The 72089-nt window shown below is 37.1% G+C and overlaps 1 protein-coding gene across 1 annotated transcript; it reads left to right on the top strand.

The window, feature by feature from the left end:
• Positions 1-35723: 35723 nt before the first annotated feature.
• On the top strand, positions 35724-66307 carry LOC149201015 (uncharacterized). The gene is made up of 7 exons (XM_089401165.1): positions 35724-35919; positions 37665-37732; positions 37946-38136; positions 54631-54865; positions 54962-55022; positions 55117-55169; positions 62975-66307. The coding sequence occupies exons 1-7, from the start codon at positions 35724-35726 to the stop codon at positions 66305-66307; spliced, it is 4137 nt and encodes a 1378-aa protein (XP_089257291.1).
• The last annotated feature ends 5782 nt before the right edge of the window (positions 66308-72089 follow it).

Genomic DNA, 72089 nt, shown 5'->3' with positions numbered 1-72089 from the left:
AGCTCCTGTGGTGCAGCGTGCAATAGCTCGCATTCTGGGATTCCCCATTGATTCTCTCCCCTCAAAATATCTTGGAGCCCCCCTCATAGCCTCAACCATCAAACACTCCTCTTGGCGTACCTTAATTGAGAAGCTGGATTCTCGTCTAAATTTGTGGACGCATCGAACTCTTAACATTGCTAGCAGGGTGGTGCTCATAAAAGCTGTGCTTCAGGCTATGCCGCTCTACCTGTTTTCAATTCTTGCAACGCCAAAATGGGTCATAAAGAGAATAAAGGATCTTCAATGCAACTTCTTATGGGGGAGCACAGCTACTAACCGTAAATGGGCTCTGATAAACTGGACAACCGTTTGCATGCCTAAAGACAAGGGAGGCATTGGATTGCGGGATCCCAATCAAAGTAATGCAATAATGGGTGCCAAACTCTGGTGGCAGTGGCTCTCCAACACTGACAAACCTTGGGCCACAATCTGGACAGCTAAATACGCAAATCACAGACCACAACAGGAGCTTATAAGACTTATTCCCAACGCAAACGGCTCCCTCATATGGAAAGCAGCCAAACAACATTACAGGTTGATACAAAACCACAGCTTTTGGGAAGTAAGGAACGGCGAAACAGCACGCTTCTGGACAGACGCCTGGAATCAAATGCCAAAGCTCAGTAGCACTCTCCACCCTCTTCCATCTCACTTCAGGGAGGAACACCAGCAGCAAACAGTTCGACAATACTGGACCCAGGAGAATGAGCAAGGATACAGGCAATGGATTCAAAGTGACAGGATAATAAGGAATACAGATTGCCTCCTCAGGGAGAATCTGGAATGGGAGCTCCAAAATCGATGCATACGACATTCAGAAGACAAAGACATTCTAAGATGGGGATACAGGCCAAAAGGAACCTTTACAACATCCGAAGCTTACAAATTAATCAACTCCAATCCATCCCCCCTTGATCCACTATGGGGAAAAATCTGGGATTCCGGCTTATGGCCTAAAGTTTCTCTTTTTCTCTGGATGGTTGGACATAAAAAAATCCTAACATGGGATAGGCTAAGAAAAAGAAACTATCATGGTCCATCGATGTGTGTCATTTGTAAAGCCCAGGAGGAAACCCTTCAGCACTTGTTTGACTCCTGTGCACTAGCCAATCAGTTATGGGAGAAGATAAGCTTCAGATGTCAGAAAAGAGGTCGAGTAGCTGGGGACATCATAAACACTCTACGTCTATGGCATAAGAAACCATTCAAGAGTGGAATTCTCAACCATATGTGGAAAATAATTCCAGGTTTGATAGTTTGGGGAATATGGAAAGAAAGGAACAAACAAATATTCAAAGATCAAAGCTCTCCCTTAGAGAACATATGGAGCAGATTCTGCTCAAATCTCAAAGAAACATTGCTGATACATACCTGGACTAAGGAGGACCTCCCCACACTTGACAACGAGAGAGCCATTTGGGAAAACTGGAATATTCAACTCCCTAGTGTAGATCTCAACAATGCCCCTCAAAACTTCAATTCAAACAAAGTTTCTTGGATTGCTCCTCCAGAGCATACATTCAAGCTAAATTTTGATGGTGCCTCAAAGGGCAACCCGGGGAAGGATGGTGGAATATTCAGGAATCATGCAGGAAAGCCTCAACTGATCTACTTTGGAAATATTGGTTGGGATACCAACAACTCAGTGGAGATGGAAGGCTTATGGCAAGGTCTCCTCTTAGCAAGAACACACAACTACCTCCCTCTGAAGGTAGAGGGAGACTCTCAGCTCCTTATCAATATGGCCAAACAACTCCTCAATGGCTCTCATGCAAGCAAGATAGCGACGAGTTGGAGACTGGAAGCCAGATTAGAAGCTATAGAACTTGAGCTTCTTAACAACAGAGCAATAATCTTCAGTCACGTCAAGAGGGATGGCAATAGAGTGGCCGACATCCTAGCCAATGTGGGGGTTGAAAGCAATCATACCTTGCTCACAGGATCAATAAACATAATACCAAATAATGATAAAATTCAGGAATGCTACTAGCTGGTCCAAGAAGAAGCTACACCCCCGGATGCGGGTGATCTGTAAGTTATTAACCATGATGGGACGGCTGAGGGAGGCGCATGGCTGGCACATGTCCAGCATGCTCGCCGGACAGGAAATCAGGTGGAAGGTTAATAGAGAGCAAGTGAATAAAACTGCGGATGATCAACCGTTCGGTCCTGGCATAAAGCGAGGTCCAATTACGTCTGTTCGGGAGGATTTCGACCTGCTGTGAATTTAATTGCCATAGTTATGGCGGGTGAGGATCGAGGGAATCGCACCTGCATTTTAAATGACCTCACTGCCAGTAATCTGAATCTGTGCTTCACTCTGTTCGAAAAGATCCGGAGCTGGGAGAAAGAATGGGTCTGGGGATGGTCTGACGTCGAAGGCTGGTTTCGAATTGAGCCTGAGGCTACGCTCTGGCGGTGTAATTCCCTCACAGAGACAAGCAACAACCCCTGTGGTGTCAATACAGGGCAAGGTAGCTCCACTGTTGGCGACATTTTTACTGTTGTTCGAGTTTGTCATTACGCGATGCCGAGACCCCGCCAGCGTATGCTGAGTCGCAGAGGATCTGGACGAGGCACCCCTTCACGGCCTCCTGCTGAGTCGGGATCCTTGGGGTTTTCTTCTCATCATCGGGGAACAGAGCGCATTCTGACCCCTAGCCATTACCTGGACCCAAATTCTCCAGACTCTGCCAATTCGTCTTCATTTGGATCAGCCACTTTCTCGTTCAACTGCTCTCTCACGCGCCCTCGAATAACGGCTCATGTCTCTGTTCTCTTCATCGAGGAAGCTCAGAACGAGGGAGATTCCAGCGCTCCAACTCCACATAATGAGGAAGTCCATAATCCCAGTTCTCCAAAGCCTACCTCGGAAATGCATCAGAGGCAGCCCCAGCCAGCCAGCGCCATCAGCTTTATGCCGGAGGCCCATGCTCAGCCGGACATGCAGGAACCGGAAGTGGGTTGGTGTAGGATAGTAGAGGAGAAGCCCGATGAGTAATCCAGGTTCCAGCTCTCACCATTTTTGGATGCCCAGTGAAAAGGAGGAAAGGTTATCTATGGTTTTGTTTGTCAATCGTTCTTCATGTTTTTTGTACCAATTCTATTGTCTAGTGTCTAATGTGGCGATACTACTTGTGTCTGTATACCCTTCACAGGGAATGTCTAGTGTCGGATATGTGCATCACTCTGTTTCCCCTGCGCGGGATATAAGGTTCAATCTCTCTGTTTCTGAATCTGGCATGTACAAACGGCCTAACTCACAGGCTTGATGACTCTCTGTTCTCCAAGGATGTAATTGTTCTCTTTTTTGTATATAATAGATTAAACTTACTTAGCAAAAAAATTAATGTATTCCTTTACCTCCCATTGCCACATTTTCACCATATCCAAATTGGCAAGTGTGTGTGACGTTTACATAGAAGCTATAGGATTAAGAACATGCATGTGGTCCTAATAATATGTTCCTTTACATTTCATTCCCTTCTTTTTTTATTTTTTTTTACAGTGAACTTCTCATAAGCATCCATAAAAAAAAAAACATATTTATTAATTTGTTGTGATATTATTTAAATGAAAATATTAAAAAAATAAATTATTTTCAATGATTAATTAATAAATTTGCTTGAAAATGAATATAAATGTGGTTTAACTTTCCGATTCTAAAAATAAGTGGATAATGTCCCATTTCATTTTCAAGAATCTAATCCATTTTTTATCTCTAATTTTGCGTGAGATATTAAAGACAATCTACTTACTCATCACAATATTGAAGTGCGAGAGAATAAATTGCCATCCTCAAAACCCATTCACTACTATATTCAATAAAATAAAAACATAAATTATGTTCCACATACTTATTAATTTCAGAAGGGCTCCCATCCAGAACATCCGCAGGGATCTCCACAATGTGAGAATCAACAGGCACATTTGGTTCAGAAACAACAATCACATCTTCGCACGTGGCCATTTTGGCAAAGCAAATTTCGAATAGCAAACACAAAATCGAAAAGATGCCACGAACGTTTTCGAAAACAGAAAATGCAGAATGAATCTGCGAGCTTTAAAACCGACAGATTGAATTCAATCACAGAGCGCTTGTAACTTTGTAACTCGAAGTGCTATCTATGAGAAATACGACAGGTATTAACCAAAAAAAAATAAGATCATTCTCCTTTCGTTTAAAAGCGACTGAGATCATTCTCCTTTCGTTTAAAAGCGACTGAATTCGAATTTGAGAAAACAAATTTTTTGGGGCATGGACTGTGATTTTCGTTATAACAACATAATTTTGGTAAGCAGAACACACCAAGGCAGAGATAAATGTTCAGCTCTGATACCAATTGTTAGGAATTTAACACTGATTCTATATGCGGAATAAAAACTTAAAGAATCGTAAAACTGGAATGAAGGTTTAATGCCCAGTAAAAATAAATTACCTCCAGCCATTGATAACGCTCTTGCTGCATTACCTCCAGCCATTGATAACGCTCTTGCTGCAGTCAAACCTTTCTATTATGCTTCCACAGTCCATTTGCCCTCCAACGTCAATCCAAGCAAAAGAAAAGAACACAGAAAATCTGAAAGCACTTCCAAGCTCTGTTATCTCAGCTAGGTGTAAAAACTGAAGGGAATTGAGATACAAGTTTGGCGACCAAACAGATAAATTTATAGCCAAGCTTCCATCAAGCTTGATGGCTATGTGTCAGGTGTTCCACAGATCAAGGTAGAGAACTCCAGATGTGTAATGGACCACTTCAGTAGCTCCCAACAATAAATTTATTAACTGCAGTTGATTTCCTTAATTTAAAGAAATTACTCCAGTTGGTTTCAGAAATTAAGGAAAGACTGCAGTTTACTTCCATAATTGTAGGCAACGGTTGTTAAAAAATTAATGGAGCTTAACAAGCTGTGGTGTGTTTTGAGTGTGTTGCTTTTGTGTTATTGTTATGCTCAGCTGTGTTGTACTCTGATCAGACTTTCAATTGGTATCAGAGCTTGGTATAGTTTGGTGCCAGCAGGATTGAGAGAATTTGTAAATTTCTCTGTAAGGAGTTTGAAGAGCTCTGTTGTGCAATGAACCGTGGCTGTGGCTGTTATCTGCTTCCGTGGACTAATTTAATTATCCCTCTGTGCATGGAGAGAGCCCCGTAGCCTGAAACCCAGTATTGCAGCGAGTAACTGTAGTAAAGTCGTGGTGGTGGATTGAGCCAAGGGTGAGCAAAGCATATCCGAGCCAGAAAGCTCAAGAAACTGCTCTACATTCATTTGTCTAATCAGAAAGGATTGATTTTACCTTAGCTTTCCTTCGACGGCCACTTGCTTGCTATCAACTTTCCCACGTAGATTATCAACTTTCCCAGTTAGATCACCGACTATACGTCTTTGAGTTCTTCAGTTCAATGATTTATTGATGTTGTAGCATACTGCATACTAGATTATAGTTGTATCATGCAAACGACAAAGTTGACAACTGAAGTTATAATAGTGTGCTCACAGCTGAAAAAAATAAAAAGTTGTTGTGTACGGGGTGAACTTTGTAGCAATTCGTATTATAGTCTCACCTTCACAACCAGGCAGAAGTCCTTGCTATCTGAAAGTGCGTGTTGTTCTCTGTTTCTCTGTTTTCTGAAAGAGTGTGTTGTAGTGTACTCCAAGCATCGTGACTTGTCAGTGGAGCTGGAGCAGCCAAGAAAGTGTGAGAAGCAGCCAGCGTCAGAGTTTTACCGACTTAAGAGTTGGAGCGCATTTCCTGAGGTGTCAACTAGTGAACTGTGCTACGTAGAGCTGGCCGCATGAAGTGAGTCCAGAAGAGAAGAGCAAGGTTGATTTCGAGAGACTGCGTTGTGAAGAAGAACGCAGCAGGACAAGAAATTTAGAGTCCGTTTGGAAATGGAAGTAAAGACCGGGTAAAGAGCGTTGAACCTGTAGTGTTCAACTCATTTGTGAAGTAGCCAGCATCAAAGTTTTGCCAACTAGAGATCGGTGGTGTGGTAGAGTTGCAAGCCTGAGGTGCAAGCGGCCCGTGTGAGAAGAAGCGGCCTGGAGAACTGGTAGGCGTTGTGAACAGCGTGGAGTTGCCTGGACCAGTGCTGGATCCACCTGGCATGAGAAGGCCCATTGAAGAATGTGTTGAGTGTTGTGTGATGGAGAGGTTGTGCAGATTGACCGGCGTGTTGGAAACTGCCGACTGGAATTGTGAAGAAAAAGTCGTTGTTGAAGAAAGGCCGTAACTTGGTATTGCACTGTTGTCAAAGCACTGTGTTCATTGTTGTTTGAAATTGTTGGGAAAAAGCGTGTGTTGAGATTTCCTGATGGAGACCTCTTGTGCCTGTGTTGGGCATTGATCCGAGGTGAGAAGACTTTGTATGTGTTAAGCGTTGAAGCTGAGTCGAGTTCAGTGGGTACGAATTTGCGAAATAGGTGAGGCTGAGTTTGAAGCCGTAAATCAGAGCCAAGCGTTGGAGTTCGTGTTGCGTGGAGAACATGAAAAATTGAAGAACTAAAAGTGATTTAGGATGATGAAAACCTTTCAAGTGAAGATTGGTTCCAAATGTGGCAGGAAAAGAAATTCATAGATAAACTACTCAATGGAGCAGTAGTCCAGGTTGAAGATTAAGTTGGTGAGCCAGGTTGAAGATTAAGTTGGTGAGCCAACTCAGTATAAAGATTTGGCAGAGAAAGATGAAAGGAAAAAAGCTCTTTTGGCAGAGCACGATGGAAAGAATCATTATGGTTTTTTTTATGATCTTTAATATAAATCCAACATTACTTTTAAGGCTGCAGATATTGACAGCCAAGAAGAAGCAATAAGAAGCAATAAAAGAAGAAATTGCAAGCATTAAGGACAAGTACAAGTCCCAAAACCTGCTGTAATATTGAATACAAAGAATGTTAATTTGCAATCAATAAAGGAGAAGATCCATCACTATCTTATGGCAAGAAAGGTAAAGATGAAACTGTACCAGCAAATGAACAAAGCATGGACCCTTTCGCAAAAAGGCAAAGATGAAACTATTCAAAGGATACAGGATCTGGAAAAAAAGGAAAGAAAATCAAGCAAAAGAGTTGATGTCAAAGTTTTAAGTCATTGTACACTTCGCTGAGACTTAGATCCTGTTAAGTCATGTTTCAGTTAAGTCATAGTTAAGTTTTCGGTCGTAATTAAGGGCGAGTGTTGGTGATAATTACGCCCTACTCAAACTGCCTCAGAACACCGCCTCACCGACATGACTTGTCCAGCGTCGAAGAAGTGCCACTGCCATGATCTCTTCAACTTTCGAAGAGCCATCACTCCCTCAACCTATTCATAGTCGACAGGGCAAATAACTGACATAGTTTTTTTTTATAGATGTAGACGAGGCATAGTCTGGATGCATGGAGTCCGAATTGTATGCAGCTGTAGCTGCTTTACCTTCTGTAAATTAATGTTTGGCCTTATGTGTTATTTAACAGCCATAGTTGTGTTCTTCTCTTCTTGTTATGTTTCCGTTGTTTACTCTGAATCCTTTCCTGACAGATCTTAAATTAGGATATTTCCTTTGATGCCATTGTCAAAAGAATGGAAGGAGATCCAGTCAATCGCCGAAGAACCGTCAACCTTTGATAAATGATCTGATTCATTGTTTTGAATTCGATAAATGATCTGATTCATTGTTTTGAATTCAATAAATGTGGGAGATGGAAAAACTATAAAATTCAGAGATCGGGGCCCTAAATCTTAGTTTCCAGGGTTCAAGAGTAGAGAATTTAGAGAGCCTCTCACATTTTCCCAATCAATGATGTACTTGGAGTCTCCAAAAACAATGAGCTCCCGTAGTCCAAGCCAGGTAGCACAATGAAGGATCCCCCAGAGAGCCAGTAACTCAGCATGGGTGTTGGAGCCAAAGCCACAGTGCCAATGAAAATTGTAGTAGTGCATTGGCCCTAAGTGAACGACCATGTCATATCCACAGAGACCAAAAAGATGAAGCATCATAAAAAAACGACAAGGAAAACTGACCAAATGTCACGAGGAGGGGGTATTTCGGATTAGAAGGCGAGGATAATGAAAATTCCAGAAAATACAAAATTATTTTGCAGCTGGTCCCCCAGATGTCCAGTTTCACTTGTTCAAAAATAAGGGCATTCCTTGACCTCCAAATTCCCCAAATGATGAAGAATACCGAAGACCGGTGGGGTGTATGATCCGATGTCCATCTACCAAGGCAAGAGACAATGTCAGAACGGTCCCAATCTATTAGAGAGCCAAGATGATGAAGCACCGAAGTCCAAAACGATGTGGCAAAAGGGCAATGGATGAAAAGATGGTTGATGTCCTCTCCAAATGATAGACAATGACCACATCTACTGGAGCCCTCGAAGCCCCTTTTGCGCTAGATTTCCCGATCTGGTTATGTACCATCAACCAAGCAAAGCATTTAAGTTTAAGAGGGAAATTCCATGTCCATGTGCGGGCCAACCAAGAGAAAACCTTAACTTGTCTAGAGCGCTGGAAGATTGGCTGATATGCCTCATTGACAATAACCTTTCCTTGCTGAGTGCCTCCAAACCATGTCAAATTGTCTTCTTTAGGAGAGAGGATTATCCCAGAGAGTTTTAGGATGGATATATAAGATTTCTATTCTACAATCAATAGATCTGACATCTCAAGCTCATTTGCATCTTTCCAACGAGTATATAAAGGAGAAGAAAGAGAAACGTTTACAATATCTTTGATCACAAAAATGCTCTAATTATGAAAAGAGCTAATGAGAGTAGCAGATAGTAAATGAGGGCCAATCATACCTAGGAGGAGGGAATCCAAGGCAATCTGAGAAATAGAGCTCGAGCCAACATCCCATCTAAGGTTCCAAAAAAACCAAGGCTTTCTCTTCAGAAGACTACACCAAGATTGTGAGATGTTTGGATGATCTAGAGCACCATCACACAACCAACTAATAAGTTCCATGTTCTGTAAGTATTTAGCCCCGACGATATGATGCCAAAGAAAATTACCACAAACAACCCTCCAATTTAGGCCCCAACCGCCAAGAGTAACCGGTAGATTGAGCATCTCTAGACTAACAAGATGGATTTTGCAGCTTTTTTGTGTACCTACCTAGAGAAAATGGGAAACCATGGAATTGATTTTGCAAACTAGACCCATTCAAATTTTGTAAATATGCATCCAGAAAATTGGAATGTTGAGGAGAACTGATTTTATGAGGATTAGGAAACCACCCGTCGTTATCCATTTGTGAGTCCACTGATTAAGCCACTTGTAAATTTTAATAAGTATCCAAGCCCAATCCTTATTATTGTAGCCATTTGGCTTCAGAAAAAACCCCAGATACTTAAAGCCCCCATCCAAATGTTTGATCTCTACATCAAAGATGTTCGCTATCTCCAGAATCCGTGGCACCTCAGGCTCATTTTGAAATCAGTATGGTCTTATTGTGGTTTATGTAGAGGCCCGAACCAAGTCCGAAGTCATGTAAGATATCAAATATCCCCTGCCATTCTAAGGGTTTGACTTTTCCAGTCTCCACCAGATCATCGACAAAGTTTAGGTGGGATATGGGAACTCGATCTGCAATCCAGCAACCTGATAGAATCCCATGGCATCGGACATCTAAGAATTTTCTGTTGAGGCCGTCGATGATGATAAGAAACAGAAGCGATGACATGGCACAACCCTGTCGAAGTCCTTGAGAGGCCGAAAATAAATCTGTTGGGATGTCATTGACCAGGATGGAAAAAGAGGCAAACTTAATACAATTTTTGATCCATTTAATCATTAGGTTTCCAAGACCAATTTTTTGTAGAGTCGTCCATAATAATTCCCAATCTACAAAATCAAAAGCTTTAGTTATATCGATCTTCATGAGATAGGCACCGAGATGTGCAGTCTTGATGGAGTGCATACATTTTGAGCTATAGCTACCGCGTAATGAATTTGTCGATGTTCTAAGAAGTAAAATTTCTCAGCAGATATATGTTTGGATAATTAGGGTTTGAGGTGATTTTCTATGGTTTTCGATATCAATTTGTAAATGATATTACACAAAAACATTGGTAGAAAATCTAGAAAAGAAGTTGGTTTAGAAACCTTCGAAATGAGGGACATAAAAGTAGGCATTTGTTGCACCAGAGACCCATCCAAGGCATCTGGACTCTTTGACCATCTCGGTGAGCTCAGCAGTCATTATGTACTGGAAATAAATGAAACGTTCCATGGTCCATCCAATGAGCCAAGACTTTTTCCTCTTGGCAATTCTTTTAGTACGAAAACATCATCCTTGGTGGCAGGGTGTTCCATTTGGAGGTTTTCCTCCACTCCAAATAAAGCAAGAAAGAGATCACATATGTCCATTTGTTTGCTGAAAGGGACCTGTTCCCTAGAATGATATAAATTGTTAAAGTATTGCATTGCTTACCCTACAATGTCCTTTTATGAAGATAGATTTTCCCCTAAATTGGATTCATTTTTGCCACCACATATTAACGTTGTTGTGGAAAAAAATTTGTTTTTATACCCCCCTACAACCCACATATTTCGATTCTTTTGTTGCAGTTCTTTAGCCTGTTGAAGTAATATTTGGGATTTTTGAAGTTCTAGGTTAAGTATTTCATATTTGTATGATTGAGAGAAATGTTTCGGGTCTCTAGGATCCAAACTTCTATTCGTTTAAGTATCGCTCAACTTCGATTACCAAACCATGTAGCTGTTGAGCGACTTTTATTACCTTTTTCTTGCAATGCTTTTGAGCAAGGGGACCCACATTGTGGAGAAGATTAGGCAAGAAAATCTTCTCACGTGCCAAAACAACATCCATTGTTTTTGCTCAGGTGTATTGATCCTCTTGAGTAGGGGTTCGCTATTTAACACCTCAGTGCAAGGTGTAGACCCATTAACCACCATAGTTGGGGCTACAAATCAAAATTGATGTGGCAATCTATTCAAGAACCCCTAGATGAAACACTCACAAATAGTTGTTTTCAAATCTTAATGACAAGATCCATACCAGAGAGAGCTCAAACCAATATAGGTCAAATCTTAAATTAGGATATGTCCTTCGATGCCATTGTCAAAAAGACTGGAAGGAGATCCAGTCAGTCGCCAAAGAGCCGCCAATGTTTGATAAACAATATGCTTTGTTGTTTTGAATTCGATACATGTGGGAGATAGAAAAATTGTGGAATTCAAAGATCACGGCCCTAATTTTTAGATTCCAGGGCTTGAGATCAAGGTATTTTAGGGAGCGTCTCACATTTTCCCAATCAATGATGAAGTCTCCAAAAACATTGAGCTCCCGGAGTCCAAGCCAGGTAGCACAATGAAGGATCACCCAGAGAGCCAGTAACTCAGCACAGGTGTGGAGCCAAAGCCACAGTGCCAATGATATTTGTAGGAGTGCTTTGGCCCTAAGTGAATGGCCACACCACATCCATAGATACCAAAAGACAAGGCACCATCAAAAAAACCGACGAGAAAACTAACCAAATGTCATGAGGAGGAGGGGGGCATTTCGGATTAGAAGACGAGGATGAGAAAAATTCTAGATAATACGAAATTATTTTGTAGCTCGTCTACCAAATGTTCAGTCTCACTTTTTCAAAAATAAGGGCATTCCTTGACCTCCAAATTCCCCAAATGATGAGGAATACCAAAAACCAGTGGGGTGTATGATCCGTTGTACATCTACCAATGCAAGAGACATGTCAGAACCATCTAAATTTGTTGAAGAGACAAGCTGATGAAGCACCGAAGTCCAAACCAATGTGGAAAAAGGACAATGGATAAAAAAATGGTTGGCATCCTCTCTAAAGCACAACCAAACCAACGTGGCAAAAGGGCAATGGATGAAAAGATGGTTCACCTCCTCTCTAAAGCACAAATAATGACCACATATACCCAAGCCCTGGACTCCCTTTTGCACAGGATTTCCCAAGTGAGAATCCGATTATGTACCACCAACCAGGAAAAGCATTTAAGTTTAACAGGGAAATTCTATTTCCATGTGCGAGCCAGCCAAGAGAAAACTTGAACCTATCTAGAGGGATGCAAGATTAGCTGATATGCCTCCTTGACAATAACCTTTCCTTGCTGAGTGCCTCCAAACCATGTCATTTTGTCTTCTTTAGGAGAGAGGATTATCCCGGAGTGTTTTAGGATAGATATATAAAATTTCCATTCTGAAATCAATAGATCAGGCATCTCAAGCTCATTTGTGTCTTTCCAATGAGTATAGAAAGGAGAAGAGAGAGAAACATTTACAATATCTTTGATCACAAAAATGCCCTGATTATGTAGAAAGTCAATGAGAGCAGGAGATAGTAAATGAGGGTCATTCATACCTGAGAGCGATTACAAGCCAATACGAGGAATAGAGCCAGAGCCAACATCCCCTCTTAAGGTTCCCAAAAAACCAATGCTTGGTCTTGAGAAGACTACATCAAGATTGTGAGATGTTTGGAGGATCCAAAGCACCATCATGCAACCAACAACCAACTAATAAGGTACCATTACTGCAAACAACCCTCCAAATATTTTTAGGAGAAATTCCATATTGAAGGAAGCCAAATATTTTAGGCCCCAACCACCAAGAGTGACCAGCAGATTAAGCATCTCCAGACTAGCAAGATGGATTTTGCGTTCCTTTTATGTACCTTCCCACAAAAAATGGGAAACCATGGAATTGATTTTGCAAACACCCATTGGAATTTTGTAAATATGCATCCAAAAAATTGGAATGTTGTGGAGAACTGATTTTATGAGGATTAAGAGACCATCCATCGTTATCCATTTTTTAGTCCATTGATTAAGTCACTTGTCAATTTTATTAAGTATTCATGCCCAATCCTTATTATTGTAGCCATCTGACTTTTAAAAAACCCCAGATAGTTAAATCCCCCATCCAAATGTTTGATCTCTACATCAAAGATGTTCACTATCTCTAGAATCAGTGGCACCTCAAGCTCATTTTAAGATCAATATGGTCTTATTCTCATTTATGAAGAGGCCTGAAGGAAGTCCGAAATCATGTAAGATATCAAATATTGCTTGCCATTCTGAGGGTTTGGATGTTCCAATTACCAACAGATCATCGACAAAAATTAGGTGGGATACATTAGGGGAATTTTGAGGTCTAAAATGGGCCTCATAAGAAAAATGTACAACCAAAATAAACTTTATAAGAACCAATAAGATTAAAGATGATGATGTTAACCATGGGGGATGATTCACCATTTTTGAAGTAAAAAAGTAAAAATATTAAAAAATAATAAAACTACTTTTTCAACTCGTATTTTCAACTTATATCCTTAAGGTTTTACTCTAATTTCGGGCAGGAGTACTCATTGGATGCAAAATTTAATTCTTCATCCAAAAAGTACCCACGTTTCATACTTTTCAATGGAACCTGCTACACAGAAAATGAGAAAAACATGAAAAAACGTGATTGCAATCACATTTTTCATGTATTTCTCATTTTTCGTATAGAAGGGTCCTTCGAAAGTATATAACATGGGTACTCCTTGGATGAGGAATAAAATTATGCATCCAACGAGTGTTTACGCTCGGAATTTGAGTAAACCCATAGGGAGATAAGTTGAAATTATGAGTTGAAAAAATAGTTCTCTTTTTTCCCTCTAAAATTTGATGATGTCATCTAATCTTATTTTATTATTTCCACTATTATTTTATAATTTCCTTAGGAGGCCCATTTTAGACCTCAAAAATCCCCTAATGGGGGAACCCGATTTGCAATCCAACAACTTGATAAGATCCCATGAGATTGAGCATCTAAGAATTCTTTGCTGATATCGTCGATGATGATAAGAAACAGAAGCGGTGACATGACGCAACCCTGTTGAAGTCCTTAGGAGACCGAAAAGAAATATGTGGGGATGTTGTTGACCAAGATGGAAAAAGAGGCAGACTTATACAAGATTTGATCCATTTAATCATTAGGTTTCCAAGACCAATTTTCTGCATAATCATCCATAATAAATCTACGCAATCAAGAGCTTTAGTTAGATCAATCTTCATGAGACAGGCATCCAAATGGCCAGTATTGATGGAGTGCAAACATTCCTAAGCGAAAGCTACTGCATCATGAATCTGTCGATGTTCTAAGAATTGAAATTTCTCAGCAAATATATGTTTAGATAAGAAGGGTTTGAGGTGATTTTCTATGGTTTTCGATATCAATTTGTAAATGGTATTATACAAATATATTAGTTGGAAATCTAGAAAAGAAGTAGGTTTAGAAACCTTTAGAATGAGGGAGATAAAAGTAGCATTTGTTGCATCAGAGACCCATCCAAGGCATGTGGACTCTTCAACCATCTAGATGAGCTCATCAATCATTATGTCCCGGAAATGAATAAAAATTTCCATGGTCCATCCATTTGGGCCAAAACTTTTTCCTTTGGTCAATACTTTTAATACGAGGAGAACTTCGTTCTTGGTGACGAGGCGTTCCATTTGGAGGTTGTCTTCCACTCCAAATAAAGTGGGAAAGAGATCACATGTCCATTTGTTTGCTGAAAAGGATCTGTTCCCTGGAACGATAAAAATTGCTGAAGTATTGCATTACCTCCCCTACGATGTCCTTTTGTGAAAATAGATTTTCCCTAAAAATTCGGATTTAATACTCCAAATAGAGTTTTTTTACTGCCACATATTAACTTGGTTGTGGAAAAATCTTCTATTTTTATTGTTGGGAAATCCAAGGAGTTGGCAGTTAAAACAATTTCCCTTATTATGACATTAACTTATGATGTTTTCATTATCAGTATTAGATTTCTTAATTATCTTTTCTTACCATCAAGATTAATACCAAACAACAAAATAAAAGAACACAAGATATAGGCACACTGCCAGGGAAAAACCCCCCTCGAGGGGAAAACCCAGTCATAAATTCTTTCTTTAGTAGATTCAAGATGAGACGACCAATACCATTACAATTTTGACTCGAGACTACCTCCACCCTCCACCAAGTCATCCTCCTTTTACTGAGTTTGCATATCAAGATTTACGTCAAACTGTAATACGACACTAAAACTTCATTTCTATGGTGGCACCTTAAAACTGCAAACCTTCTACCAGTTGAGATAGCAAATTCTTATCACAGAGGTTACACCAAGATAGAGTTTTCACTTGAGACTGTGCTATGTAGCAATACCGAGCACCTTACTGTGATAGCATCTTTTTCATTATCTTACTGTAATAGCCCAGAGAATTTCCCTAAACCCTGTCCAAGTTTCTCATTGTTTTAACAACAAGATCTATCCTACTTCTATGCATGTACCAAAAGTATCTTGTGGCATCCAAACATCATTACCGAAAATTCTCTTAAATGTGAGTTCTTCTTCTGTGATAACCAAACCTTTTACAGATATAAAGTGCGAGCTTATTATCTGAACTAAGGAGTGGTGCATCCTCCTATTTATACTTGTTTGTCCATAAATGAGCCGACATGATATTTGAGGAGCAATGTCATTGTTTTGAGCCGACATGAGTTCCTTTGAGGGTAGCAAACTTGATGACGATTCTTTTGAAGCCGACAACAAGGACACCTTAATGGAGGAGTCTTTAAACAAAAATTTGACTTTGATAATTTACCTAAGGCCTTCAATGGAGGCTTGACCTAAGACATTTGACCCATGTTTTAATAAGTCAATTTCTATAATAATAAAATTCTTTTAAAAATATATTACATTTTTACTTCAAGTAAAATTATGAAAACTGGACCTAGTTACATTTTCCAACACTCCCTCTTAACTAGGGAGGTATTCATATTTACATATAAACAAAGAGGTACAAGGAAGATCTCAAACCACATCATCTATGAATAATTTTAGGCACCGCAATGTCATGGACTAGATTCTTGACCAAGGCAATCTATCCATTGGTCTCTCAACAATTTAGGCACCACAATGCCACAGACTAGATTCCTGACCAGGGTAATCTATCTGGGTGGGAATAAGATGGAATCAAGCTTTCAGCCTCTCTAGGTATCATCAGGCTTACTTTCTAACCATCAACCCAGAAAACCAAGTGCATGTCAAAGATCAATGACCAACGCCACCCTTCCAACTTTGGGACCCAGACATCAACACAAAGTGCCTGCCAAATGTCAAAAATTCTTTTGACAAATATATTACATTTTGACTTCAAGTACAACTATGAATACCAAACCTAGTTACATTTTCCAACACTCCCTATTAACTAGGTAGGTATTCATATTTACATATAACCAAAGAGGTGCAAGGAAGATCTCAAACCACATCATCGATGAATAAGTTTGGCACCGCAATGCCTTGGAATAGATTCCTGAATAGGGCAATTTATGGTCTCTCAACAATTTAGGCATTGCAATGCCACAGACTAGATTCTTGACCAGGGAAATCTATCTAATAGGAATAAGATGGACTCAAGCTTCCAGCATCTCTAGGTATCATGAGGCTTACTTGCTAACTATCAACCTGGAAATCCATGTGTGTGTTAGATCTCAATGTCTAACGCCACCCTTCCAACTTCGGGACTTAGACATCAACAGAAAGTGTCATCCATATGTCCTCCCAAACAATGCTTCACTCACAAAGCCTCAACAACCATTGATCCAGCAGATCAAGGATAACCAATCTCTCTCAATCAAACTGATTGGTAACCACCATGTTATAAAAAACTTCGAGAGATTCACCTATACAAACAAAACTCCAATCAATAATACTTTCATATACATAATTAAGTACAAACCTCTAAGGTCTTCCAAATAACTTGATGTTCCTTCTCAACTTTCCATCGTAGGACTATCAACTAAATCTTTGATAGAATATTCCTCAATCATACATTTTTCGTTCCAACCTCATATGAAGCAACATATTCTTCAATCGAGTCCTTCTTTCCTTCTTTCAGTAGCACCTCAAAATACATTTTCCAATTTCCTTCTCTCACTCATGGCCTTCACTAAAACTTAACGACTATTGGTCCTGGTCTAATGCATCACACATGAAGTAGAAAATCATATCTATCACTCCCTCTTAAACAAAGAAGATCTAATAATTCCTATTCAAGGAATATTCTCAATAATCCTCTTATCCTAGAGAGATTTCATCCAGGATCCCTCTTAACCTAGGGAGTTCTACTTCTTTACGACATCGGAGAATCTTTCATGGCTTACATCGTTTTTATCAAAGTCATTCATATATCATGCTTATCATCTTTACTTTACAATCATCTTCTCCAACTTGAAGATGATGTACTTGCACAACTTAGATAGCAAGTACAACCAAAATAGAAGGATGAAGTTAGCCATATCAAAAACTTATAACAATGAAAGCATTTACAAACATAATCAGCGAGAGACTATACTTCAATACTTCAATTTCTTTCCCAAACCCCAACTCACATCCATAGCTCATCAAGATATTAATGCTCATTATATCTAGGGTTTCAATACTCTTTCAATGACAAGTTCCTTCATATATAAAACCCTAGAAGCAAATCAAATCAATGAATATAACAACTTTTAGAATTCATATGTTAGACTCTTCACTAAGACTTCATACATATCTTAGATTTCATACATGAGCTTCAACAATAAAAAATAATCACAGCTTAATGATCATGATTGGAGTTTGATTGAAACCCTAGATTTCTATTTACAAATTCTCAGAAATCACTATATAAATTTATAGATTCTAGATTGTCATACATACCAGATAATTTAACTACTAATAGGGTTTAGCTGCGAAATCATAGACTTACCAAAAATGATCATCCTAGAACATCAAACCTTGACTAGGGCTTGTTTCCAAGCCATAGGACTCGTGACCATTAACACTTAAGTCAACACATATCTAGGAATTCATCAGCACATCATATGTCAGGAAATGTTAGACATATATCGTCCTAGACCAAGCTAGGGTTTTAACAAGGGATTCATTCATAAGTATCTAAATACATAACAAAGGTTTTGCATATATACCTAAGCAAACCATAACGATAACGGGTTTCATAACAAAGAAAACCCTACTATTCCAAAATTTCGAGATCTCAGACAAACATCATTCAACCCTAACAAGTTAAGATTTTATGATTATACCGAAATCCCAAACATGACACCATCAACAAAAACTTCAAAAAGCATTTCACAATAACCCTAAGAAGGCTAGGGTTTCACACATTGTCAGCATACCCTTAGGTTAGGGTTTTCCAAAGAACCAATCCAGGGTTCTTTAAAGTTAATTAATAATATGAGCGGGCTTAGATTTATCGAGAGATGAATCACCCTATACAAGAATCTCTATGATTAAAGATAGCTAGACATAACAATGTTAGTAATGTAATGCAAACTTCAAAAATAAGATGATCATACTTTTAAGAGAATCTAGTGAGGTGTATAGTTTGAGACATACCTAGAGATTCTTGCCAAACCTGATAAGGATTTCTTGAAGTGTTCTCTTTGTATTAAGCCATTATCTCTTATACCTACAGTACATACTTATAAGAATAACATGTGATACCAAGGACATGATCTAACTTCTCAAGTTAGATCTTCTACATAATCATGGAGGATGGAATCCTATGATAAGTTGTTCATATTTTCAATCATTAGTAGGATCTTTTACTTGACATCCTAGTTTATTTGTAAACTCTAGAGAACAAGTATTAAGGTTCTAATATGAGGTTTTTCATATGATATCTAGGGAGTACTATCCTTATTCAACCATTTAAGATAATAGAAATTTAAACACATATGTACCTTGAGAATTACATACCTCTGACTTTAAGTGTATCTTAGTACTTACTTGATTTTTTCTTGAGTTGGTACATTGCGCTTCAAACTTATCCAATCAAATCTTCAAGATTGTAGTGTCATCCCTATCTTCGTCATCATAGAGATGGTAACCCAATCCTTGTTGTAGATATAACCCAAGCAATGACTATCCATATTTAGTCCTGTGTTTTCTTCACTGTGATAACACCGATCTCTTAACTATGGTGAATCCTTCACACTGTGGTAGCACCGAATACTTCATAAAAGTCCTCACTATAATTCCGAGTTTGAATTTCACTATAGTGACATTAAAACATCATTTCTAAGCTCTTGTACAAACAATGAGACCTTCTCTCTATATACCGAACTCCTCACTGTGGTGCCACCGAAATTGTCCAAAGAAACAAGCCTTCACTGTTCTTGGGTGTGGAGCCTAATTATCTTCTTTATCCAAAGGTATCACCACATTGGACACCAGTTTGTAATGTGGTGGCAACGCCGCCCGTAATATTTGCGCTGCAAGGGGGGTCCAGGGGGGCGAAAACGATCTTTAGGAGCCCCCCGTGGCGAGGGATCAAGGGCAATGACCCTGAAGCTAAAAATATATGTAAAATTGCCTTGTAAAATGTTGTAATTTCGTAGTCAATTTTGGTCTTCATTAAGTAAAATCTGACGGTAGAAGTTATGTTTAATTTAGGGTTTTTTCCCTAGAAAGCAACCTCTCGCTATATATGAGGGAATTGTATTGTGTATATGTAAAACTGTATTCTGAGCGAGAAAAAGAGGATATTGTGTGAGAGAAAAGAGGGAATTACACCAAGTCTGTTGTAGGTTGTATCTCTTTAGTTTGGTAGATAATATAAAAGAAATGACTGGTTGTTTCTTTGTGGACATAGCCCAAATTGGGTGAACCACGTATATCTGTGTCTCTCTTGTTTTATGTGTTTTCTGTGCTTATATTTCTGCGATATATTTTATGTGTTCCATTGCTCTGTAATATATAATTTTCTAACAACTGTTGTGACAGCGAATCCTTCTCATCTTGTAATATCCAAACTTTTGTTATATTGGTTACACAAATTTATCACTGGAGTTTATCCAAAACAGAGATTGCATCTAGACCTGTGATAGGTAGCGAGACCTTCTTATACCCTGTCTGAGCTCTTGTAATATCTTTTTCTGAGTAACCAAATTTATCACTGGAGTTTATCCAAAACAGAGATTGAATCTAGACCTGTGATAGGTAGCGAGACCTTCTTTATACCTTGTCTGAGCTCTTGTAATATCTTTTTCTGAAATATCTTTTTTTTTTTGTTTGTGCCGAACCTCGTTACAGAAATAACATCAAAACTTCCTTCTGGAGTTGGCACCGAACCCTCATCACTGTAATTACACCAAGATAGTGGTTGCACCGTGATTGTGGTATGGTAACATTGAAAATGTGGTAGACTAACCCCAATCCACATTCCCTAGCTGTGAGAGTATGTCTTTTTGTTATATAAAGCAAAGTTGTATCTTCACCAAAAATATCAAGACTATGCCATTACCGAAAATGTCAAAAAGATCCAAACTTGTTATATCACCGAAATGTTTACAAGCTCATTCTTTGGAATGATCCAACTTCTTTCTCCTTCATTCTAGGTGTCTTTAATATGCTCACTGTAATCTTCAAACTTCCTTTGACCATAGCCATAGCTCTATTACCATGTTGGGAAATCCAAGGAGTTGGCAATTAAAACGATTTCCCATATTATGACATTAACTTGTGATGTTTTCATTACTAGTATTAGATTTCTTAATTATATTTTCTTATCATCAATATTAATGCCAAACAACAAAAGAAGAAAACACAAGATATAAGCACGATGCCAAAGAAAAACCCCCCTCGAGAGGAAAACACAGTCACAAATTCTTCCTTCAATAGATTCAACATGAGACGACCAATACCATTACAATTTTGGCTCAAAACTACCTCCATCAAGTCATCCTCCTTTTACTGAGTTTGCATATCAAGATTTATGTCACACTATAATATGAGACCAAAACTTCATTTCTATGGTGGGACCTTCTAACTACAAACCTTCTCACTATTGAGATATTGAATTCTTATCACAGAGGTTACATCGAGATAGAGTTTTCACTTGACCCTGTGTTATGTAGCAGCACCGAGCACCTTACTGTGATAACATCATTTTCATTATCTTACTGTAACAACCCCAAGAATTTGCTTGAACCCTATCCTAGTTTCTCACTGTAATAACAACAAGATCTATCCAACTTCTTTGTTTGTACCAAGAGTATCCTATGGCATCCGAACATCATTACCAAAACTTCTCTGAAATGTGAGTTCTTCTTATGTGATAACTGAATCTTTTTCAAATATAAAGTGCGAGATTGTTAACCAAATTGAGGAGTGGTGCACCCTCCTATTTATATATGTTTGTCCATAAATGAGTCGACATGATATTTGAGGAGAAATGTCATTGTTTTGAGCCGACATTAATTTCTTCAAGGGTAACAGACTTGATGAGGATTCTTTTGAAGCTGACAACAAGTAGACCTTGATGGAGGAGGAGTCTTTAAACAAAAAATTGACTTTGACAATTTACCTAAGGCCTTCAATGGAGGCTTGACCTAAGACATTTGACCCAAGCATGAAACCCATGCTTTAATAAGTCAATTTCAATAATAATAAAATTCTTTTGACAAATATATTACATTTTGACTTCAAGTACAATTATGAAGACCGAACCTAGTTATATTTTCCAACATTTATCCACTACTACAACCCACATATTTCAACTCTTTTGTTGCATTTCTTCAACCTGTCGAGGTAAAGTTTTGAATCCGCGAAGTTCCAGGTTAAGGATTTCAGACTTGGATGATTTAAAGAAATATTCTGGGTCACTAGGATCCTCCAATTTTTGGACCCTTTTTTCAATCGTGGTTAATTATTTAATCAAAACCTACTTCTTTTCCAAAGCCCAGCTTCTTACCTTTTTCTTGAGTGCTCTCAATTTACAGTTAATTTTATCCATCATCCGAGTAGCAGAGTCACCAAAAGGTGAGCCTTATGAAGTTGTACCCCAGTCAATTTCATCAAGATAGGAAAGTGATCTGAGATTTTATTTGGGAGGATCCACGAGTGCAGGTCCTTTAGTTTATTTTCTGTGGATTCTTTTACATACAAATGATCTTGTCATTTTTCTATGCCTTGCAAGCCCAGTCGACCATTTCTCCATGTAAGACCCATGGGATCAGGGTTAATATCTTGGAATCATTTTTGCTTGGAAAGATCCTTAAAGAAATTACCCAGCTAATCTAGGCAACAAAGGGAGCCCCAATTGTCTGAGGAGTCAATAAAGAAGTTGAAATATCCACCCAATATCAGGTTATGAAGGTCTAGAAAACCACTATGATCAACATTTTCCCATTCCTCTTGTTTATGTAGTGGTCATAAACATTGATGATAAAGAGGCATTGTTACACAGTAATTTGTCACCATTGGTCACCGTCCCTATCGCCCCTGTTTCCGTACGTTGGAGGACGTATTCCGGGACCTGTGAGCAGTGACATAACCTAAAAACACTTGCATTATGTTCCCCTGAGTATGTACTTCATGTTCCTGAAGACACCTCCTGCAAAATATCCCTGAAAAGTGCCCTATTCCAATTAGCGCGGGTCCACAATGTCTTACCCGCGCCAATCACTGAGATCCTCAAAAGAGGGTGCGACCATTGGCGCTCTGTCTTGGAACAACACCCGCGCCAACCAAGTTTGGTAGTGATTTTTGAGAAACGCGCGCCCTGATGTTTTTTCCCTTCAGATCACGAAGTCTTTTAAGGATAAAGTTTATCTGATAGAGGTCGAGAGTCATCATCTATCCTTGACATCTATCTACAGTGGCTTTTCAGAGATAATGTCAATCCACAATGGATGTCCTGATGCATTGTATCTTCCTCCCTTCTCCATCTATAAAAGTCTGTCCTCATGCATTTGACAAGCTAGTCTTTCAGTAATGCTAGTTGTGATTATGCTTGTCTTGAGTGATAGTAAGAGTCTTGAAGCATAGGGAGGTTATGCTGCCGGAAATCTGAGAGAGAGGAGGTCTATTGCAAGACATACATAGCTGCTCGCCCAGCCAGAGGAGAGGTTCAACGTCAGAACCTTGGTTGTATCTTTCTCTGTCTATTATTCATTAATAAACGACTGCTGTTATGGTTCCAATCTCATTGTTTATTATGATGATGTTTGATTTATTTCCTTTCTGACTGAAATATAGTTGTACTTTGGTGGATTTTATGCTTGTATTCGCTTCGTTCTTTGCATGTGCAGGTGTCCGTTCGCGAGGATCGCAAGGATTGTGACCTGCTGGAGCAAGGGAACGGGAGTATCAACTCTGCTTCGACATTAGCGTTGGACTCCAGGTTGGTTCTCGTAATCCACTTTCGGTATACAACTAGGAACTTGCATAGTAGCGTGAATTGATTGTTGCTAGACCCATTTTAGGCTAGTGGGATCGCCTCTGTCCGCAGAGGGGATTTACCTATCCAACAGGCATGATTTGGTATCTCGCCCCCCGACCAGCAGAGATTATTACTCCAACCAATGTATTATATGCTTTGAATTTGTATATTTATGGGTTCCACATCTTATCCAGCCCCCTAGATAATCCATTTGCACTGATTGCACATACATGCCATTTCAAACAAATCTGAAGCATATATCCCCACTCCTTTTCCTTGCTTGTCATTGTTTCTTGTAATAGTATTGTCCCTTGATTTTAGATCCTAATGATGCTTTTCAAGGATAGTCTTTTGAGGGTCAATCCTAGACCCCAGACGTTAAGGGAATTATGGTCATTAGGGAAGGTCAAATTTGGTAGGCTCTACTCTCCAGGAGGCCAACCCCATGGGTGGTAGGTACAATAATCGAGATGTCTGGAGTTTCTTAGAATGTTCCTATGGATTTGATGCAACCAGGGAGCAATTTGAGATTTTTTTATATTTGGTCCCTTTCTTATTTTTGGTGGTGAAATTCTTGCGAGAGACATGACTAGGGATAATATCATTATCATCAGAAAATGATTTTTTGATTGTCAGTGGCTCCATAGTGTTTTGAGTTTCCCTGGCGAGTACCTCCATATCCACATCTTCTGAAAATGGGGAAAAGGTTAGATCAAATGGAGCCCCATATTTAATAGGGGAGGTGAAATATGGATCAACAAGAGGTTGGGTTGCAAGGGGGGCGAAAGACATAGAGTCTTGTTTTGTGTGAGACTATAGAGGCTTGGGAGGAGTAGGGGACTTTGTATTTTGATTTAGTATGGTCAACAATGCTTTGGTAATTTTAAGGGTGGATGATTTAATTATCAAATTAAGTCGTCAAGTTGATATGGGTGGGCAAGGCGCCAAATAGATTGTGGCAAGGCCCTGAGAAGGGGGAAATTTTGCTGAGGGGAATTGGAATGGTTAGGGGTCAAGGTGGATTGTGAGACAAAGGTTTTATTATGAGATGGAGAAAGGAAGGATAGAATACATGGCCTGGCGTGGAGTTTAGTTAAGTGGGCTCGCAAAGACTATATTTTTTAAGCTGCATACGAGGTATATGAGCATCGAGTGGATCTGTTGTGTCTCTCAAGACAACCGCTCATAAGGCGTCTCACCTCATGGTAACAGAGACATCTAAAAGGAACTACCCAATAGTCTAATATTGGTTTATGCAAGTAAGGTCCCCAACAAAGACCAATAATTTCTAGGAGACCCCCTGAAAGCATTCTTTCAACCAGAACCCAGGCGATGTGTTTGGCGATCCTCTAGAGTTTGACCCAAAGGATGTTTCTTTGTGGTAAGTCAATGGTTGGATTAAGGCCAAAAGACCGACGTTGCAGGGATAAGAATCCATGCCCTTTGACCCAAGGACTAGCTGCAATGAGTTTTGCATCCTCGATTGAAAGGAAATGGAAGGCATACCAACCATTTTGAGAAGCACTAATGCAAGGTTGATATTTGAGAAGTGGAAGCCACCCGTGTCTGTCCATTTTTTCATTTGAGCTGCATCTAATCTGGAGAAAACCCAATGCCCAACTAGAGCTTTTTTTTTTAGTTTTATGGATTCGTCCTAGGATCCCTCAGTTTTGATTACCAAACCATGCATCTGTTGAGCCAATTCCATTTCCTTTTGCCTACAATGCTTTTGAGCAGGGTGAGCCACATTGTCGAGAGGATCAAGCAGGAAAATCTTCTTGCGCACCAAAACAACATCCTTTGTTTCTTCTCGGGTGTATTGGTCCTCTTCATGTACAGTTACTTCGATCATCTGCTCAACCTCTAGGAAAGGAGTTAAAGTTAGAAAGTCATCCCTCGGGCCTGAGGTCATTGTCAAACTAACCAATCAAGGTTTTGCTTGTGAATTGTTGGATCAATCAAAAGTGGTAAATTGTCCCCGTTGTGACTTTGACTCTATTTAAAGTGTGGTTCATGCGAGAGTCAAGACGAACGACAACTTTGTTGGCAAAGACATTCCATCCAATTAAGCTTTGCTCGAATTCTTAGGTGGACCTACCTGACCTATAGAGATCCCCGTTGTCACTAGGAATTGGGTTAATACATATCATTCAAGAGTAGGGGTCTGTTGTGTAACACCTCAGTGCCAGGTGTGGACCCATTGGCCACTGTAGTTGGGGCCACAGATCAAAACTAATCTGGCAATCCAGTCAAGAAACCCTGGAGGAAAGACTGACATATAGTTGTTTTCAAATCTTAATGACAAGATCCATAAGAAGATCTGATTGGGGAATATAATGTCGGCAGGGCGTTGATAGGAGGATTTTCCACATTTAATCTATCAGGTTGTCAAACACTATGATCCAAAAACATTCTTCAGAGGAGTTTGTGGAGGAAAATGTGTGAACACATCTGCTGGGACCAATCCCAAGACACTCCACTTTTGAACTGAATCTGGGATAATTGACGTTGGTTCATAAATGTTGAGGCAAAAATGTGAGAGAAGAAAATCTCTGGCTATATCAACCAAATCCCAAGATTATTCGTTGGTTGTTAATTAATCCTTTCAAGTTTCTGCTGCATTATACCCTAAGTACAGGTAGGTAGTTGAAATTATTCTCCAAATTTACTAACCTCCAACAATCCAATTAATGCATGATAATTTGAATTTTGAAGGTGTGTCCCCTGTGGAGACTGCAAACCAGAGATCAAAACTTAGGGATGTCTTTCTTAATATCCTTCAGTTTGATTTTCCACACAAAATGCACAAAAATGGCACAAGCGAAGACTTATACATAGTCAACACAGACGACAGTTCCAACCAATACTTTCTTTTAAACTTTCTTCATGGTTGTTGGGCAACTCCTCCCCCCATGTGCAAAACATTTTGACATTGCATTCACTTTGATGTGTAAATAATACTATCTAGTTATCCTACGAGCTTGCATTTTGTGTGCTTTGGAGATTTCCATAATGAGATTTAATAGAATTGAGAATACAACAATGATAATCCCCACAGACAAGATATAATCTATATTAAAAAATAAATCCATATTGTAATTCCTTTGTTACTAATGTTACTAATCCTCTAAAGGAAGTTCAGTAAAGACCCAAAACCAATACTTATCATGTTTACACTTCCGCTGTGAATGAAAAATTTGAAAGTCAGCTTAATCATCTTATGTGTATGTAGATGAATAGTTGGAGATGGAAATCACACACCACTCTCAGCTTAATCATCTGAAGTGTAGATGAATAGTTGGAGATGGAAATCAGACACATCACTCAACAAAAAACTCTTGTTTTTCCCTCACGTGGGCTACCAAGGCTACCACCCACTATACGAGGACTTCCTTATCGCAACTCAAAATTGAGCAAATGACTGCAGTTAACAATCTCACCACCTAAAGATTTTAAATGGTCAATGTGTAAACGCCATTCCTAGCACTTTCCATGAGCACTCTTTAATCGACACTACCCTATTGATCTTGGTGGTTAATTTCAATTAAATATTTAAAATTAATAATTTTAAAGTATATAAGTTTTAAATATATATTAAATTAACTACTTAATAATTTTAGTATTATCTAATTATATAAAGATTATTTCTGATGGTTGGGAATAGCTATTATCTTTCTCAATTAAATTCACCACTAAAAAATGATTATTATTGTAATGCCTTTTTGCAATTTCTTAATATTAATTAATTTTATTTAATTCAAAATATATTTATCAAACCAATAAAATTAATGTTAAAAATATAAAATCTAAAAACTATTCCATAACCGCCGTCTCATGACACCGCATTTAGATAACGGTATCTGATTGCTCACGCATGACGTCATTGGCTCGACGGAGTTATTTGTGCATTAAATCATTTTTTTAAAATGATAATGTGAAGTAATTTAACCATGGAGAATTATTGTCGTAATCTTCTTCCTCTATGTTTTGGTTGTGGTTTTTGGCTTTGTGAATTTTATTTGGAATTCTACACAAATTTGTTAAAATTCACTAGTGTAATTTACATAATTATATGGTTTTCCAAATCACAAAATTTATTTATTTATTTAAATTTAAATAACGAAAACTTACAATCACATTTTTATTCAAAATTGTATTATCAAATTTCAACAATAAAATTAAAAAGTAAAAGAGAAAATATTTTATAAACAATTGGAAAATAATGTAGTCATGGTGAACTTCTCACCCATCACTCTTATATTAGAAGTAATGCTTCCATGTGTTGTTATGAGTTGTCATTGAGAGTTCCCAAGTGCCAGTCTAAAAGTTGTTGCCTCCTATGTATGAGTTGTAGTCATGATCAGGAAGTGTGGAAATCAGAGATTTATGTCATATATATGTATCACTGTTGTGATCAATAAAGATAAGGAAGTGTGATTTGTGTGTGTGCAATCTCTCTCAACTCTCTCAATTTTTCTAACATGGTATCAAACCCTATTTTGTCTTGATTCCCTTATGAGAAGGCGAGGAAGATGTGAGAGTTGTGAGAATAATTGATTAGATCAGTGTGGTTTAGTATGTGATATTTTTGGTGTGTGCAACCATTGTCTCTGGCTCTCTTCAAATTTCTATCATGTTATCGGAGCAGGTTCATCCCTAACTCTCTCAAGAGAGGGGTTATGATCATGGATTTTTAGAAAAATAGGTATCACCGTCATTTAATGCAGGGCTATGGAGCATCATATCGTTGAACATTAGATAGTCGCGGCTGGAATATGACAAGTTTGAATAGCCATAACCACATGAATTGACCATATTTCTTAGTTTTAAATCTGAAAACGTTATTTAGTTTTGAACCTTGTACTGTTATTTTAATATTGGTTTGAGTGTGGGAGGAGTTTTATAAAATAAAAAAGGAGGAAAAAAATTTGTGGTTAGAAATTTTAATGGTAAAAGGGAGTTGTGTAAAAAAAAAAAAAAAAGGTGTGAGAGATTGTGTTTTCTTATTGGTTATAAAAAGGGTTAGTGGTTCTTAAAATGGAAGAACTAGTGACCGAAACATCAATTCTTGCGTGTTAGTAAGGTCTTGTTGTTTGATAAACTTTTGAACACATTCACTATCCAAACCTCCATCCTAGTAACTCACAAATAGCCAAAAGAGAAACATCTGACAAATGGTGGTTAGTCTATAGGATGGTTCATTACTTGACGACTCTTATCACGGAAGCCGTGATGAGCCGAGGTGTCTATATTGTTGATCTTGCAATGCTCATCAATGATGGTCAGAGGAAATTACATTTTAAATGGAGGTCAAGTGAAAACTCGAAGATGTAGTGGTGAAAGAGTGGTGTTTGCAAGATTCCAAAGTGGATGTGAGTGTTGATGAAGACCAGTAAGACATATATCATCCTTGTTGTAATATGTGTTTTCAATTTTTTCCATGTAAGAATTAAGGGAGGTTATTGGAAGTAATTCTTCCATGTGTTGTTATGAGTTGTCATTGAGAGTTCCCAATCGTCAATCTAGAAGTTTTTGTTTCCTATGTATGAGTTGTAGTCATGATCTAGAAGTGTGGAAATCAGAGATTTATGTCCTATATATGTGTAACTGTTGTGATCAATAAAGATAATGAAGTGTAATTTGTGTGTGTGGAATCTCTTTTTTCTCTCTCAATTTTTCTAACATCCCATACTTTAAGGACATTTAGTGGCCAAACAAGGGAATTGAATCTACAGGACTTAGGAAAGGTGGTGGATGATGGTCAATTATGTTCCATAATTCTCAGCCTGGGAGAGAAACCGACCTCTAGGACCTCTTACCTTCAAGTTGGTTGCAGACTTGATCACTATTATGCCTCATTAGACCATTGCTAGCAAGGATTATGCACAATTTTGTTATGATGGAGCATCACTTCAAAATGTGCATGGACGATTGATGAACCCAATCTCTAGGTTAGATAGGAGAGTATATTATGACCTATTGGTTTGTTGAATATCATGGATCTTAGTCCTTTCATCTTGGTTTAAGCTTCTCCTTTGCAGTGATTTGTGATTGTAGTAACCTTATTAGTTTTTTTTGTTTTTTTGTTGTTCCAACCCCAATGTTGTACTCTACCTTGTCCATTCCTCCTCCTTTCCTCTTTCTTCAATTCTAGTCCATTTTGTCCCTATAGGGCTTAGGAAAGGTGCTGGAGGATGGTCAATTATGTTCCATAATGCTCAACCTGGGAGAAAAACCGACCTCTAGGACCTCTTACCTTCAAGGTGGTTGCAGACTTGATCACTATTATGCCTCATTAGACCATTGCTAACAAGGATTATGCACAATTTTGTTATGATGGAGCATCACTTCAAAATGTGCATGGACGATTGATGAACCCAATCTCTAGGTTAGATCGGAGAGTACATTATGACCTATTGGTTTGTTGAATATCATGGATCTTAGTCCTTTCATCTTGGTTTAAGCTTCTCCTTTGCAGTGATTTTTGATTGTAGTAACCTTATTATATTTTTTTTATTTTTTTGTTGTTCCAACCCCAATATTGTACTCTGCCTTGTTCATTCCTCCTCCTTCAATTCTAGTCCATTTTGTCCCTACTAGCTTCGATCTCATCCCTTAAGGTGACTCTTCCTAGCCCCCTCCACCTTAAGACTCTTTGGTATCTCTTGTAAGTTACTTCCTCTAAACTAGCCTTTTAATTCCATTCTTGCTAAGTGTTACTAGTTTAGTGAACACTACTCTTTGAAGTCTATATCTAGTGCTTTCTAGAGGAAAGTCTATCTCTATAAGGCTTCAACTAAACATGTCAATAGGTCAATGAAGCCAAAGAGGGAGGGCACAAAGGGAGAAAAATCCCTTATCTACATTTTAGTGAGGCAACCAATAGTTATTCGAAGCAAGTCCCCCTTAGATCAGAGAAAAATTTTCCATTGCCAAAGGGGAAATAGGACTCCCCGCACTTCCATGCATGATTGGGAGGTCAATTTTGAGATAGGTATATGGGTGTGGAATATAGGCCATCCCAAGGTTGCTGACACTAAGCACTAGAACATAGTTCAACTTTATTGGTAAATTATTTAGGACAAGAATGAAGCCCATGAATAAGTCCTTCTACAATTGGACAAGGTTATGCTTCATGTTAAGCATAGTTGTATTGGTATATTATTTAGGACAAGAATGAAGCCGATGAAGAAGTCCTTTTACAATTGGACGAGATTATGATCCATGTTAAGCAGATTAAGTACACTGTGTTCTCACTCTCCTTAAGATCCAGTACCCTTAATTGCAGATGGTCCATATACACAAGAAAATCATGGCCTTTCAGGTTTCAAACTAGTCTAAGACCAATAGATATTTGCTTTTTTAGGTTTCAAATTATTCTAGGACCAATAAATATATTTTTTGTTTTTTTTTTTATTCAATAAAGTCTATCAAACTTTACAAAGATAAATCAAGATAAAAACAAATGTTTATTAGATATTGTTAAGATGTATATCTAAAACTTAGATCACACTACTTGGATTGGCAAAAATTTTAGCTAACATTACTTGTATTATCAACTAATCTTTTTACCATTCATTAAGTTTTTTTATTAGCCAACTAATTGACAGCTTACAATAAATCTTTTAAATTTCCATAATACAATAGAAAATAAAAGTTTTTTTGATTAGCCAACTAATTGACAACTTATAATAAATATTTTAAATTTCCATAATACCATAGAAAATAGAAAATAGAAAATAAATCTAGACTGGAAAAAATAATAATAACATATATTTAAAAATATTAAATATGATTTAAATTTATTTTCCAAAATTTATATATTGTAAATTTATGAAAATAAGTGATTGTTCAAAATTTAAGAGTGATTTATATAAATGATAGCTTATTTTTAATTTTTTAGATCACATATAAATTATGTTAAATATTTAAGTTTTGTTCATTTACAATGATATTATTATAACATAGAATTCTGGAAATTTACATAAATAGAAATTAAACCAATATGATAAACAGTTTTTACTTCAACGAACCGAAGCGTAAATTATTAATAATAAAAACTACGTAACTGGATTAATATAGTTTTTCCCTTAATTTAATAGAAAACAAGTTCTGTTTTTTTAATTTAATGTTGGATGAATAATTAGGATAAAAATATCATAATAAAAATATTAACTATTATTATTATTTAAATTTATTTCGATGTGATATATATAAAATGATTATTTTTTTAATATTTGTTTAAAAAATTATTAAATATGATTAATAAAATAAAATCAATTTATTATTTTATTGATTTAAAATAAATTTATATTATGCTTTATTTTATTATTATTTTTTATCGAATTTTCTATTTAATGTTCGATTACAATATGTTTTTAAGACTAAATTGTAAATCACCTCTTGGTATAATAATTAAAAAATATTAATAAAAGAACTTCATAAAATTGATTTTGTATTTTTTATTTCTAATATGTTATATATGATAATGATAATGATCATTATCATTAATGTCTACTAAAACCAATATGGTCTACATGACCTAAAAAGATAAGAGATTAATAGAAATTCTTCAACATGTTATTGAAAGAAGCCTTCTCATATCATCATAGTTTTGTTGCCTTAACACGGTCAAGAAGGTTGGTACTATGAGAAAGATTTAAAAAAAATTGAATGGATTTGAATATAACTTTAGCAATATAAGAGAAAGTGTGCTTCATCTTCAACCCTCTTGGTATAGCATTAGTGAAACTCTTTCTTCCCATGGCATTTTAGTAAGAAACCAAAGACAGTTTCACTATGAAGCTCATGAGAATTAATTCTCAACACTCGTGAAGATAGACAAGTAATTTTGGTTTTTGAAATTGAGGTTGATCACCTCTTTATAATATCTTAGATTCTTTATGGCCCCACAACTTCTCTTTAAATTTTGGAAGTAACAATATATTTAATAAATTAGTTAAAAAATATTAAATAGTAAAAAGACACACACACACATATATATATATATATATATATATATATATAATGCATTTATCTTCGATCAGGGTGTTGGAATTCTAGATGTTGGAGGCGGGGGAGCCAACCAGCTCATCTCCTCCTATTGCATTTAAAAGGTGATGGCATGGCCATCCCACCCCATGCAACACATGCAAATAATTATCACCACATTTCAATCTCATGAAAAATTCTCTCTACTCTAGTGCCATGGGATGAGAGACCTTGCGCTCCATTTTTCCTACTATGCCTAGGTTATACGCTTGTGCAAGTGGGACAATTCCTTTGAGTGACATGAAATGAGGGGCTCACATTTGCTAGTAAAGACACAAGGTTGTGGCAAAATTTGTGGGTTTCCTCTCTGGTACAGGAGATGACTTTTTCCTATGACCATGGCTCAACATGCACCGATACTCTGAGAGACTTAGATTCTGGGTTTGTGGTTCCCAACTCATGTATTGGACGCTAAGCGACAACAAAGGGATAAGCCTAAGACTAGCAGTGGAGGTATCACCTGGGGTGCAAATGAAGACCAAGATGACAAACATTTCAAGATCAAGAGACATCAACCCTCATCCAACTTTCTCAACTACATAGGTTCAAGCATGGTGGGTCGATCAACATTGGGTAATTATCTCTTTGTCCAATTCCTTGGGTTTTGACATCATCTTCACTAGTTTTGTTTCTATTTCGTGGGTTCTAGCATCTAATTCTCTGAGCTTAGCAAGGGTGAACAATGGTTTTGTTGTTGTTGCCTCTCACTGGTTATTGGACCTTGTCTGGAATATTTTATCTATCTGCCCCCTTCAAAAGCCAAATTTCTTTATAAGCCATCAAAGACTTCCCTAGCAATCCATGCCACCCTAGATTTTACTTTTATTTGGTCTTCTCATCTTCAATTGCTTTAGTTTTTTGGTGTTTTGGGGAAGAACTCTATCCTAGCCCTCAATTATTTGGTACAATATGCCCCTAAAAAAATGCACTACCTCCATGGATCTTGGGACAAGGGTCCTCAAGGTAGACCACCAACCCAAGCCCAAGCCCAAGATGCCAATTTCATTTTCCACACGACTGCTCCATAAATTCCAGAGGAAATCCGTAAACTTGAAGCCTTGACTATTAGTGATAGCCAAGACTACTTTGACTTAGAAATTCAAGCTAAGGTAGCGAATTGGGTTCCAAATCCCAGACACACCAAGGGAAGACAAATGTTAGACACACATGGAATCTAAAGAGACATGAATGATAGAACAATTAATTTCCTTTACTATAAACATAGATGTATATTTATAATACATTCTTGTGACAGTTGGATTCATCTTCCAACGTCTTGGACTCCTTTGACCGTTCATCTGCTACACCTTAACCCTTGGCGAGTGAGGTGTCCAAAATCAAAGCTAATACTCGAGCTCCATAAACCTCCATTAGCAGATGAAAACACTCTTGCACAATGTCTTGAAGGAGAAGCTTAAAGATCACAATGATATAATCTCTTCCTTGAATAAAATAAAGCATGTGCAACATTACAAACACTCATGTCTTGCTAGTTTGGATGCTCAATTTTCTCACCTAGAAAGCTATCTAGAATGTGATATGAAACCTCCTACCCCAGCTAGAACCAACACTCTAAATCTGCTCTAAATTACTTCATGTGACTCTTGATATTATATTTAGTCACTTGGAATTTGCCTTTTACTTTTTGTATCTTTGTCTTTGTTAATTGTCGTAAACTTTGATCATAGTTATAGTTGTTATCATTTTGCATTATCTGTAAGCTTGTCCATGGTCACTATATCTAAGTCCCCTTGAAAAAAAATGCAATAGAACATAACATGAACAATGATATCATTTATTGTGATATATATATTTTTTGAAACAATACAATCAATAAATATATAGATATATATATATATATATATATATATATATATATATATATATATATATATATATTTGTGTGTTAATGTTAATATTTTAATATAGTTTTTAAATTTTTTTATAATCTTAATTAACAATATATTTATAATAATAAAAATTTTATTTTTTAAAATGATGATTATAATCCTGCTTTTCATTGTGGTTGGACTTGAACATAAGTTTGATTTTGCTATAAATATTTTGATTTTTCAAAATGCAAATAGGGTTTATATCGCTTTTATGTGATTGAATTTTTTTGGGAGGAAAGAAATTTATCTGTTTTATTATATCAATATTATGTTTGATTAAATTGTTCTTCTTGGATTAGCAATTTTTATCAAACAAATTCCATTATTTTAAAATCATTCAATACTATTAATTAAATTTGATTATAATATAAATAATAATAAAATTAAAATATTAGACTATTTGTATAAATTTAAAAAAAATTACAATATAATAAATTAGAAAAATAATTTACTATTTTTATAAAATATGGTTATAATTAAATAAAATAGAAAAATAATATAAAAATTTATTATTAATCACCAAAATATATTTAATTTCTCCTTTCTATTTTAACATATTTATTCTTAATGAAAAAATTTCTATCTTTTCTTTAACTTTATAACCTCTATAAATATAAGTATAAGAGTTTATAGTTAATGTCAATTCTAGATATAGTTATATGATTTGTAAGGACTAAGATCACTTTATTCTCAGGAATCAGGTACAACCCGATATTTTTTATATAAAGAGTATATAGATTTTTTTTAATTAAAAAATAAAAATAATATGATAATAAAATAATTGAATTAAATAATTTGAATAATATTATAATTAAGGAAAAATCATAATATTTTTATGTTAATTAAAAAATTGGATCTATTTAATAAAATAGATAAATTAGTTTAATTTATTTTAAGCTCAAGGTCAATTGAGGATGTATTTAATAAATTAGATAAATTAGTTTAATTTATTTTAAGTTCAATTAGTTTAATTTATTTTAGGCTCAAGATCAATTGAGGATTAAATATTTCAAGTGGAAATTTAAGATTAATTTTTAGATAATTTTTTTTTACTAAAAGTGAAAAGTAATTTGATTCATCTCAAACCTAATTAAACTGCAATCTATACTATTATTTCCTTTTTAAATAAATTATTTTCCACATAAATACTAATAATAAATAACATAAATCTATACATTAATTTTATTTTAAAATATAGCTATTTTTGTTCTTTTATTATTTTTATATCATTTTTATTTTAAAATATAACCATTTGTATTCTTTTATTATTTTTATTTACATAACGTGACTGTACGAGCCTCCCAGCAATTTGATGATATTTCTAATTGATAAGAGGCTATTTAAATTTAGTAAATTAAATGTTAGGGCTTAGCTGTCCATACCACTCGCCTACCCTCTCCTTCCAAGTTACCGTCAAAGCTCCTTCAGTGCACCTCCAAACTATTTTCCATACGCAACTTTGGCATATATTAGTTTTAATCATTAGAAATATTATTACAGATATGGAAAGGATTTCGGTCCATGGCAGAACAAAAATTCGAAACAAGCGGTCAGCGAGGGTTCGAATCCAGCAACCCGACGAGCACTATATCTTCGATGGACAGGGTTTTCCATGGAACTGGGACGGGGGAGTGGAGTTTCTACAATCTCTGAATACGCTAGCCATCTGCGACCAGAAATACAACGGATGCCTGCTCGGTAATGGAATATTTCATCCGTTATGTTTGATATTTAAGCCAAGTCAATTTAATTCAGTTTGAATTTTGAGTGAGATTAATTATGAAAAATACGCGGGCTTGCATTATAAAATCCAAATAATAAGCTTGAATTTTGAGTGAATTAAATTATTAAAAATATACGTTTCAGTCACAGGCTTGAGTTCTAAGTTCTAAAATACAAGGTAAATACACATAAAATTAGTACGTAAACCAAAATCTAGAATTCATGCCTAGGGTTACAGAGATGCATAGGGTTACAGTCATATTAGAGTATCAGTAAAAATTCATACCTTTTTCTCCGATATAACCTCCTTCCCTTCTCTTCTTTGTGGAGCGTCCAAGGCTGCATATAGAATCGATATTATGTTTCTGAAATCCAATCTCATTATTGAACAACAACAGTGTAAAAGTTGCACCCACTTCACAGATATCTTTGCTCGTAATTACAAATTCCAACGAAGGTTTAACACCAGATGCATAGTTGTTATCCTCTGCATTCTGCAGTCAAACCACCATTTTTTAAGTATTGCACACCAAAAAAGATAAAACCTATTTGATAATTTGAAGCAGGTTAATTGACTAGGTTATTTGCAAGAGTATTTTTGTGTTAGGCAGAAACTTCTGTATCAGGCTAGTGATCCACATAATGTTGCCTATCTGAGGTATTACATTCCGTCTATGCCTGGTAAAATTCCTGATCTCATTAATCAGTACATAGCAGATCATAAAGTGAATTTGGAAGGACAATCATTTGCAACTATTCACCAAATGATTATCACAATCTTCCAGAAAGCAAAGCTAAAAAGGATTTTTCCAAACAAATGCACTTTAGCACAAAGCTTTGCAATAATTTCAAAGAAACTTATAATTTTGGTTGTCATAAGAAAAGCGAAAAAAAAGGTTTCTAAAAAGACAAAGTTTGACAAGTCCTACTCTTGCAAGACTGATAAATACTTTCCTAAAAAGAAAAAGTACTTTCTTCCAAAAGATCATTTAAAGGAAGAAGGGTAGTATTTAGGAAAAAATCAAAACCTTCTAAAAAAGTTGGGTGTTTTATTTGTGGTAAAGAAGGTCATTATGCTAACACTTGCAGAGAAAGAAAAGATAAGAAACAGATGAAGATAATGGATATCTTTTCTACAATCCATGATCCACAAGATTGGGATCTCATATCCCACTCTGATGGAGAATATTTTGAGGTTTCAAGTTCTTCTTCAGAATCTTTAAATAATGAAATTCCTGAAATCAGGAAATTAACAATTGATTCAGAATCATCTGATTCTGATGAAACATTCATTCCTGATATTAAAATGTTCAGTTTAAATTCTTCATGAGATATACAAGCAAAGATTGCAGCAGTCAAAGCTGGTCTAGCACAGTTAGATCTAGTTCAGTTTACAGCAAGAAGAAGATTGACTAAAAAACTTGAGAATCTTGAGAAACAACTGCCATCTAAAAAGAAAGAAAGATTTTCAGAAGAAGAAAGAGATGATGATGAATTCATCGAAAGAGAGTTCAATTCAATGTTCAAACCTTTGCAGATTTCCGTATCTCCAGGTATGAATCAAATTGATGCTCTTAAGAAGAAGATCACAGATTTGGAATCTTCAATTCATCATACAAGGTCATAAATGATACAGTTGTCATCCAAGCTTCAATTACTTATTTCTGATTATGATGATTGTAATTCTAAATTAACAAGTTTATTGATGAAAAATGTTCCAGTTATTGAAGAGATATCTCCAAAGAAAAATGTTGAGCTGTTTAATGTTATGGGCATTGGAGATAGAGTGGTTATTCCAATAAGAATTAAAGTCCCTAGCATTAAACCTTATACTTTGGATGCTCAAATAGATTCTGGTGCTATGAGTAGCTGCTGCAAATACAAAGCCATTCCACATTATTATTGGCAGCCTACTAAACTCCAATTCAGGGCTATCACTGGTGATTTAATGGAAATAAGTCATATAGCTCCTGAATTTCCTATTTTCTTGAATGATGTACAGGTATTTGTCACTTTGTATAGTTTTGATACTGGCGCTGACATTTTGTTAGGACAAGATTTTTTGAAGAAATATTTGCCAGTCACTTTTGGGCAAGATTATGCTATATTCTCCACCACTGTTGGTCCTATCACAGTCCCTGCTTCCTGTGACTACAAAATCAATGTGCAGCCTGAAGATGAGGATCCTCTCCAGTATAGTCTACAAGATCTGAACAAGATTAATAAGATTGTAAAAAATGCAGAGTTACATGGTCCCAAGACTTTGCAACAAATTTCTGATAGGCTTTGTGCAGATTGTACCTCCAGTAGGCCAGATGCCTTTTGGGTACGAGAAAATTATTTTGTTGCACTACCTTACAAAGAAGGATATGTTCCTAGGCCACAAAAAGCTAGTGCAAATCATATGAGTCCAAAAGAGTAAGAATTGTGCAAAGCAGAAATTGAACAGCTGTTAGAATAGAAGTTTATTGAAAGCTATAGGAGCCCTTGGGCTTGCCCAACTTTTTATGTCAATAAGCACAGTGAGCAGAAAAGAGGTAAGAAAAGACTTGTGATTAATTATAAAGCATTGAATGATGCTTTTTTTCCTATTCGATATCCTCTGTGTTTAGTCAATTTAGTGTTCCTAAATTGATATCATTAATTGTCAACCCGGGGCTCGTAAGCTGATGAAGTGAAGGTGTACTATATGTACTTAAGCAACCTCTTAGAGCTTTTTGTCGTTTGGGGTGTTGTTTGTGGTTAATTTATCTTCCTAAGATGGAGTGATGATTATAAACAGATGAGTGAAAGTGTGTGTAAGGTGAATTCTAGATGAGTGAGAGTGTGTGATTGGTGGTTTCTAACTACTTGCTGAATTTGTAAAGGAAAAGAACTTAAAAGAAATAAATAACTTGAAATGAATTGAAAGCAAAGAACCACTTTCTAATGGCATTAGTCACTACTCATGTTGCTGCAAATAAAAAATAAGAAAATCACTTCAAAGACCAATGATAATGTTTATCTCTTCCTAACTCTCTGCTTCTAACACATAGTACTGTGTAAAACACGATTAGGAAGTAGCTAAAGACAAGTCTAAGAAATGATAAAACTCTAAATGACAAATTATAACACTACTATGCCTTTTTCCATCATACTGCTTCCTACATACATGGTTATGTGTAACAAGTGGAAAAAGAGTTAGTGCTATAAGCCAAGACTACTTCAAAACAAGCTGTAATTCATTAGTATTCTGCTCTCTTAAAGATAAACAATTCATGATAAAGAGACCATTAATCAGTTAGCATACAACTTGTGAAACTAAACTAAAAGCTAACTAGAAAAAAGAGTAAAAGGGCAGCACTATGAATATGACAACTACAACTACCACTAGATATAAAGCAAATACACAAGCACACACACAATCCCGGGTTAAAAACCTGCAGAAAAACAAATCTGATCAGTCAAAGTAAAGGCTGCAAATGAAATAGCAATGAAAATAAATCAAGCTGTACATATTTCAAGAAAAGGAAATGCTGAATGTAAAATAAGGAAATTGCAAGAATATAAACATGAAATACTATACAAGGGCTGTCATGAATGGGGGCCCTCCATCCATGAAACCCACAGAAGACTCAGGTACTTGAAAACGTCAACACAACACTGTTTTTCTATTACTCCATATGCAGAAAAATACAGTCAAGAGTGCTAGAACAACACTATAAAAACAGAGTCTTGAAATGCACTAAAATTATAACAAGTTCATAAAACACAACAGCTAAAAAGTAACATTAAGCGTACGCAGACGCAAGTTTTTATAGGCATCTGAAAGATGGCCTAATGCGTAAAGCTAAAACTGAAAAATAACTAATCTGTCATGCGTAATCAAGGTTCAGCAACACGTCATAAGCCTCGTGGATGAGCTGGAGGTTCTGGTCGTCATGGGAATTGAATCCAGAGTTGGATTATGTCCCCCACAACCTGCGTAACACGGACAAATCACCGTTTGCACTGACATGACCCAACAGCTTACGCATCACCGTTAAGCTGCCTTTGTTGACCGTGGCTTGACCCTCGTTGACCGGAGGTGTAGATGATGTGGCTGGCCGAACCAATAGCACAAGAACCTCGAGCACCTTGATTCCCACGTGCCCATGTGGTTCGTTTTGCAAAATGACACGTGGAACCTTGAGATTAACAAAAAGGCTGCGGAATCATCAGATGGCTGCGGAATCGCTGAATGGCTGCGGAATTGCCAGACAGCTGCGGAATCTCTGTAAATATGTCAAAATCTAAACAAAACAGTCACACATTAGCAAAGTTCACTTGATCATGCTTAAGGACATCTAATGTAATGATCTGGGTAGGTTTACAATGAAAATGAGGTGAAAGAGAGAGATAAGTGAGGAAAAACAATAGGTAATAATGGATGATGAGGTGCAAGTTAGAGGCTCTACATACCCCCACTACGAGGGCATTGCATGTCCTCATGCAAAAACACTGCTTAATCAACCTGCTGAGATGCCTCTGCTAAGACATCTAATCTTCTCTTCTTCCTCTGTGTGGCCACATTAACTCTTGGTTTCTTTACCAAGCATCTGAACTTTAGATTGACCAAGGCTCTACTTAATTTTCTGCATTTCTTCCTTAGCTTTTTGTTATTCCTTTGCCACAGGCCCAGATGTAGCATGGTGTTATCATGAATCATCTTATCCACTTTAGCTTGCTCCTTCAATTTTTCATTTTCTTGCATGATATGGCGATTTAGAACCTCAATCTCAAAAATTTCTTGTTTTAGTGAGTGAACTTGCTGCTCCAAAGGTTGAACATTGCTTGGACCAGCATCTGCTTGTTCCAACGTCTCCAGGTAATTATAAACTTTCTGCTAATCTGGGTCAACCTCTGGTGACTTCTTTGGACTAGGTTCATACTCAAATTCGGATCCATGTTCATATTCAAGTTCATGCTCAAAAGGACTTTCCTCACGTGGAGGACTAGTCTCAACATATTCAGCGTGTGGAGGACTTTTCTCAAAGTCAGGTTTTGTAGCAACCTTTTCAGGTGTGCTCAAGTCAATGATGAGTGACTTTTTACCCTTTGTGGCCCCCACTTTATCTTGTATCCTTCTGCTCCTTCTCACGGTGGTGATGCTCTGTTTTTCTTTTTGTGCCTTTTGCTTTTGTTTTTCCACCTTCTTGGAAAGGGCAGTCTCATGGAGTTTGGCCATTCTTTGTGCTAAGGGCTGAGTGTCTTCTTCACTAGAATTCTCAGGAGTGAGGTAGGTTTCTTGGACTACAGCTTTGCCTTTATCTTTCTTTTGTTTCTTCCTACTCTCTTTTCTCTTTTGAGCAACTTCTTGGGCAAGTTCTGAAAGGGTTTCTGTGATAATTCCTTGAGCTGTTTGGTCATCAACTTCAGTAAGTCCAGGATCAATTTCCTGTTCAGAATGATGTACATCAGTTTCCTCATCAAACTGTTCTTGGACAGTTTCTTCTTGGACAGTTGTTTCAAGGACAGTAGTTTCAGGAACAGTAGTTTCTGCTTGGGCAATAATTTCTGGGTTAACTCCCTCTCCTCTTTTTCTCCTACTCCTTTTAGGTACTTGAGGGGAACCACCAGAAGTTTCTCCTATTTCTTGAAAATGATTTCTTATAAGAAATCTCTCCCATGTGTCTCTTTTTGATTTCAACTGTTCCTCAACTAGCATTTTAACAAGACCATGATGATATAGATGTGGTTCAATATTTCTTGGGTTCCTTTGGACAATTGCACACATTTTCTTAAGACTTGAGAGTAGAAAGTATGGAAGGTTAATATCATCTCCTAGGAAGTGCATCATGACCTTAGCATGGTAAACATATAAAACTCCAAATCTTCCCTCACAAGTGAAGAATTTTTGCACTAATAAAAGTAAAGTTGTCCATTCTTCCTTGACATAAGTAACCGGAATCCCTTTTGTAAAGATGCTGGTATCCATACCTGGGTTCTTTAAGATTTGCTTCCACTGTTGATCTTGAACTGACCGGTTTTTAAACCATCTTTCTCCAGTTTGTGGGAGTGAGATGGCTTGTGCTATGCTGCCCTCAGTGACTGTAAACTTTAAATCCCCTATCTCCACTTGATTATCTTTGTCTCTAAAGGAACGTGCAAAGGCCTTCGTAACCTCTTTGTGGTAACCTCTGAACTTCTGGATGCATTGTAGCCAGTTTGCTTTCTGCAACGCTTCTTTAACTTGAGGATATCCCTCCAGAAATTTTGAACCCTCTGGTTCTGCCCTTAAGAGTTTACCCATTGGCTCTACGGCTCTGTTCTAAAACTTTTGGAAGAAAGGTTACACGGCTTCAACAGTGGCCTTAACACAGTAAATTTACGGCTCTGTTCTAGAACTTTTTGGAAAAGGAGGTTACACGGCTTCAGCAGTGGCCTTAACACAGTAAATTTACGGCCTTGACACAGTGGATTTACGGCCTTGACACAGTGGATTTACGGCTCTTGATACAGTGGATTTACGGTGCTAATATAACAGCCGTAACCTACTTTCACTGGTAATCAGAATTAGCAGAGAGGAAGGAGTAAAACAGAGTATGGCTAATGGTAGCAGCGTAGTGAGCACAGCGGAATAAGGAAATTGTGGAAATGAAACAGCGTGAATGGAATGATACGAGCGTAGGAGGGTAGAAGGGTTATGAAATGATGAGTAGAAACGGTTAGGTCCTTAGGTTTCGGTCATAGATTTACACTTGGCTGCGGGATTATGTCATAGAGAGACGTAGTACAGTAGGCTACGTCACTTAGGTACGAAAACCTTAATGGAAGAACAGCCGCAATTGAAAAAACGTGATGAACAAGGACTGATAGGTTTGGGGGATACGTGGATTTATGGTCGTATAATGGAAAAGCCTGGCAATCATTACATTAAGTGGCAAAAAACATAACCCAGAAACTTTGCAAAATGAGATAACCGTAAGTTTAGGATTTAGATCATACCTCATATCCACGCTTGGATTGCCTTTGATCATTTGCCACTAACCCTTCATTGATTTATTGCTATTGCATGACTCTTTTTCACTTATTGTTGATGACTACTGAACTGTAAAAAAAATTTCAAACAGACTGTGTTTTTTTTATGCAGGTGCAGAGGGCTGCGGAATGGCTGAATGGCTGTAGAATTGCCAGACAGCTGCGGAAACTGCAGTGGTACCCTCCGGCTGCACAAAAACAACTTTAGCTATCTAAAAAATGACTTTATTGATGGAATGAAATGTAATGAATGGATGGATGGATGAAAAGAAATGAGGTGGAGTGAAAATGAATGAGATGGTGGATGAAATGGCTGTAATGATGAAATGAGATGAAATAAGGAGAGAAAGAGATTTTTTATTTTTTTTTATAAAATATGAGGTGTCAGGTGACCCTGATTTTCACCTCAAATTTTCTGTATAGGACTGCCAATCAGAGACTGGTTTTCAGGCCTATACACTTATTATTATTATTATTATTATTTTTTTTTTTTTTTCAAAAACCAAAGCTTAGGCTGATGGAGGAGAAGAATCCTTCTCCACCAATCTGATTGCAGAATCTTCTTTAAACAATTTGACAAACTCTTCTTTTGAGAATGGCTTTTGGTAGATCTTCAAGCGATGGCCATTCACAATAAGAGGAGTATGAAATTCATCAATAGTTTTTACTCGAACTGCTCCATTGCTAAAGACTTCATCAATCTCATATGGCCCAAGCCAATGAGTTTGAAACTTTCCTTTGAAGTCTTTGAACTTTGAATCAAACAATAGAGCCCAATCTCCTTTCTGAAACTTTCTTTCTTTGATATGACGATCATGCCATTTAGATCTTTGGTGCTGAACTAGATCGGTCCTTAGAATTGCATCTTGTCTTATTTCATCTAGCTCATTTAGTTGGTCCATTCTGTGTTTTTGGGCTTCTGAGAGGCTCATTCCCAATTGGACTGCCATCTTGAAGGTCTTGATTTGGAACTCAATAGGAAGCAGGACTTCCTTCCCATAAACAAGTTCATAGGGAGAATGTCCTGTTGTGTTCTTCCATGTAGTTCTATAGGCCCATAAGGCTTCAGGGAGCCTTTCCGCCCAATCTCTTCTATGAAGATGAACAGTCTTGGTGATAATGCCTTCAAGAACTTTATTGGTAGATTCCACTTGGCCATTTGATTGTGGATGGTATGGAATAGATGTTCTGTGCTTGATCTTATATTCCTCCATCAGCTTCTCCATCAATTTAGATGTAAACTGGCTGCCCTGATCTGTCACAATTTCCCTTGGGACACCAAAACGAGTGAAAATATCCTCAAAAATAAATTGAACAACTGAATTTTCAGTGGCAGAAGGCAATGCTTTTGCTTCTACCCACTTAGTAACATAATCAGTACAAACCAGTATATACTTCTTTTTCTTTGATGGAGGATTAATTGGTCCAACGAAATCTAGAGCCCATTTCTCAAAGGGTTCGATGCATACCTGAGGCTGTAGAGGCATTTCATTTGAAGGAGTTGGTTTCCCAACTCTTTGGCAGCTGTCACACCTTCTAACATACTGCTTTGCATCTTTAAAGAGAGAAGGCCAATAATATCCTAAAGAAAGGATTTTATAGGTTGTCCTCTTGTCAGCAAAGTGCCCGCCGCATGGTTCATCATGACATGCCTTAAGGATGTCAGGCATTTCATCTTCCCGAACACACCTTCTGATTATACAATCTGGCCCTGTTTTGAACAATTCATTAGAAATCCAAGAAAAATGTGAACTCTCCTGAATGATTTTCCTTTTCTCATTAGGAAATAAGTGTAGAGGTAGCTTCCCTGTAACTAGATAATTAGCCATATCTGCATACCAAGGAGTCTTGGTAGTCACTGCAAACAAGTATTCATCTGGAAACTTATCTTCTACTGGAGAATCTTCATTAGTGTTTTGGATTCTAGACAAGAAATCAGCTACTGTGTTTTGCTTTCCAGGTCTATCTAACACAGTAATGTTGAATTCTTGTAAAAGTAAAAGCCATCTTGTAACTCTACCATTAGTGACAGGTTTGTTCATTAAATATCTTATGGCAGAGTGATCAGTATGGACAAAGGTTTCATAGCCGGTTATGTAGTGTTTAAACTTATTGATCGCATGTACCACAGCTAAGAACTCTTTTTCTGTAACAGTATAATTTAACTCAGTGGGAGTCAAATTTTTACTGGTGTAATAAATGGCATAAGGGATCAAGTCCTTTTGTCCCAAAACAGCTCCTAGAGCTGTATCTGAAGCATCAGTGGAAATGTGGAAAGGGAGTTTCCAATTTGGCCCCCTTAAGATGGGTGCTTCAGATATTCTAGTCTTTAAAGCTTCAAAAGCAGATTGACACTCAGGATCCCATTTGAACTCACAGTCCTTAGTAAGCAATTTGAAAAGAGGAGATGCTATCTTAGTGAAGTTTTCAATAAATCTTCTGTAATATCCAGTAAACCCAAGAAAACTTCTAACATCCTTCTGGCAATTTGGAATAGGTAACTTAGAGATGACTTCAACTTTGGATCTATCAACCTTAATCCCATCTCCTGAAATATGATGTCCTAAAACAATCCCTTCAGTAAACATCATAAAACACTTTTCATGACTTAAAGAAAGATTTGTTTCCTTACATCTTACCAGTACTTTTTCCAAATTTTCCAAAGCTTCTTCAAATGTATTACCATAAACTGTGAAATCGTCCATGTAAACCTCTACACAATCATGAATTAGATCTGAAAAGATTCCTAGTACAGCCCTTTGAAATGTAGCGGGTGCATTGCACAATCCAAAAGGAAGTACTCGGTAGGCAAAAGTTCCCCAAGGACAAGTAAATGTGGTTTTGTCTTGATCTTCAGGTGCTACCTGAATTTGATTATACCCACTAAAACCATCCAAAAATGAGAAATACTTTTTACCTGCTAAAGTATCTAGTACCTGATCAATAAAAGGTAGAGGAAAATGATCCTTTAAGGTGGCCTTGTTCAATTCTCGATAATCAATGCAAACTCTCCATTTACCATTCTTTTTGGGCACTATAACCAAGGGAGAAACCCATTGGCTATCTGAAATGGGGTAAATGAAGTTTACCTTGAGCAATTTTTGAAGTTCTTCTTTCACAATTTCCCTAAGGTTTGGATTCATCCGTCTCTGTGGTTGCCTAATAGGTCTGCTGTTTTTTTCAATATAGATGTGATGAATACAAGTCTTAGGATCGATTCCTTTCATGTCAGTGTATTCCCATGCAAATGCTGTAGAATGCTTTTGCAAAAGTTTGGTTAACTCTTCTTGTTGTGGTCTTTCCAAGTTTCTGTTAATGTTCAAAGTTTTTCCTGGAAGGATTTCAACTGTAGAACTACCAAACTCTTCCATTGAGAAGAGAGACATCTGTCTAGAGGAGAGATATTCAATGTCTGCATCTATCTGAAAATGTGCAGAGTCATATTCTAAAGATACTTCAAAATTTTCTAATGTATTTAGAATTTGACTATCTTCACTAATCTCAGAGATGGTTAGAACAGGTTGTATAGTATCTTCATCATCTACCCATTCATCTTCTCCTATTTCTGTTATAGCTTTTGCTGGGGGATACAAGTTGAATTTCTTGGTGGAATTACCATCTGATATATACATGTCCCCAGACCTACAACTGATGAAAGCATCAGCTGTTGCTAGCCAAGGTCTTCCTAAGATAAGAGGATGTCCTCCTAGATTGTTCTTGGGAGTTAAAATCATAAAATCAACTGGATATTCCCAAGAATCTAGAGAGACTGGAATGTCTTCCAATACACCATCAGGTTTAATGATTGATCTATCTGCAAGTTGCAGTAAAGTAGGTGTAAAGAGAAGGTTAGGAAGCTTTAACTGATCCATGGTCTGTCTACTCATGATGTTGATAGCGGCTCCTAAGTCAATCAAAGTATTTGGGATTTCAACCCCATTAATATGAGTTTTGACAATAGGACTACCGGGATCCACATACTTTTGCATGGTAATTTTGCCCATCATAATGTCTGCAATTTTTCCAACTAGATGTATCCTTTTGGTATCTCTGGTTATTTTTACTGTTTTCTTCAAACTCAACTCCTTTATTGTCTTTGCTAGAATGGGAATTTCTTTAATGGCTTGTAACAAGGGAATCTTGATACAAACATTCTTCAATTCATCTAGAAAACTATAGTCAGGCAACCAAATTTGTTTTTCCACTCCTTTGTCAATTTGTAATCTTTCAGGAAAAGGAGGTGTAGCTAAAGATGTAGGTTGCTCAACTATGGGAGTTGTAGAGGTTGATTCTTTTTCTTTTTCTTTTTGGATATTTTGGTTTTGAAGTGATACTTCAGAACCTTTATTGACTTTGAGAGATTCTTCCTCAGAAATGCTTGGTTGTTGAACACTTGTAGAAGGTTGATCTAGGATTCTACCTGATCTGAGTTGTACTTCATTGAGAGGAACAACCATATAGGTAGGGAATGGTTGACCTTCCATCATGTAAGCATTTTGAGGGTTCCTATTATTTGGATTTGGTAATGGCTGAAAGGGAAGTTGATTTGACTTCTGCTGGGAGAGTTGAGAATTTTGATTTTGTGGAGGAGGTTGTTGTTGTTGAGGGTATGGCAATGATAATTGTTGACCTTGATTTGGAAGTTGTGGGGCTTGCTGATTCTGAAATGATGGAGGATATTGATAGAATTGAGCAAGTCTCCCATAAGGATTTTGCATGCTTTGTATCCATGCTTGAAAAGCATTTTGAGGTTGAGACCAAGTTTGTTGCCAAGGATTCCAATTTGGTTGGGGTTGAAAATTCATAGAGTTGTTAAACCCCTGATTTTGTTGCCCTTGCCAAGGTCTCCTTGCAACAAAACAGAGAGATTCAAGTGTGTTTGGATCCTCTTGAAAGACTGCTTTGAGGCCAGGAATTGAAGGACAATCCTTGGTCTCATGAGTTTCTGAGCAAATTACACATGTTTCTACAACGTGTGCATCTAAGGGACATTCCCTTAAAGCATGTTTCTTTCTACATTTCGGGCAAAAAATAGCCAATGCCTCAGCTTCTGCTTGCTGTTTATTGTGAATCTTAAGGGTATCTAGTTGTTCACTAAGACTCCCTAAGATGTCAGTTTTGAATTCATCAAGCATATTGCCAATTTCAGCCCTACTTACTGATCCTGTTGCAGATTTATTTGCTCTAAGGAGAGAGGGATCTCTAGGCCCTTTTTGAGTTTTTGATTTGCCCCTTGAGAGATGGATACAGAGTTCTGCTATATCATTGAGTGAAAGTTGAGAAATATCCCCTTTCCCCATCATGTTTAAGATATCTATCCATTCATCCCTAATGGCTTTTAATAAGAGGGCTTTTAAGGTCTCTTCATCCAAAGTACTCATTTTTGCTCTTTTCAAGTTATATTGAAATCTTTCAAGCAAATCTTCCAAACTTTCATCTTCTCTTTGTATCATTTTAAATACCTCGTCTTTGTGATTAGTAGGCGTACAATAGTCCTGATACCTATCCAAAAAGGTTTGTTTCATTTCATCCCAAGACCTAATGGATTGAGTGAGTAACCCCATGAACCATTTCAAAGCTTGATCTTTTAATGTTGAGGGGAACAATTTGAGTTTTTGAGTATCATCCAGATAGTCATAAGTTCGACACACAACTTCAAATTCAAACAAAAATGTTTCAGGGTCCTCAGTTCTTAACCCATGGAAATTTGGGAGGACAGATGGTGATATGTTTTTCATAGTAGCTCGGGAATCCTCATTAACAATGGGAAACCCAAATGAGTTATCCCCATCTCTATTTCCTCCTCCAAAGGGACCTCTACCACCTCCATTATTATTGTTGTTTCCTCCTCCTCTACCTCTACCACCTCCTTCTTCCTCTGCCATGATGGTTCTCCTAGGGATTTCAAAATCTTCTGGTTCCTCTACAAAGGGTGAATGAGAAGAGATTTCTCCTTCTTCTTCAGGTGATTCTACTTCCTCAATTACAATTGGTCTTCCTGTAGGAGAAAGAGAAGAGTCTCTTCCTGGTTCAAACTCAATAGAAGGTGTAGGAGAGTCAACTCTTGGCTCTTGAATTCCAGGAATTCTAGGACTAGGAGTTTCGGTTGGAGATAAGGGAGGTGTCTCTTGTCTATCCCTTGAAGCAGATGGACTTGTAAAGATTGAATTTCGAGCTCTAGCTAAAAACCTTCCTCTAGAATCTCTAGCTCTATGCATGTCATTTTTTTATTATTATTTTATCTTCAAGTTAAGTTAATAGTTCTTTTTCTGATCTTCCAGGTCACTCTAGGTGCAAGAAGAGAGCATACTCAAGAAACTACTAAATCAATAACTTTCTCTTTTCTGATCCTCCAGATCACTTTGAAGTGCAAGAGGAGAGCATACTTTGATAGGTTATCAACTTCTTTCCTTGAAATTTTATGTTTTTTTTTTCTAAGAATATGGCTACTTAATTTCACTTCCCCGGCAACGGCACCAAAATGTTTAGTCAATTTAGTGTTCCTAAATTGATATCATTAATTGTCAACCCGGGGCTCGTAAGCTGATGAAGTGAAGGTGTACTATATGTACTTAAGCAACCTCTTAGAGCTTTTTGTCGTTTGGGGTGTTGTTTATGGTTAATTTATCTTCCTAAGATGGAGTGATGATTATAAACAGATGAGTGCTAGTGTGTGTAAGGTGAATTCTAGATGAGTGAGGGTGTGTGATTGGTGGTTTTTAACTACTTGCTGAATTTGTAAAGGAAAAACTTAAAGGAAATAAATAACTTGAAATGAATTGAAAGCAAAGAACCACTTTCTAATGGCATTAGTCACTACTCATGTTGCTGCAAATAAAAAATAAGAAAATCACTTCAAAGACCAATGATAATGTTTATCTCTTCCTAACTCTCTGCTTCTAACACATAGTACTGTGTAAAACACGATTAGGAAGTAGCTAAAGACAAGTCTAAGAAATGATAAAACTCTAAATGACAAATTATAACACTACTATGCCTTTTTCCATCATACTGCTTCCTACATACATGGTTATGTGTAACAAGTGGAAAAAGAGTTAGTGCTATAAGCCAAGACTACTTCAAAACAAGCTGTAATTCATTAGTATTCTGCTCTCTTAAAGATAAACAATTCATGATAAAGAGACCATTAATCAGTTAGCATACAACTTGTGAAACTAAACTAAAAGCTAACTAGAAAACAGAGTAAAAGGGCAGCACTATGAATATGACAACTGCAACTACCACTAGATATAAAGCAAATACACAAGCACACACACAATCCCGGGTTAAAAACCTGCAGAAAAACAAATCTGATCAGTCAAAGTAAAGGCTGCAAATGAAATAGCAATGAAAATAAATCAAGCTGTACATATTTCAAGAAAAGGAAATGCTGAATGTAAAATAAGGAAATTGCAAGAATATAAACATGAAATACTATACAAGGGCTGTCATGAACGGGGGCCCTCCATCCATAAAACCCACAGAAGACTCAGGTACTTGAAAACGTCAACACAGCACTGTTTTTCTATTACTCCATATGCAGAAAAATACAGTCAAGAGTGCTAGAACAACACTATAAAAATAGAGTCTTGGAATGCACTAACATTATAACAAGTTCATAAAACACAACAGCTAAAAAGTAACATTAAGCGTACGCAGACGCAAGTTTTTATAGGCATCTGAAAGATGGCCTAATGCGTAAAGCTAAAACTGAAAAATAACTAATCTGTCATGCGTAATCAAGGTTCAGCAACACGTCATAAGCCTCGTGGATGAGCTGGAGGTTCTGGTCGTCATGGGAATTGAATCCAGAGTTGGATTATGTCCCCCACAACCTGCGTAACACGGACAAATCACCGTTTGCACTGACGTGACCCAACAGCTTACGCATCACCGTTAAGCTGCCTTTGTTGACCGTGGCTTGACCCTCGTTGACCGGAGGTGTAGATGATGTGGCTGGCCGAACCAATAGCACAAGAACCTCGAGCACCTTGATTCCCACATGCCCATGTGGTTCGTTTTGCAAAATGACACGTGGAACCTTGAGATTAACAAAAAGGCTGCGGAATCATCAGATGGCTGCGGAATCGCTGAATGGCTGCGGAATTGCCAGACAGCTGCGGAATCTCTGTAAATATGTCAAAATCTAAACAAAACAGTCACACATTAGCAAAGTTCACTTGATCATGCTTAAGGACATCTAATGTAATGATCTGGGTAGGTTTACAATGAAAATGAGGTGAAAGAGAGAGATAAGTGAGGAAAAACAGTAGGTAATAATGGATGATGAGGTGCAAGTTAGAGGCTCTACACTCTGCCTAACAAAGGAATTGTTACTTGCTAAGATTTCTAATGCTAATGTGTTTAGCAAGTTTGATCTTAAAAGTGGATTTTGGTAGATTGGTATTATTCCTGCTGGCAGATATAAAACAACTTTCATTGTTCCTCATGGCCAATATCAATGGACTGTGATGCCCTTTGGTCTGAAGAATGCTCCATCTGAATTCCAAATAAGGATGGAAGATATTTTTGGGGGGGCAGAGTACATTATTATATATATTAATGATTTTCTTGTATTTAGTAGAGATGTAAATATGCACAAGGTCCATTTAGAACAGTTCTACCAACTTGCATATAAGCATGGCTTGGTACTTTCAGATTCAAAAGAAAAGTTTCAAATTAGGAAAGTCAAGATTGACTACTTGGGTTTACACATAGAAAAAGGACATGTAGAACTTCAGCCACATGTGCTAACCCATCTATTGAAGTTTCCTGATATAATTGTTGATGTGAAGACACTGCAGAGATTTCTTGGATATCTGAATTATATAAGGAATTTTTATGCTAAGAAATCAGAAGACACAAAGATACTGCTGAACAGACTAAAGAAGAAAGTTGTCAGTTGGACAGACGAGATGACAGCAGCAGTAATAAGTATTAAGAGTAAGCTTAATGATTTGCCAAAACTTAAGCTTCCTGATACTACTCTTCCTTTTATACTTGAGATAGATGCTTCTGATCACACTTGGGCTGCAGTTTTGCTACAAAAACATGGAAGAAAAGAACTGGTTTGTGCCTATTCCTCAGGATCTTTTGATGATACAGAGAAAAAGTATCATTCTTCTCATAAGGAAATACTTGCAGTTAAGAGAGGAATAAAGAGATTTCACTTGTTCTCTAAAAGCGTTAAATTTATTGTCAGAACAGATTTAAAGAATATGAAACACATGCTGGCAAACAAAAGATTGTTAGAACAAGGCAATACCAGAGTGCTGAGGTGGGCACTATGGCTTGAGGGTTTTGATTTTGATATTGTTTACAAGTCTGGTGCAGAAAATTATCTTACTGACATGCTTACCAGAGAAGGTGCTCAAGAAATCAAAGAGATCAAGATGTTCAGACCACTTCACCAGCATGAAGCTTCTACAAGTCAGTCCAGTCATGTCAAGTCTAGTAGAGTCACAGTGTGTAGTAACTGTCATTATGAGTTTTGTCTAGAATGTCTTTCAAACAATTCCTAATCTTACCATTATGCCTGAGACAAATCATTTTGCAAAATGGTTTGACTTTGACAAGCCTAGATGGTCATATACAAAAGAGTTACCATATAGGATTAGGCCATGGCGTGTTTACTATGCATTGTCTAGAGAACCAAATCCTGTTTATTTTGGATGCATTCAAAATACTGACTAGACATGGTCAGACCATTTCTCTATTCATCAGAGAGCTAGGATACATGGTTCGGTTAAGGTCATATTTTATGCAGTAGCTATAGACCCTGATAACAATTGGTGGAGTCCATGGTTTAAGCTATTTATGTTTAGGTATTTGCCCAGAGCTAAAAATATTTTTGATAGGACTTTTGCTGAGTTTGTCAAAATTCTACATTGGGAAATGCATGTAGCTATCCAGAATGATAATGTCATAGAGTTTGAGTTCATCCACCAACACACAATTGTCATTCCAAATGAAGAAGATGAGCCCTTTAAGCTTTCCGTTAGATTTAGAGGATTGATATCAGTGGACGAGCAAGACAGGCCTCCATTCATGTACACATTTCCATTCTTTTGTTGTACCAGAGATGCCGCACCATATTGGCTAGATGAATCTATACCATACGAGGTGCTTGCTCCAAATAATGAAGAACAAATTAATGAATTGATAGAACTTGACCAAATCAGACTTGGTCATATTGATCCAGCTGTCCCAGACACTCATGCACATGATTATGATGACAGAGCTAACAGTGACTGATTGAAAGGATCACTCAGATGAAATCCTTTCATATCCTGCTTTATTTGTACATATATTGTTGTCTGGTTTCCGTGGGGTTTAGTTCGAATAAAATCTCCATTGTGTAACTACTTCTATAAAAAGAGCTGATGTCCTAGATTCCGGCCATCTTTTCATTTTTAGATATATCATGATTTGGTCCCCATATGGCCTAGCCTCCAAGGGACGAGATAACAAGTGGTTGTCCCCACTTGCCCGAATCTTTAGAACTGTTCATTACTTTTTGTACAAGGTCCTTTCGTGATAGACATCTTGCATGATGATCAAACTGAAAGTTTGATTCTTTTGGTTTCAAGTTCTCGGTAAACGTTTTCACCGGATGACCTGCTAAGATATTATAAATACTAGCATTGTAAGTTCATTGAGCAGGAGAAGTTTTTAGAGTTTTTAGAGAGTCTGAGAAGTTTGAGTCTGAGTGAAGTCTCCCTGCTCTGCATCTGTGAGAAGTGTTCTCGATCTGCTTGCACCACAGAGTTTTAACTCTATAGTTTGTAATATTAGTTTGAGTCTTTTGGGTCTGTCTGAGACTAAGTCTCCCTGCTCTGCATCTACGAGAAGTTTTCTCGATCTGCTTGCATCACGGAGTGCTATTCTCATATTTGGATGTTTGTAATTACCTGAGAAGTTAATATAAACTGAGCATATTTTATTTTGGATTGGCTCATGTTCAGAATCATTAAATAAAGTATTGTTGTATAGGAAAGGTTGAGTCGTCCCGTAGGCCGGTTTACATCAATCCATCGTTCCCAAGGTCTGACAACGAACCTAACCAGCCGTCACAATAATTTATTTAATGTAGTTTAAGAGTATTCGTGATAGAGTTTCGGTAACTGTCAATGGTTTAATTAAGTAATAAAGTTTAAGAGTATTGGTGATAGAGTTTCGGCATCTGTCAATGGTTTAATTAAGTCAGTGACAGCTAGTTAGGTTCGTTGTCAGACCTTGGGAACGATGGATGTAAACCGGCATGGACGACTCAACCTTTCCTATTTAACAATACTTTATTTAATGTAGTTTAAGAGTATTGGTGATAGAGTTTCGGTATCTGTCAATGGTTTAATTAAGTCAGTGATGGCTGGTTAGGTTCGTTGTCAAACCTTGGGAACGACGGATGTAAACCGCCATGGCCACGAGTTCAATGGAGTTAGACTTGTGCACTTTCAATAAATGTATTTAAGAGATTTTCTAAAAATTTTCAGACAAGTTGAAGCAACAGTGATCCATTTGGAATCTTGCATATTTGTAAATTTCGAAGAAAGAGCCATCTCAAGCGCATAAAGTTAAAGTAAATAGTATACCTCGTAAAGCAGATTTCCTGCGACAGAGACTACCACCCTTGCATCCGTTGATGGCACAGATCAATATAATGCAGTGAAGGGCTTACGTTTGCCCCAGAGATTTGAGTGAGATAGGCACATTGCTACTGGATTTGGTTTGCATTACCATAGTGGTGTTGTTGGAGTTCCCTCCATATGCAGTTATGGCGACACAGAGAATGCACATTGAACACATTCGGAAGACCAAGTTTTCTCCTGATAATCCCCTTGTAGAAGATTTGCACCCAGCGGTGAAACATCTCTCTGCTGAATTATACAGCAAGGATGTGCATTTTCTTATGGAACTCATCCAAGTAATTCCTAGGCAACCTACTTCAAATTATCTAATAGGTTTAACTGTACTTTTACATTTTTGTTTTCAGTACCTTAAAAATGGTGTTTTACTGCAGAATGCAGAGGATAACAAGTATGCATCTGAGGTCGAACCTTCTTTGGAATTTGTAATTACCAGTAAGGATATATGTGAAGTGGGTGCTACAGATACACTCTTGGTGTTTAACAATGAGATTGGATTTCAGAAACATAACATTGATTCTATATGTAGCGTTGGAAGATCTACCAAGAAGAAAAGGGAAGGAGGTTACATTGGAGAAAAAGGTATGGGTCAGTGCTCTGTTTTTGGTTAGAGTTTATAAAAGTCTCTATATTCTAGTTTGTTTGTTTTTTTCTTTTTAACCTATGATTTTTTAGGGAGGAAAAACATATTATTAATTATTAGTTTTATACAAATCATATATTTCACCATATACACTCTACACTCTGGTAACTGAATTTCACCACACCCATCTCAAAAGAAGGCAAGGAAAGGAGGTTACTTTGGAGAAAAAGTTATGGGTTAGTTTTCTACCTCATCTATGAGTCTATAGAATTGTATATACTCCAGTCTCCTATGGAATTTAACCTGTAATTTTTTAAGAGGAAATACATATTCTTAACTACTAGGCTTACATAAACTATATACCTCACAACATACACTTCTAGTAACTGTATTTCACCACACCCATCTCTAAAAAATGTAAGGGAATGAGGTTACATTGGAGAAAAAAGTATGGGTTACTGTTCTGCCTCTTTTTAGAGTCTATAAAAGTGTATATATTCTAGTTTTCTATGGATTTTAACCTGCAACTTATTAGGAAGAAATACATATTCTTAATTGTTAGGCTTACACAAACTATATACCTTACCACATACACTTTTGAACTGTATTTCACCACAACCATTTCTAAAGAAGGTAAGGGAAGGAGGTTGCATCGGAGAAAAATGTATAGGTTAGTGTTATGTCTCTAGAGTCTGTAAAAATGTACACACCCATCTCTAAAAAATGTAAGGGAATGAGGTTACATCAGAGAAAAAAGCCTGGGTTAGTGTTCTGCCTCTTTTTAGAGTCTATAAAAGTGTATATTGTAGAAATTTACAGGGTAAGTTCCTCAGACAGAACACCAAAGGACACCGCTCACAACCAGATCACAGATCAATACACCAGTATTTTGACGTGGTTAAAACCCTCAAAGAGGGAAACAGTCCACGGCCTGAGCCAACGCGGCCACTTCAGGCAATTTATTAATAAAAGAATGAAAATTTACATAAGCTTCTCTCATGGACGGATTACCCTACAAATGACCCTCCATGCTCTTTAAATAGAGATCATGGACCAATCGGGTGTTAAGCCACAGATCAAGTGTCAGTAATACCGAGGAGAGAATGAACCGTCAGATCACTACATATCGTGACCATCAGATTGTAAGTTACAAAATGTACATAGTAAAGAAACACACTTTACCTAACTCTATACTAGACCAAGTTATACTTAACTATTTCCTACGTGTCAGAATATCCTAACATCCCCCCTTAAGAACAACTTGGGATAGGATTGAAGGATTTACAAATATGACACAATAGGAGAAGGAAGGAGGCACTAGAGCCTATCCCCCCTTAGTGACAACTTCCTGAACTCCAACCATAAATCGAAGTTTAGTGAACTTCGCCTCTGTGAGAGCCTTTGTAAAGATGTCTGCAACTTGATCATCTGTTGAACAATATTGCACTTCAAGAACATGGTTGTGAATGAGCTTTCTGATGAAGTGCATGTGCAGTTCAATGTGTTTGCTATGCTGATGTTGGACTGGATCTTTGCATAGTTGAATGGCACTTTGATTATCACACCAAAGTGTAGTCGAATGTTGCTGCTAAAAGCCAAACTCTGACAGGATCTGATGAAGCCACAAGGCTTCCTTACTAGCTTCTACAACACCACGATACTCTGCTTCTGCGGAAGAAAGAGAAATGGCACCTTGTTTCTTGCAAGCCCATGTAATAGGTCCTGAACCAAGAGTGAACACATAACCTGCAGTAGACTTCCGATCATCAGGGTCACCAGCCCAATCAGAATCAGTGAAACCAACCAATAGAGGAGCTGCTTCAGCACTGTAATGAATCCCAAACTGAACAGTTCCTCAAACATAACAAAGTATTCTTTTAGCTGCTTTCCAATGACTTTCATGTGGGTTTTTCATAAACCAAGCAACAAGGCCAACAGAGGTTAGGATGAGCATGGGTTAGATACAAAAGTTTTCCTACAAGTTGACGGTATAAGGTAGCATCAACTTCAGGAGAAGTACAAGTGACTGAAAGTTTTACTCCAGACTGAAAGGGAGTAGGGGCTGGCTTACAGTCTTCCATGTGAAAATGACGTAGAATATCACAGGCATACTTGGACTGGGAAAGGGAAATACCTTCCTTGGATTGCAAGACTTGAAGACCAAGAAAATAATGTAAGTGTCCTAAGTCTGTCATTTCAAACTTCTTTTTAAGGCTGGACTTCACATGGTTGATAAGATTGGGATCACTACCAGTGAGGATAAGATCATCAACATAAAGAACAAGAATGATAAGAGACTTGCCCACTTTCTTGGTGTAGACAGTATTGTCAAAATGACACCTAGAAAAGCCAGATTCTAAAAGAAACCTATCCATTTTGGCATACCAAGCTCGAGGAGCTTGTTTGAGACCATAAAGGGATTTCTTAAGCCGACATACAAGGCTGGAGTCTGTTTGTATAAAGCGAATAGGTTGTTCCATATAGATTTATTCATGCAAGTCCCCATGCAAGAAGGCAGATTTAACATCCATCTGATGGACTTCCCATTTGAAAGAGGCAGCAAGGGAAAGAACAAGGCGGATAGAGTTCATTTTGGCAACAGGGGAGAAGGTTTCAGTGTAGTCAATGCCTTCAACTTGCGAAAAACTCTTAGCAACAAGGCGAGCTTTATGTTTATCAACTTTCCCATCTGGTCCATAGTTGGTTCTGTAAACCCATTTGCATCTGACAAGTTTTCGTCCCTTTGGGAGAGGAACAAGATCCCATGTATCATTTGCCAATAATGAATGATATTCTTCATTCATAGGTGCTTCCCAATCTGGATGGCCTGAAGCTTCTGCAAAGGTGTCAGGATCATAATTCACTGGAGCTTGAGCCAATAAAGAAGAGGCTCTATCAAACTGAGAACGTGTACGTCGCTGATCTGTAGGATCACCAGCAAGATCACCTGCTGCATCCCGAGTAGCACGGACCCATTTTGGAAGCTGAGGAGTTGAAGGAGGATTCTGAGAAGGTGGGGGAGGATTGTCATCCTCACTTTCATCATCTGCAGAAGAAATATTTTCAAAAGTAGAAGAGATAGGGAGAGGTGGCACATCCACCGAACTAGGCTCATAGGCCGATATATTTTCAGCAAACTTTGCATCTCTTCTAATGATAACATTTTTGGAATTAAGTAGAATAAGTCTATATCCTTTGACATCTTCAGAATATCCAACAAAAATACATTTTTCACTCTTAGGTTCTAAAGCTTTATGTTTCTCATCTGGAATATGGGCCCATGCTTCACTTCCAAAAACACGAAAGTGACTTACATCTTGTTTAATTGAGCTCCATGCTTCTTCTGGAGTGATATTCTTTAAAACCTTAGTAGGAGTGTGATTTATTATGTAATTTGCATAGTTAATTGCTTCTGCCCAAAAATTAAGACCAAGTCCTTTGGACAATTAGCCATTTCCTTTAAGGTGCGATTCTTCCTTTCAGCTACACCATTTTGTTGTGGAGTATATGGAACAGTATGTTGCATTTGAATTCCATTCTCAGTGCAAAAGTTGATTAATTTGTTGTTAACATATTCTCCGCCATTATCAGATCTTAGCTTAAGAATTTGATGTCCAGATTGTTTTTCAACTAAGGCCTTGAAGGCCAAGAACATGTTAAATACTTCACTCTTGAGTTTTAAGAAGTATACCCAAGTGCGTCTGGAGAAATCATCACTGAAAGTTAAGAAATACTTGTAGCCAGAGAATGAAACAACTGGAAGTGGACCACATAAATCACTATGCACAAGCTGTAAAGGGGCTGAGGCGTGCCAAGAGGCACGTTTTTTAAAACTGTCCCGATGATGTTTTCCGAGTACACATCCGAAACAAACACCATCTCTGCAAGATACCATTGGAAGATCTGTCACCATATTTTCTTTACATAGATTCTGAAGGGAGCAATAGTTTAAGTGACCAAATCGCTCATGCCAAAGTTTGCTCACTTCATCGTTATGAGCAACAAATGCCGAGGGAAGATTTGATGACCCAAAGTTGTGAAACTTATACAACCTTGTAGAATCATCAGCAATGCCAGTAGCTAAAATCTGTCTAGGATCTCTTAGGTCCTTAATTACAACATCATGAGGTGAAAATTCAACAATTTTACCTTCACCTGAATGAGTTATCTGATATACAGATAGAAGGTTGCAAGATAAGGTTGGAACACATAATACATCATTAAATTGACCATTGTCTAGATGAATAGTTCCAGTCCCTACAACACTAAGAGATCTATCATCACCAACATATATATTTTTTGTGTTACAATCATTTAAAGAAGAAAACATGGCTTTGTTTTTGGCTATGTGATAAGAAGCTCCAGAACCAATGAGCCACTCATGAGAATGAGAAGAAGAAGATACATTTAGTGCATAGCCAGACCGAGATGATTGACAACCACATGCAAAAAGTGCCATTCCCAAAGATGAAGTTGAAGTTGAAGAGTGCTCCAAATGGATGTTATGCTTCTTCATTGCTGCTTCCAAGGCTTCCATCTTCTTAAATCATTTGGATTCTAAGTGGCCATCTCAATTACAAAAGTTGCAATGTCTATCAGTCTTCTTCCCTTTGTTTTTATTTGTCTTATTATTTTGTTGAAATGATTTTTCATTTTGAGGCTGAAATTGCTTAGGACCCTTGTTTGGTTTAGGACCATTCCTTTTAGGATACGACTTCTTAGGATTCTTTGAATTTGGTTGCTGTTGGGCGGCTAACGCTTTCTTAGAAGAGTTTCCAAGATTAAGAAGACCAAGGTGTAAGATTTTTTCTTGTTCTCTTATTAAAGAATCACAAAAAGAATCAAAGGAAGGGGACTTGTAGTCTTGTCCTTGAGAAATGAAGGCTTCTCTTGTAGAATGGAAGGTGGAAACAAACACAGAGTAGGCTGGTCCCAACTTAGTAAGGATGGAATAGATAAGGTTACTATCTTCTTTCTTAACCTTAACACCTTCCAAGAGAAGTCTAAGGGTCTTGAACTTGGACAAAAAATCTTCAATGCAAGAAAAATTATTGGGGTCCAATGTAAGCATCTCATTTTCAAGTTGATGGGCTCTAAGTTCATTTTTTATTCCAAAAACTTTAGTAAGTTGTTTCAATGCTTCATCAGGAGTATTAAGTTTTGCAATATGGAATCTAAGATCTGGAGAAATAGACATCCCTATCAACCCTCATGCTTGATCTTTCCTATTTTCCCATTTGGCTACCTTATCTGCATCTTTCGGTTTGGTTTCTTGGCCTGTGGCTATTCTGTAAAGACCTTTACTTCTAAGTAAATCCACAATGTAGGACCACCATTGGAAGTAGTTGGTGCTATCAAGAGTAACTTGGCATGGACATTCCATTTTAACAGAAATTGAAGCTATAGATGCTGAAACTAAGTGTTCCAATGGAAAGATCTCGAAAAATTAGGCTGGTTAAAAAAAAACGGCTCTAAAAACGGCTTCCGGATGAAGAAGTTATGGCTTTTTGAAGAAAAGTTGTTGAAGATGTCGACGAAGTGCGGGAATGTGCGGAAATGAAAAAAATGCCCCCACAAAAAGGAGATTTGAACTCAAGACCTCTACTCTCATAAATTAGCTTTGGACCAAGTGAGTTATACAAAAAGTTTGAGAGAGAGAGAGAGGGGGGTAGCTTTGGGTTGCGTGCTTGCCTTGAGAAAGCTCTTTTTCCCTACAAAACAAAAAACACAAAACCCAACACGGATATACAAAAAAAACGAACCTTATGGCTCGAAGTTAGCTTTAGCCGGAAACTAAATATTTTCTTCTATGTTTCTGATTTTCCGAGATCACACTAAGGCGCAGCGGAAAAGAGCATATGCATGAGAAAAATCCTTCCTTTCTGTTACGGATTTGCCCAGATCGCACAGAGTTGCGGGGCAAAGACCATACGCAGAAATGAAAGGTATAGATCCGGTAATAAAAAAGGCTAAATAAACCGAAACCGAAATAAACAGAGAGAAAATAACTGTAAACTGCAAATAAACACTGTATACCTCCAGATCTTAAAAATGACGTAGCTAGAGCTACCGGAAACCTTTTCGCGTGAAACGAAAGGGGTTCCTCACTGGTATCGATGCTCCCGACACAATAGAACAGTTCTCTCGGCTCGAAAGTAGTCAGAAACAGTAGATCTAGGAAATGACAGTCGGATGCAGTTCTACCGGCTTCAGATTTGGATCACCAACAGATGTGGCCCTCAAATAGCTCTGATACCATGTAAGAATTTACAGGGTAAGTTCCTCAGACAGAACACCAAAGGACACCGCTCACAACCAGATCACAGATCAATACACCAATATTTTGACGTGGTTAAATCCTCAAAGAGGGAAACAGTCCACGACCTGAGCCAACGCGGCCACTTCAGGCAATTTATTAATAAAAGAATGAAAATTTACATAAGCTTCTCTCATGGACGGATTACCCTACAAATGACCCTCCATGCTCTTTAAATAGAGATCATGGACCAATCGGGTGTTAAGCCACGGATCAAGTGTCGGTAATACCGAGGAGAGAATGAACCGTCGGATCACTACATATCGTGACCGTCGGATTGTAAGTTACAAAATGTACATAGTAAAGAAACACACTTTACCTAACTCTATACTAGATCAAGTTATACTTAACTATTTCCTATGTGTCGGAATATCCTAACATATATATTCTAGTTTCCTATGTATTTTAACCTGTAACTTCTTAGGAAGAAATACATATTCTTAATTGTTAGGCTTACACAAACTATATACCTTACCACATACACTTTTGAACTGTATTTCACCACAACCATTTCTAAAGAAGGTAAGGGAAGGAGGTTGCATTGGAGAAACATGTATAGGTTAGTGTTCTGTCTCTAGAGTCTGTAAAAGCGTACATACTTGAGTTCTCTTTAGATTTTAACCTTTGACTTCTTAGGAGGAAATACATATTCTTAACCACCAGCATAGATCCATCTTAAGCATGGATCTAACATGAGCCGAGATATCAAATTTCTTTACGGGCAAACATATTTTAGAATGCAAAAAAAATGCCTAATTTTTTATCCTTTAAATTGTATTTTTGAATGTTATATAGAGATTACATAACATGTGTATTGAGCCATTTTATAGAATATTTTTGAAAAACATAAGGTCTAAACATTTTACTCATATTTTTTTTAATTACTAAAGACTTTACATGAAATTACAAACAATAGTTCATATGAACAACTAATTAAATTAAAAATACATACCATGTATTTTTTTCCTTTTTATTATAGTTGACATTATTTCTCTATTTAGAAAATATTTTATTTTATTTAAAAAAAAACACATATACTTACACATTGCTTTCTGCACTGATTTGTAAAAAAACATTTAGACTCATATATACACATATACTTTTAGTCACCATATATCACGTCACCCATCTTTTATCACCACACCCATCTCTAAAGAAAGTATCCATTTTTTGGAAAAGGCTGATAATAACCCGTCTCTAAAGAGAGTACCCATCTTTTGAAAAAATTGCTGATAATAGAGTAATATGGAATAACATGTGTATACCTTTTAAATATATTTATTTATTTTTTTATCAATTTGATACTAATTTTTTTCCTTTTCAATTCGTCCATCATTTAAACTTGGAAACTTTGAATCTGAATTTGAATTTCTATATAATACTTAATAACATTACACATTACTTTGCCGATTAAAGTGCTCTTGGCACTGGACTAAATATCTGATTGAATTATGTTATTTTTAACTTATATAATTAATCACAAGCCAGCCCTGTATTTTCAGCAATGTCTATAAGATAAGATTCAACGACGTCCCTCCTCGTGATGCCAACATTGGATATATCGTCCCAGGATGGATTGAAAGAAAACCCAGCCATGCTGAGACTGAAGAAATTTATGGGTGCCGGCTTCCTAATACTGTTATAGTTCTACCTTTGCGTCCTGAGAAGGTTGAAGCTGTGAAGCAAGAGCTCTCCAATATTCATCCTGAAGTTATTTTGTTCATGTCTAAGATAAAGAAGCTTTCAGTTCGTGAATTTCATGTGGATCCCAGCCTGAACAAAATTAATTCAATCTCCGTTTCACGGGAGACGGACTTTCAGAGTTCTAAGAGTGATGACAGTGAATCTTTCACTCTGCATTTGTCAGGTGAAGAGAATAAACATTCCATGGGGGAATCCAGCTATTACATGTGGAGGCAACGTTTCCCTGTAAAAGAAAAGTACAAGGTTGAGCAGAGGAAAGACCTGGAAACATTGGCGATTACTCTGGCTTTCCCCTTTGATAAATGCCTTACAAGAGAAAACATGGCAGCTCCCAGCATTTATGCTTTTCTTCCAACAGAAATGGTCACCTGTTTTCCGTTTTTAATACAAGCAGATTTCTTACTGGTTTCTTCCAGAGAGAGTATTATTTTTGACAACAAATGGAACCAGGGAATACTAGACTGTATTCCGGTAGCTTTTCGTTCAGCATTTCATTTTCTCGTCCACTTTGATTTGCCCCCTTCATCAAAATCTCAATTTTATAAATACATCCCTGTTGAACCCCCTCATTACCCGCAGCTGGAACAAGTAAGAACTGGCATTCAGGCCCAGTTAAGGATGGACGAAATAATTTTATGCGATTCCAGCTTTGTTGACAAAGATTTCGGCAGGCCAAGAGAAACTCGGACAGTACTGTCAGCATTTAGAAGCATTCTGGAGAAAGCAAGAAAACAAGGTCGGCAGAGCAGCCTGGACGCTTTCGTGGCTGGAGAAGACAAAATAGTCCATTCCTGCCTTGATAAGCCTGAGTTTTCTAATATCTTGAAGTTCTTGAATGTGGAGAATGTTTCATATCATTGGTATGCTGGTTGCATTAAGTCGTCTGGTTGGGTGAATGGTCTGTCGGAAAACTTATATGTGGAACTTCTTTGTTTCATTGCTGAACATTGGAAGTCTGAATTTTCAAGTCACCTACAAAATACTCCCTTCCTGAAGTATGTAAAGTCTGCAAACAACACAGCTTTGGCAAAGGTATCAAATAATCAACCGGGCACAAGAATATATTTTTCTTCACAGCGGTCGCACATAGCGTGGCTGGCACAATGGTCTGGAGAGCTTCAAAGTGCTGCCCGACACTATTTTATGCCTGAACCTATTCAGAAGGCCATAGTAGAGTTGCCTGGGAACAAAGGTGAGAAACTGCGTAAGTGGCTTGAAGAGTATCCTAAAATTACAGAGCTTTCAATCTCAAGTTTCGCCAAGCAGCTCCAGGACGTTGTAAAATCTTCAACAGATAGTAAGCTTGTTATCAATGTTGCACATTTTTTCCATTTTTCATCTGTAAATAGGTACATCGAAGATCGAGATTTGTTCGATCTTTGCTCGACTATTCCTATCGTGGATGGGTGGGGTACTGTCAGACAACATGGTTCTGTAAATATCCTCCTTCCTGCATCAATAAGTAAGTGGGCCAAGTTAATGAGAAGTCAACAATGGACTGGGCAAAACTTTGTTGAACTCTCAGAATATTATCTTACATTACCTCGTTGCGCACGGGGTTTTACAGAAGCAGGTAAAGATTTAGTTTCATTCGTTAAGCAACAGCTTGGTGCATTAGATATTCCACAGCTAATCCCTCCAAATGCCCATTTTCCCTTCAATCATTTGGATAAGGAGAGTGCATTTGTTCTGCTGGATTGGATAAGTTCCCAGAAGCTACGTCCCTCTTTTAAACAGAGTGTATCAGATTGCAAATGGCTGAAAACGGGCAGGGGTTTCGAATCTCCTGCTAAGTCCTTTTTGTTTGATTCGAAAATGAGGCTTGCTCAGCATTTGGAAGAGGATGATCTTCCTTGTATTGACGAGGCATTCTATGGGTATGCTATTCATAATTTCAAAGATGCTCTTGAAAAGATAGGAGTGGTCACTGAGGAAGGAGGAGGATGCGATGTTATTGTTGATCATCATATTCAGATGCATACAGATTTCAAAACCATAAAAAGGCTATATAGTTATCTCCAGGTTTCAGAGTGGGAGCCTTCTGTATTTAGCGTTTTACCAATTTGGATTCCAAATGAGCAAAAATGGACGCCGACAGAATCCTGTGTGATTCATGACGTAAATGGGCTTTTCAAATCGAGGTTGAAGATCCTGGAAAACTGGTACGATGAAGAATTGCTCAATTTCTTTTCAAAGTCTCTTCGCGTACCCAACTATCCACAAATTGAAGACTACTGCTTGCTGTGGCGGGATTGGGGAGAAAATGGTAACCATGGAATAACTGAATCAGTGTGTTGTCTGGTATGGAAACGTATTGTGCATAAGTGGTCGAGTTCCTCCTCTCTCACAAAACAATATCTTGGAAGCGGCTGTAAAGTCCCTGTCTGCACAAATAATGGAGATATCCGTGTTAGTAGTGCAACCCAAGCATATATCCCAGACGACTTGCAGCTTAAAGAATTATTCAAAGGACGTTCATCAATGGTAAATTTTACTTGGCACCCGAACCCTTCAGATCCTCAAATACCTTTGGACTCTTTGTTCTCCATTTATAACCATCTGGGCGTTCGTAATATATCTCAAGCTGTAACCAAAACTGAGATTTCTATGCAACAGAGGATCTCTTGGCAGAAGCTTAAGCCTGGGGAGGGGCTATTGGGGATCGGGTTATACAGAGTATGTGTTGCATATCTAGCGAAGCCTTCTTTCAATTTGCACTCTCAAGAGAGACATCAACTTGTCAAGCCTCTCATGGAGTGTCCTGTGTTTGGAGTGGTAGAACCACTCAGTGTAGAATATTCTCTATTATCAGCACAGAATATTAAAGTAATCACAACAGCTATGGTAAGATGGGAGAAAAGCTCCCAGAGGCTTTTGATACAGATTCCTGATAGAAACAACCAAAAGGCAAAGATGATGTTTGTCACTAATTTTGCTGAGGTAATCTCAGTAGGTCTGTTAGCAGAATTTCCAGATTTGGTTGGAGGACTATGTGAGTTGATTAAATTGGGATGTGCTTTCGACTTTAACTCAGAAGCAGTGGATTTCATGCTTCAGAGCAAAAATCTTCAGTTGTTCATAGAGGATGAGGGCTTTCTGTCTTCTTATTCTACCTAAAACATGTAAAATAAGACAGGTTCTCGAAGGAGCGTAGGCTCATGTTGTATGTACTTAGTATTATAGATTTAAGGATAACTTCGATCGTTAAAATTTGCAAGGGTTTAGGGGTTAGATATAGATTGGAACACTAGCCAGTATCTTCATATCCTCTATGAAGGTAGGTCGGTGATTCAAATTAGGTTTCTCTTCCATTAGGTAGAAGGTAGACTTGTAGATGTTAAATGAACTTAAATATTTGTATTTCCATATATGCTTTTACAGTGTGATTAAACTTTTTTAAATTAAAGTGTTAATAGGTTGATTTTTACTTTAATCCCACTTCCCACCCATGTTATAAAGTGATGGAATTAGCTTTTTTGTTGTTCCTTTTGGTGCAAATTTTGAAGTTCTGGTTAATAGATATGTTGTAATTTAATGGTAAGGTAATTTTGAAATTTAAATTTGACTAAACAATTTTTTGAATATAAAATATTGTATAGAATATTTAAAAAATTATTATAATTATCAAAATTTTAATTAAAACAATTAACAACCATTTATTTAAATTGGAGAAATTTGTGTTTATATAAATAATTTAATTTTGGATTGATTAAATATTTAATTTCTCTTTAGTAACTCAATTCTCAATAGATTCTATACTAACTGAAAACAAGATACAAGTTTTTAAATGTTGAATTTTTTTATATACAATGGGGAAGCTGTTTAACTTCTTATTGGCAATGAGGAAGCTGGGATTCATTTTGACTGCACTTAATGAATTATCATCAATTCTTCTTTTTGGAAAATCTGTTGATTAAAGTGCTATTCTTCATTACACATCCATATTGATTGTATCAAACCAGGCCATCAATTGTGTTTTTGTTGTTTCCCATTTTTTTAGAAAATTGACTCAAGTTATTAAGGGTTTGACAAAAGCTTAGGTTTAACAATAATTGTAATCTCAAACCATTTAGGTATTTTTATTCACTATTCATAAAACCCGTTTCTTCCATTTTGTCTTGTTAAATTGTACAATGAAAAAATTAAAAAAATGTGTTTTGAGATATTCAATGCACATTTGTATCATACATTAAATTTATGTGAGTTTTTTTGGGTTAAAATTTGTTTACACAAGGATATGGAGATTCATATTCATGGTATTTAAAGTGCATTGTCATCAATTCTTCATTTTAGAAAATCTGTTGATTAAAGTGTTACTCTTCATTTACACAACCATATTGATTGCAACAAACCATGTCATCAGTTCTATTTTTGTTGTTTTCTATTTTTCTATAGAAAATTGATTCAAGTTATTGAGGATTTGACAAAAGGCTAAGTTTAATAATAATTGTAATCTCAAACCATTTAGGTATTTTATTCATTATTCATAAATCTCTTTCTTCTATTTTGTCTTATTAATTTGCAAAAATAAATAAATTCAAAAAGATGTTTTGAAATATTCAATGCATATTTTTAGAATACATTAAATTTAAATGAATAAATTCATTTATAAATTTAATTAGATTTTATAAGTTATACTAAATATTTTAATCATAAAATTATTTTGCAATTTAAAAACAAATTTGAAAACAACTTATAAAACAATTTTATTTAAAAATTTGAATAACTAAGTGATATGGAACAATTTCTATATACAAAACAAAATAAGGTTGTTTCCTAGAATTTGTTAATTACTAAATTGTGAATTTAGTCATTATAAATATATTAAAATATAAAGTCAAAATTAAAATCTTTTAATAAGAAATTAAAACTTTGAATTTTACCAATTGTGTTTTAACTTGTGATTAAAGAAGAACGAGTTGTATCCTTGTACATGTTCAATTTTTACAAATAATATGTTATAAATGTCATGAAAGTTATTATAAATATATTAGCATATAAAAACAAAACTAAAATTTTTAAATAAGATATTAATATTGTAAATTTTATTGTTAAGATTTAACTTGTGATTAAGAAGAATGATTTTCATCCTCCCTATTTACAGCAGGGGCTCCTGTCACGAGCTTGTTACCTGCTAAGTCTCTTCGTTTGGCTCTGCAACCAATTCCTGGTGAACTAGTGGTGAACCTACTGGGAACTTTCACGCTCTTGCGGCTTTCTCAACGGCTTCCTCGCCTAACATAGCCTTGGCATCCCTTCGTTCCTTTGGCGAACTTCCTGCGAACTTCGGACGAAGATACAGAGGCAACTACTACCTTAGCAGACAATTTTTGATGCACAGACAATGTATTCAGATGAAATGTATACTCATTTTATTGCAGAATGTATGCAAAGATTACAGAGAGAATAGATCTTTACAGAGATCGACTATCTTCGCATTTATCGGACTTATGCTGTTCTCAAGGAACAATCAATACCGAAGGCTTCCTGGCGATAGATAGACTCTACCTCAGATTAGACCATACACATTTACAGACTGATAGACTCTATAAATCATTCGCCACTTTAGGTTCTCACCAGTGCCGAGCACACTGATGCGCAGGGTTCCAAATCACCTAAGGACTTGAGTTCTCTCGTGGTGCAAGCAGATCAGACGTGATGTCCGCAAATGCAGAGCAGGAGAGAAACTCGACTCAGACACAAAAATCAGACTGACTCTCTATGAAACTCTAAATGTTGATGCCTTGATAATGAGCCTTACCCTTGTTATATAGGAAAGGAGGGGGGACAAACATCACTGTAGGACATCCGTGACTTGTCCTAAAAGTGGACGAAATCATTACTTTCGGATAACACTGAGATAACATCCGCACAAAGATTCCAGTCCAATGGATGGAATAGTTGCTTTCGGGCAACGTCAAAGTAAATCGTACTCGTAGATTTCTGTCCAAAATCATCATTATTTCTAGGCCCTACACAGGCCGACCAAAACAAAGTGGATGCTTTTTCCGTAAAAGCCCACGGGAAAGACTAGGCCCCATCAAGCATTGGGCCGACTAAACAAAGTGGATACTTTTTCATGAAAGTCCACGAGAAAAGAATATTTACACAGTGAATGCTTTGGAACAGCAAAGCTCACGAGAAACTGGCCACAATTAAGCCCTTGTGACTGGTACTTATTACAGTGATCAAAATACGGTTAAATCAGGGAATCTATCTCTTCTATATAGTAAGTCATCACAGGCTTTAGTATAAATCCTGCGGACTATCATTGGCTTCCCCAAGATAATTTGATGTTGTACTTTGGTTAAGACTAACCATTCTAGATGTTGCCTCATGTATTCTTGGAGTGAATAATTTAGTCTATGAAATGGATCCCACTCCTTAACTGTCATTTCTTTGACAGTTTTATATATGGTGTGAAAACATTCTCCAATTCCATGTTCAGGGCACCATTCACAATGTTTTCTTTCATATTCTTCATGGTACACTGGGTCCATAACAGTTCTGCTTACTCCGTAATCACTCCACCATTCCCGAAACCACTGGCACTATTGATTTCTCTGTGAGGCTGCTAGCGTACTAAACTTCAGCTTTGTATAGTGGGTTTCTTCTTTATCGTCAACATTTAAGAAATCCCACCAAATTTTTTTATAACTCGCAAAATCATAAACAGTATCAGGAAAAATAATCTTGGGATCATTTCTGGGCCACCTGGCACATCGCTGGACAGGCTAGTGCCCTTGCTCATTCCAAAGATCCCTGGTCCAATAAATACAAAAGTATTTTTCATAAATACCCGTACTGCGACCTCCATGGCACCAGATGCCAACAATATCATGAAAGTTCTGTTCTAGGACTTAATGGGCAATTCCAACATCTCTTTTGGCTTTGTCATATATCATGTCATGGATCCACTTACGACCCTTAGGGTACACTTTTCTCTCAGGTACAAAGTGCTAGATGTCAGTGTGGGGTTGTAAATTAGCATCTAGGACTTTTGTATTTCGCAGCTGCCATGTGGGTCTCCAATTGTTTTTGTACGTTTCCCAGTCTTGGTCATCTGGGATAGTCTTTAAGACTTCTTGTTTCTGCTGCTGGTCCCACTCAGTAATGATCATCATGACATAAATCTTTTTCTTCTATGTATTCTCTGCTCAAGAAATCAGGCAAATTATTATCTTTACCTCTAATGTGTTCTACTTGAAAATCAAAATTTGCAAATAAAGCTTGCCATCTGGCAAAATTAGTTTCTCCGGCTTTCTTAATGTCCTTTGTCAGGACTTTCTGCAGGGCAGATGCATGCTTAGTCAATTTAGTGTTGTCTAAATTGCTATCATAAATTGTCAACCCGGGGCTCGTAAGCTGACGAAGTGAAGTGTACAATATATACTTAAGCAACCTTTCCTAGTTCTTTTTGTCGTTTTTAGTTTGTGTTTGACTTATCTTCCTAATATGATGTAATGAAGTTATAAACAGATGAGTGAGTGTGTGTGCATATGGTGGTTTCTAAATGCTTCTTGAAAGCTTGAAAAGTGACTTGCAATGGAATTGAAACTTCAAATGAAAGCAAAACATTAAACAAAGTGACTAATGGCACTAGTCCACTATCTATGCTGCTGATAAGAACAAAAAATAGCATCTATGTTAATTCAATGGAAAGTGAAAAACACTACTTTAACTGCAAAACTTAAATGACAAATCATAACACTTCATTCTTCCTTAACATTCTGCCTCTAGCTGAAATTGTTCATGTGAAAAATAGTTAAGAAGGAATCAGTAATATGAGTCCAAAAGCTAATCAAACCAAGCTGCCATTCAATGATATTTTGGTCCAATAAAGGTTAGTCAATTATGATGAGAAGACCATCAAAAGGTTAGTAAGCAACTTGTCAAAAACTTGATAAAATAAACTAGCAATGAAACTAAGTAAGCAAGGTAAAAATCAGCAGCTAAGACAAGACAACTTCAAATACCATCAGTGATAAAAAGAAATAAAAACACACTATCCCGGGCTCCTAACACACCTGCAAGAACAAACTGACCAGTTCTGAAAAGTGCTGGAAATGTAAAGGCATGAAATCAAACTGTACATTATTATACATGTTCAAAGAAATGAAAAACTGCAGAAATCAAACTATACATTATTGTACATGTGAAAATGAAAACAAAGAAAGGCAGGAAAATAAAGTTAAATGCTACTGTACATAGGTTGTGGCAGATGGGGGCCCTCCATCCACTCAACCAGCTAAAGATCAGCTACGTAGAGATGAACAGGAACAGTCTTCTTATATTAAATCAGCATGTCAAAATACAGTGAAAAAGTACTGTAAAAACAGTCTTTAAAACAGAGTTTGATAACCAAAATAACTGCAGCAATTACAATATTAAAAAGCTAATCTCTAAGCGTTGGCAAACGCTTTATTTATAGGCACAGGGACAAACTGTCCTCTGCGTAAACTAAGCAACTACAGTCTTGACTAATTAACTATGCAGCAACACGCAGGCAACTCCGTGCACGTTTGGAGGAAACGGTCATCATGGGGAATAAATCTATGGTTAGATCCTGTCCCTTGATGTCTTCGTGGCGTGGAGGAAGTGCCAGCTGTGGTTCCGTGTCTCATTTGCTCACGCAGAGCCGTGCCACCGTCTGGAACTTTGCTGTTTGACCGTGGGTGCACCTGCGTTGACCGGGGGCATATGTGACCGATTTGGCCCAACTAATAGCATACAAACCATGTATACATCCATACCAACGTGCCCATGTGGCCCGTTCCTTGAGAAGACACGTGGAGTATAGCAAACAACAAAAAGGCTGCGGAATCTCTGAACAGCTGCGGAATTGCTGAATAGCTGCGGAATTGCTGTACATGTACCAAAATTCTAAACCAACAATCAA

Source organism: Pinus tabuliformis, chromosome 2_1 (assembly GCF_031772625.1).
Source record: "Pinus tabuliformis cultivar Carrire ecotype Pingquan chromosome 2_1, CPIR1, whole genome shotgun sequence".
NCBI classification, from domain to species: domain Eukaryota; kingdom Viridiplantae; phylum Streptophyta; class Pinopsida; order Pinales; family Pinaceae; genus Pinus; species Pinus tabuliformis.
This window is presented reverse-complemented; position numbering and strand designations above follow the sequence as displayed.

Coding starts and splice junctions, on each gene's coding strand:
- LOC149201015 (XM_089401165.1), top strand. CDS start 35,724: ATGGAAAGGATTTCGGTCCATGGCAGAACAAAAATTCGAAACAAGCGG. Junction 54,866..54,961: donor TTCTTATGGAACTCATCCAA/GTAATTCCTAGG, acceptor GTTTTACTGCAG/AATGCAGAGGATAACAAGTA. Junction 55,023..55,116: donor TTTGGAATTTGTAATTACCA/GTAAGGATATAT, acceptor TTCTATATGTAG/CGTTGGAAGATCTACCAAGA.